At 34.3% G+C, this 72,089-nt stretch overlaps 2 protein-coding genes across 2 annotated transcripts; one reads left to right on the top strand and one right to left on the bottom strand.

Annotated features, from left to right (window-relative positions):
- Positions 1–15,395: 15,395 nt before the first annotated feature.
- On the bottom strand, positions 15,396–64,198 carry LOC123546089 (uncharacterized). The gene is made up of 8 exons (XM_053551156.1): positions 63,774–64,198; positions 63,118–63,157; positions 54,028–54,277; positions 24,583–24,683; positions 21,063–21,194; positions 20,246–20,411; positions 19,635–19,738; positions 15,396–18,256 (listed from the first exon to the last, which is right to left on the bottom strand). The coding sequence occupies exons 1-8, from the start codon at positions 63,789–63,791 to the stop codon at positions 18,123–18,125; spliced, it is 945 nt and encodes a 314-aa protein (XP_053407131.1). The 5' UTR covers positions 63,792–64,198; the 3' UTR covers positions 15,396–18,122.
- Positions 64,199–67,192: 2,994 nt separating this feature from the next.
- Positions 67,193–71,088, top strand: LOC123547862 (BTB/POZ domain-containing protein 6-B-like). The gene is made up of 3 exons (XM_045335107.2): positions 67,193–67,329; positions 68,003–68,319; positions 69,202–71,088. Exons 2-3 carry the CDS (start codon positions 68,033–68,035, stop codon positions 70,217–70,219), a joined length of 1,305 nt encoding a protein of 434 aa, XP_045191042.2. The 5' UTR covers positions 67,193–67,329; positions 68,003–68,032; the 3' UTR covers positions 70,220–71,088.
- Positions 71,089–72,089: the final 1,001 nt, after the last annotated feature.

The following is a 72,089-nucleotide window of genomic DNA, read 5'->3' as shown; positions in this document are numbered from 1 at the left end:
GATCATCAAAACTTACGTTTTTAGACTATAATGTACGAACTAGGAACACGTGGTATACCAGGAAGAAACGCAAAAGAAATAGAACAACTAATTTCAAATTTTCTTTGGGACAACAAAAAGCCCCTAGTTGCAAAAAATACACTTAAGCATGAAAAATGTTCCGGTGGTCTTAATCTTTTTAGTATATCAGACCTAAGCATGGTTCTAAATATTAAAATGCTATACAAGATTTTGCATGCAGATGTTCAAAATTGGAATGTAATAGGAAAGTCTGTGTTGTCTGCACGAGATAAAGAATATGATCAAAGATATTTTATATGTATATGCTCATTTTTTGATAAATCACTCCTGAAAACCCCGGTTCATGATTTTTATCTGCAAGCAATAAAAAACTGGCGTGATTTTCTCAAATGTTTTGAACCGTTAAATTCGGACGACCTCTTAAACTGTAAATTATTTGGAAATCATAAAATTTTATCACGCGGTAAGCCACTGTATTTTAAGTTCTTTTTTAAAAGTAATATTGTTACAATTCAAGATGTCTGGGATTATTTAACTGGAAATTTCATTTCAGAAAGAGAGCTTCTACGAAAATTAAATAATTCCACTAACTGGATTACAGAGTTGATGCAACTTAAATCCAGCATACCAAAAGAATTTACGGATATCTTAAAGTTCGGTTCTGAAATATAGGTTAATGATCAAAATAACCGAAATATCATTTTGTCACAAAGAAATTTAACTATCTGTACGCGAAATGGAAACGTAATTCAGCCTAATAAAGTGCAAACGCGCGACATTTTAAATATATTTGTACGACATAATCAACCAAACAAACTTCATGCAGAACAAAAATGGGAAGAAAAGTTTAAAACTACAAGCATTTTGATAAATTGGAATTGTACTTGGTCAAATTTGTACCGCTGTTATTCCACAAGAAAAGCTAAGCAGTTCCCATGGAAATTTTTACATAATTGTATTTTCACAGAAAACAAACTAAGTTTGATGCGTCTCTCAAACGGTATTTGAAACATGTGTAAATCTCACAGGGAAACATATGCCCGCCCGCTTAGCTCAGTAGGTAAGAGCATTGGTCTACTGATCGCGGGGTCGTGAGTTCGATCCTCGGGCGGGGCGTATGTTCTCCGTGACTATTTGATAAACGACATTGTGTCTCAAATCATTGGTCCTCCATCTCTGATTCATGTGGGGAAGTTGGCAGTTACTTGCGAACAGGTTTGTACTGGTACAGAATCCCAGAACACTGGATAGGTTAACTGCCCGCCGTTACATGACTGAAATACTGTTGAAAAAACGGCGTTAAACCCAAAACAAACAAACAAACACAGGGAAACATTAATACATTTATTCTTGGAGTACGAAAAAAGTAAAACCAGTCTGGAGATATATTCAAACAATATTAAATGAACCATTTCAAATACTGAATATTAACAATATTTTTTCATTTGAAGACATTGCTTTTGGACTTTCTCCAAATAATGCTAATTTAATCAACACGTTTATATACGAAACTAAATGGCACATTTGGAAATTTCGGAATTTACATAAATTCAGTGTTGAATTAGAAACCCCTTCACTTAAGAATTTAAAAATGTCAATAATCAACACCGTAAGACAACAAATACAGTATCAAAACACGACTAATGAAAATCAACAAGTGGTTTTTCATATAGAAAATACAAAATGTTCTGTTGAAAGTAGATATAAAATAATTAAATATATACAATAACAACAAAAAAAAGAAGCATTGCCTCCTATAGCTTGTTCATTTTCCAACATTTCGATTTCGAACAAGCTATCAAGCAAAGTGCAATTCAATATTTTCTCGTCGCTTGCCATCTTGCTTGTTGGTTTCGTTTTTTTTTCGGAGATAAGTAAGAAATTTGAAAAAAGCGACATTGATCTTAAACTTATACGTCAACAATGAATTTGTAATTCAATTCAGAAGAGAATGAAGTTAATTTACATTAATATATTGCACTAAAATATGTATTAGTTATCTGTAAAATTGTGCAAACACAGTAATCACTTTATTGAAAAATGTTTAATGTTATTTTTGAAATTGAAGCATACATTTGTAATTGTAGAAGGCAAGGGACGTAATTATGTAAGTTTCTCAACCTTGCTGTTCGTTAATTTTTAATGAATTGCTTGTGAATATGTGTACTATAGTTAAAGTTTGATTCTATTTATTTCATAATATTATTCAATTATTTTACAAACGTCGCAAGGCTGACAGGCTGATGCTCCCCTACCCCTATTATGCCAATGACGGGGTAAATAAATGGGGTTTCCCATATGGGGCCTGAACAAAAAGCAGACTCAGTGTGATTAAGCATCAGAAAATAATAAATGCACCTGTATTTTAATTGTAACCAGCTAATTGATAATATATGATAAAAAATTAGAAACCGAGTCTACTATTAATTTCCCTTTATTTCATTCTTTTTTTTTTCATCGGATCCATGTATAGATTTTGTTAATTGAGACTTTTCATGAGATGTGAAATACCCATCACGTATCATAGCACCAAAAAGCGGAACTGCAATGCGAAGTAACATTCATTAGACTCTATAACCCCATTGGACAAGAAATAATAACAATAGCAGTGCCCTTTTAGATAAAACACTGAAGGTTTGTTTCAGATAAAAATTATGCCTTATTTAAAACTTGTACATAGCTTGGCGTTCACATTTTGCTTAGTCTAATGTTGCAAAAATAGCTGTGCTTGAAAGACTATCTTGTGTAAGCACTGTAAGACCAATAGGAACATTTTCATACGAACGATAGACATATCATCTCTCTCTCTCTCTCTCTCTCTCTCTCTCTTTCACACACACACACACACACACACACACATACACACTCTCTCTCTCTCTCTCTCTCTCTCTCTCTCTCTCTCTTTCACACACACACACACACACACACACACACTCTCTCTCTCTCTCTCTCTCTCTCTCTCTCTCTCACACACACACACACACACACACACACACACACACTCTCTCTCTCTCTCTCTCTCTCTCTCTCTCTCTCTCACACACACACACACACACACACTCTCTCTCTCCCGTTCATATCATATCATCATTTCGTTTAATTACAACCAATCGTTTATCTATAGCCAATTATTTTTTTTTAAAAAATGGATAATAGAGCTTCAAAAAAGGCTTTAAATAAAACACTAGTGTAAATATTTAATCTTTTAAATAGAAAATAGTTACGAGAGAGGAACCAAATATAAACTGCATCGGAGTAGGAGCCAATATTTGTTTTTTACCAGACAGACATATACTTATATTTCCTTAGGTCGGAACAATTAACTGGAATTTAGATATTTTAAACAGAAACGCCTCTACTTTCGTCAGGTCGTGATGAAGCAGATCTGTATGATTTATCATAAAGAAAACCTAGGCAATGCCTAATCGACTGACATTTTTCAGAACTGAAAATTAAAGAGACGAAACAATCGTATTTACTTTTAACACTTCTTTCTTTTTATAGAGACTGTAGTTTTATGACAGTTTATCACTATTTGTACATTAGCCTAATATAGAAAATTTTAGAAAGTTTAAAGTAAAGTTTATCATAAAATCTATATTTTCGTTGGGTTTAACGTCGCACCGACACAATTATAGGTCATATGGCTAATTTCCAGCTTTAATGGTGGAGGAAGACCTATTTGCCCCTCCGTGCGTTATTTCATCACGAGCGGGCACCTAGGTAGAGCCAGCGACCTTCCGTAAGCCAGTTGGATGGCTTCCTCACATGAAGAATCCAATGCCCCGAGTGAGGCTCGAACACACATCGGTAAGGGGCAAGTGATTTGAGGTCAGTGACCTTAACCACTAGGCCACGGAGGCCCCTCTATATTTTGAAGACGATTATTATAGTCGTGACGTCGACGACAAAGTCATATTGAAAAGTCCACCAAACACGTTTATAGTAACTTTTACATTTTGCTCTGATAGAAATGGGTAAATAATGTATTATCGATAAAGTAAATAACTTTGAGACTGTATCAACTGAAATATTAAACTTTTATAGCAAATGGCTGTTTCCATGTCTTTGTTTTCTCAATTAGATAACTGCGGGAAATTAATAGATCTAATGATATATGAGCCGTGCCATGGGAAAACCAACATAGTGGCTTTGCGACCAGCATGGATCCAGACCAGCCTGCGCATCCGCGCAGTCTGGTCAGGATCCATGCTGTTCGCTAACAGTTTCTCCAATCCCAATAGGCTTTAAAAGCGAACAGCATGGATCCTGACCAGACTGCGCGGATGCGCAGGCTGGTCTGGATCCATGCTGGTCGCACACCCACTATGTTGGTTTTCTCATGGCACGGCTCATATATTCTCGCTAATGGAAGTATGCACTCTGCTTTCTTCTTGGTTCAAGCTGTGCCTGAAATTATCTCATAGTTTAGATTAATTACATTTGAATGTTAATGTTGACGAAGACGGCGGAAGTTGTAATAATTCATTGTGCCATTGTTATTTACAAAAAGATTGTTCAAATGCATGTACTCATAAAATTGACGTTGCGATTTAGCACTTGAAATTTAAGTGTCCGGAATAATGTTACATAAACTATAGGCCCTGTGACACATAATTTACTTTGCCATATACAATCTCTGTAGCTCACACTATTGTTGAATAAATGGAAAACGCAAATAAAATCATGAATGAAACAGAACTGCACAGCCTTAATCTGGTAAAATAAAATATTTCTGTTGTAGATAAAAGTAACTTCATGAATGTAGAGGTTTAAGCTAATGTGCCTTCATTAACGTCCGAGTTACAAATGGCAACGAAAATGACAGCAGTTAGATGTGTACCATTCTGTACATTTAATATTGCGGAAGTGTGTTTTTCAATCAAGCGTAGCTTTTTTGTTATACAAAATACAATGAATAGTATAATAAATACTACAGGTACTTCATTTTTAATAAAACGAAAGGAAGAATGTTTTGTTTCGGTTTTCACGATGATAAAAATATTTTTTCTTTCATGAAAAAGTCTTGAGGTGATCCTTAGTTCCAGTATGTTCCTAATATCAATCTTGTCTAAGTAAACTATATTTCATACCTGCAGCTAATTACTAAGATAACAGTTTTACCTTCTCATTAAAAACTGCATAAAAATAATAACAAAGTTCGTCTTTTGGAGTCAATGTCTTTTCATGCTGGTTATTTCTAACAAATGTGGCAGCGATGATTGTTATCACAAGGACAACTAGCTTAGGTTTCAAGTTTATTCAAATATAGGCCTATTCCATTGGGCTTTAAGTCCATGGTGGCAAATATTTACATAATATATGACGAACAGTGAAATATATATAACTGGAGAAGGTATGACATATTACATTTTTACATAATAATACTATTACAATTCATATTATATATCAATCATTACAAAGGATGTTTATCTAACTTGTTGGACAATATTTCACACTGCTGAGAATATGGCTAATTACTCTATACCGTTACAAAACGTACGGGTGAGCAAAATAACTGAAACATAACATTTATTTGCTAATATGCTATTGTAAAGAAACATAAAATTAGCTATGTGTCACATTTAATGAACTTCATTTATGTCAGTAGGTAGATGCCATGGTTTGTATAGACCCAAAACTCAAGACTCAAAACTGCCGCACTAACCTTACCGAAACGAAATTCAAGGTAGACGATCATTCTCACTCTCACATGAACTAAAACATGTGTCCTCTATTTGGACTTATTTGAATTTAACATAATGTCAATACATTGGCTGAGCTTTGATGGAATTTTGTCCTAAAGTATCAACGCTCGGATAGATATATAGACTTACTACACCGTAGTAGAAGTCTGAAACATCATATTCTGGGCAAATTTGTATCGTCTACATTTCGTCGCATGTATACAGTGATACAATTAAATAAATCACCATATTTTGTAACGCTGAAGCCAATTAAGAACAATAACTCCAAATTATTATACGTTTTACTAACAGGGCACAAGTAGATATAATACGTCGTGTAACCTTCAATGTTTCAGAGGCAGTGATTTTTTAAATCCCCCACACTACCTTATTACGATGCCACTATTTATTCAGCAAAAGAATTCACAGTGAGCAATTGTTGAACACATTCATTAAAAAATGTATCAATTGTAAAACACCCACTCTGTGTTTATTTATTGTCGGCTAATCTTAAAAAACAAATATTTGAATATCTAGAACAATCAGCAAACTGATAATGTACAAATACATACCTACAGCCTACCAATAATTTCTACCTTAATTGAAACAACTAATCTGTTATTGAAAAGTATAACTATATTACATGTAAAGATAAGAGCTTCAAATGAAAATTAAGAATGTATTAACAGAACAAGTATTGTTGTATGTTGTGGGAGGAAATAGTTAATCATTGCAATAGGAAATCGTTACACTATTTAGTGTGGGTGATGAAACAAATAACCTCACCGTTTAATGTTGAAATTATTACAGTCTAAAACCAAACGCCCACTACATTTTCTTATCATTCTAAAATCTTTTGAAATTCTTGCTTGTCTTGATGACAATTTCATCCAATGACAAGGAGACACGTTTATATTAATGTTTAGATTAATTTTATATCTTGCAATGATAAAAATACACTAACTATGCGTTAATGTAAATATGTTTGACACTGTATAAACTGAAATACTAAACTTTTATAGAAATTGGCTGTTTTCAATTTTATCTATCTGACGTTACTGTCACATCTTTCGTGTGTTATGGGCATTCTATATTCTCTGTTAGATTACAGCAAGAAATTAATTGATCTAATGCCATATAGCGGCGCGAGTGATAGATATTTCCATTTTCTTTTCCGGTACACGCCATTCCTGAAGTTACTTGTTCCTTTCAAATATGAATATGCATCAACACAGACAGTGCTAGGAACGATTTATCGCCCGTATTTTCATATGCACACGATATAGACAGTGCTAGGAACGATTTATCGCCCGTATCTTCACATGCACACGATATAGTCCAGAGCATTCATAAACATATTGCTAAGTCTAAACAAATCCTTACATAATGAAAGGTCTATTTCCTCACGATCTTCTACTGATACTATTCTATATTAACAAAGCATACTTGTTCAATCTTTTTAAGAAATTCTAAGACTACAACAGACGGTAGTACGGGTGACTATGTTGAATATAATGGAACTACGCTAAGATACAATTCCGAGAATTGAATAAAGTCAACTCTGTCAAAACAGAAAATCGCCAACCTTAAAATATACATAACATAATCAGAAAGGCATGGCGCACAAACTACTTGACACGTAAAACACTGAAGGCAATACTAACTACAAATACACGGAAACCAAACACATAAAAAAGCTCAAGGCATCAATCAATATTTCTTAAAACATATCAAATAATACAGTGTTTCTCTACAGATAGGCCTTTAACAAATTGCGTTTTATTGATAACAACACTGATCACTGCACCAACAATATGCTCGTACATATATTCAATTAAAACATTTTGTTATATTTTTATTATTATTATCATGATTGCAACTTTAATTCTCATAATGTGCATGAAAAGGTCGTTTTCAGATGACACTTGTTGAGCCCTGACATTTAAAGGGATATACAGATTGAATAGCAGAGGAAAAATTAAAATTCTTTGCCTATTGTAGCAACGTATTCTCGCATTTTATTGACAATCTTAGTTTAAATATAGATTATTTTTCACTTTGACGCCGTATGTGCGATAATTTCATGGTTTTGCTAACCTGACCTACGTATGGCAGGTCGGGATAACTTATGAAATTTGCTTTGAGATACTATATTCCACAATTTTATTTCAATAGCTTATTATCACAACGGACAATGAACGGTTATCGATGGTCAGATTCTTGACTGGACGAGTAACATGTTTTCGCGACCTTACATACCACCATAGAGTGACTATCGTAGCAACATGTAATTGAACTGACTGAGTGAAATAGTACGTATGAATAAATTTAGGACCTTTTTTCTGAAAAAAAAAGCTTAATGCCCTTTCACAAGTAACGTGTGGCTATTAAACAACATACAATGTACATCTAACACTAAATATCTATTACATGATACAAAACATATTCGATCGAACTGAGTCAGCTAATAGTAATACTATATTTGGGTGCATTATATGTTTCCCTAAATACTGGTTACCAAAGTGAAAATACTGACTGAGACTTAGCACCACAGGGAAATATAAACAAACTTATCATTTTAAATAAAATATATTTCTCTCGCAGACATTGACCTCATCAAAATGTCGCTTTACATTATTGATGATCTCATGTGCAGAAATACTTATTCAGTCTGTGGTCTTCAACAATACAAAAGATAATATTAGAACGTAAGACCATTAAACGGTAGTTCTTACCACAATTTAATCACGTTGGGTCAGAAACCTTATAATCATTTTTTAACTGAACATATCCCAGTCGACTGTTTTTCTGTAGGTTAAAGTGGTTAAAGGCTACATTTTTTAAGATAATATCTTCGACCTAAGTCAATGGCATTCCCTTAGCTGTGTTCTATGTTTCTTTTTGTTATATATTTTAATTTACAAAATTGAAATCATTACGCCTTTACATTTTAACTTACCATTTTAAATAAACTACATTTAGTCATTCAGATTTTGTAATTATAGTATTAACGGAGGTAAAAGTGGCATTCACTTGTTTCTCATTTTTTAAGATAAAAATTTAAATTTTCATTAACACTTGATATAAAGCCCTTTGATTCAAAAAGACAATTTCGACAAGAGAAACTATTACAACGAGAAAAAGAACTGCCTAAAAACAGGTTTTGCATTAACTGATTTTGACTGAAATGTATTTTATAAAAAAACATAAGACGACAATTATAGGAGTGGTGTGAACTTTTAAATGTCTAAATTTTCCTTTTAGATACTGTTTCAGAGGAGAGGAGATGTAACGGTTTTGAGCCTATGCAGATACACGTATAGACACGACCAGTTTCACCATCGAATAATGAAAACTGCAGGAAAACAATAGATGTACCAACAGATGTATTTCGAAAACTATCATCTGACAAGACTTAACTTCCTGTTTATAAAGACATTGTTTTTATTAATAACTGCAGGATAAAAGTTTTAAGTTTTCATCAGACTTTAAGTGATTTCCGGTAAAAAGAGGTCCATCATGCAAACAAATCGTGACCTGAGCATGCGCAGTCTTTGATTTCGCTGCCCACATGGATAGTATATAAAACACTAAATCAAATATTTTAAATGAAAATCAATGTTTACAGAGTAAATCATTCACAGCGCAGGGAATAGTGCGAATTCTCAAATATACCTGTATTTCTGGAAAAAAAAACTTATCACCCATCAAGTTTATGTAAAACAGTTGCTTATCTTTGAGCGATTTTTCTTTAGATCACGAACCACCACAGTTAGTCGAATCATGCTCTTTGAATACGTCAACATCAGATGATGCAGACAAAGTTTCTCTTGTCGCCTTTCAAGTCCTCTATAATTATCTATCATATCAATAGTTTCATATTAAATGCGGGTATTTTTCGGCGAACGCCGTCTAAGAACGAATTCGTGACTGGACTTACCCATGCTACGTGACTGAAGTTTGCAAATCAAACTACTTGATAACGCATTAAAGATAATTTATCAAATTGAAAGATTTATGCAACACTGCCTGACTGGACGTGGATGTCCTTTTCCCCACTCTGACAGACAAAGCGTCTGTCCTTAATGACGCTGTGTTTAGTTTTAAAGCTAAGTTTCGCTCAGTATTTTTAGAAGAATATTGATATATTTAAATATATGATAAGTATGTTTGATAAATATAATAAAAACCTGTTCAAATACAAACATATATCAATTTACAGAAAAAGCTGAATACGGTCTGCGTATCACATTAATAAGGGTGTGATTAGCCGATCGATTAAGGTCTTCTAGGTAGGGAAGTGTCGTCCAGACCACTGCTGTAATTATTCGTCGTAGGATAAACGAAACAAAATTGCAATACTTCGAAACCCTTGTGAAAATTAAAAGTGAACCATTTGAATTGTTAAAGTGTGGTGTTTAGTTTTGCTATTTGAAAAATGTTAGATAGATGATAGAATAACACAAATGATATGAAAACCTCATAAACTTGTCTTATTACAATTCGTTGACCATCATTTTTAAAGATATTTCTTGTTTATGATATCGTTGAATAGCCCATGGTAATGTATGGGCATTAAAGACGATATAACTTTTACACTCACGTAAACGTTCTTTCAGAATTAATGATTGCAAAATGGGCTAATTTAATAGATATTGGCTGCACGTGTTTGTGCAGATAGCAATATTTGAGTGATAACACTGCCGCTACCATTCAGTTATGTTCAATTATTTTTGCAAATATTTGTTTTATTTCAATTTTGACGTAAGCTTTACATGGAAGGACACTTTGCTAACACTATTAGAACTATAGACCAAACCCAGCTGCTATAGATTTGCAATTTATTAATGTGTTTAACACGAATAAGCGGCCATAAAATTCAGTTATTAAACTTAACAAACCTAAAACTATTTTTTCAGATATGGACACAGCCATCATATGATCGTATATCATAAATTGTGGATGAAACTGATCTAATCAGAAGTGAAATAACTGAGTCATTTAGCCTTAGAAGACTAGACAAATATATCACTTTGATTAACAGTTTACAATAAAATTTCTATCGCAGACGTTGACTTCTATAAAATGCTGCCATACATTATTGTTCATTCTACGTACAGCCATATTGTAAACATGCCAATATTTAGTGAAAAATTAAATTTCTATAATTTGCTTACCAAAATATTCAAGGTCTGCCTTCGAGTGGCAAGTCGCCTGATTTATCACGGTTCAGAGTTTAATGCGAAGAAATTGTACGCGAGGACGTTAGCCCGGGTGGCTGTCTGGCTCGGATAATTTCGGGACTGGTCATGGTTCTAGAATCTTATACTCTGTCTATGTGGTTATGTTAAACCAAACAAATTTCGACTTCCGGCCTTGTAGTTTAGAACAGATAGGGTTCGAATTCTGTTCTGCTAAGACTATTTAACACCAGTTAACCTACTAATTTTACCACGATATCACCTTAATTATACTTTACGCTAAGTAAAGTAAGTAAGAAAACTAAGATCTGTCGGTCACCCTAACCATGGTTTAGCGTCGACTTACCTCAACTTAAAAGGTCACTACGTAAAGCTGAACGAGTATGGAGAAGATACCGGCAACCGTACTAACTAGACACTGTAAAAAGACGACGTCTCAAGTATCATTATGAAATTCGCAAAGAAAAAAGATTAGTTCTAAGTGATAAAGTGGTTAGTTCAAAGGGCAATTTGCAGATTTACTTTTAAGCAAAACTGACAGGATCCGTGAATCACTTAGAAATTATGAAAGTTAAGTACCAGACAAAAGGGATGTTCCATGTTTTGATGATTTCAGAGATCTAAGTGAAGTGGAAGTGAAAGAAAAAGATAACTGAACTTCAAACCAAATCCTGTGAACTTGATTAACTACCTACAAAGATATTAAAGACGCATCATGAATTGGTCCCTTTAACAACTGGCTCGGTTAATTTGTCTTTACGTCAAGGGATCAATCAGGAGGTCAGTGCTCTAATTACAATGGATTTGAGTGCCGCCTTTGACACGGTTGACTACGGTATTTTAGTGCAAGTGTTACACTCTCAGTACGGACCATGTGGTACAGCTCTCAACTGGATTGACTCTTACCTTAGGCCACGTAGTTGTAGTGTTTGTTTGTTTGTTTGTTTGTTTTGGGTTTTAACGCCGTTTTTCAACAGTATTTCAGTCATGTAACGGCGGGCAGTTAACCTAACCAGTGTTCCTGGATTCTGTACCAGTACAAACCTGTTCTCCGCAAGTAACTGCCAACTTCCCCACATGAATCAGAGGTGGAGGACTAATGATTTCAGACACAATGTCGTTTATCAAATAGTCACGGAGAACATGCGCCCCGCCCGAGGATCGAACTCGCGACCCCGCGATCCGTAGACCAACGCTCTTACCTACTGAGCTAAGCGGGCGGGCTAGTTGTAGTGTAAGTGTAGAAACTGCTGTTTCAACTCCACGCCCATTACAGTGTAGTGGTCCCCATGGTAGCTGTTAAGGCCCCTGGCTCTATTTCACTTATGCAGGAACTCTGTTTAACGTCATTCCCCAATCAATATCAGTGTATGGTTTTGCTGATGACCATATTGATCATGTCAAGAGAAAATGTCAGACCGCAATAGTTAATTATCTTAGAATCAAAAATATCAGAATTGATACCTTACCAAAGAGGCTACTGAAATTCTTGTATTATCACTTGTCATTTCACATATAGATTATTGCAATGCAATATTGTATGGTATTCCTCAGGGTGAAGTTTAAAAAATGCAAATGATAAAAAATATGTGTGCCAAACTCGTTTGAAGACTCAGCAAGTACGACAGTTCAAAACAAGCTTTGTTCCGACTACATTAGCTTCCTATCCAAGCTAGAATTGGCTGTCATGTTTAATTGTTAAATCGGCCAAGCTCCATCTTACTTGACTGAATTATTATCTGAACAAGCGCCAAGACGTAGTTTAAGGTCTTCAGACTCTGTTACAGGTTGTTACGAGGTACCATTTTACAAACGTAAAACATTTGGTGATAGAAGTTTTCAAACTGTAGGGCCAAAACTATGGAACAAACTACTAGTAGATGTGAGAAATTCTGTTTCAGTAGACACTTTTAAGAAAAAGCTCAAAACTCTGTTTTAGAAGCTTTGAATCATGTTTTTGATTATTTCTCTGTTGATGGACTGAATATGGAAGAAACGCTGAGTATACTCTATTATGTAGTGTCATGGACGTATGTTTAATAGCAATGTTGTAATTTGCACTGTATAATAATTTTGTCAAATATGTCGTGCTTCTTTTGTTTGATACCATTATGTATATATTTTATCATAAAATGTTTGACTTAATGTACATCGCCAGTGAATATACTATGTGTAAAATCAGGCGTTTAATCAAATAAAGCAGATTCAGTTTCAGTTAACGCTGATACGGAATTCCAAAGATCAAATAAATTTAAAACTTTTAACAAATCGGGCCGCGCCATGAGAAAACCAACATAGTGGCTTTGCGACCAGCATGGATCTGGTCAGGATCCATGCTGTTCACTTTCAAACACTATTGCGGATGCATGGTCTGGATCCATGCTGGTCACATAGCCACTATGTTGGTTTTCTCATGGCGTGGCTCAATTTATTTAACCCTTAACAAAAATTAAGACAATGCATATAAAATTCTGCTTCTAAATAACAAATACTAAGAACGATTCAGCAAAACATCTTTAGTGAAAAGCATACAGTATCAAATTTTAAGACGCTTTAAGAGGAACAAATGTCTACCAATTAAACCTCAGTTTTGAATCTTAACAATCTTAATTTACTGTTTAAAGATATTTACTTAAGCTAAAATAATAAAGTCTTAAAACTCTTAAAAGTCAGAAATAGAATATTGGTAGTTACCAAAATAGGTTAAGCTCTTGACTTTCAAAGTCTGGAGTCCAATCAAGCTATAAGAAGCTTTTATACTGACCAACTGCACACCAAAATCATGTGTGCACACACCAACTGAGTGGGTGCACACGACCAAATTCTGAGTGGACTATGAAAAATGCACATATGCTAACATTAAAACAATGTGTACATGGAACAGCCAGAAGTATGGGTAAATCAAAAGAATCAGAGTTTAAACTACTAAAATAAATTAAAGTACATGAAAACTGGACATAAATCAAAAGTGTATTTCCTTAATAGAAGGACTATTACCTGAGAATCTCTAATCTATTGCCTATCTTAAAGACATTTAGCTTAGAATTATTTTGACAGTTGGAACAATTTCTGGAATTCAAATAGGTTGTCTAGGGTAACTTCCTAGAATGCAATAGGGCAAAATGGCTGCAGCCAGACACGGATGCTGCAATGTAATCACCTTAAAATGCAATATCTAATAAAATGCAGCAAATATGATAACAGTCTGACTTTAAAATGATGCAATAGTAAGTAAAGAAATGATTTACCTAATGAATAATTGATAACATCAGTAGTATTGGCAGACTGGCAGAAGTCTTAGAAAAAATATGCTGACACTGTGCTAAAAATTATACAAACTGGGGTGTATCAATATCTAACTTAAAGCATCTGAGATTTAACGAAGGCATAGATATTTGAATCATTTCCTAAAGGGCAACAATATTCCCTTACTTCTAATTGCATTACTCTTGCATTCACCAGAAATTACGACCACGCAATTAATCCAAATCCAATTTTAAAACACTTTTTTAAAACTTTTTCAATAGAAAAGGCAAACATGTATTAAGAAGAACAACGCCGTGTTTGAGAATAAGTAGTATCACGAAGATGTATACGACTTACCTCCTGCTACATTTCTGGGTAGTCAATTTACCTCAAGTGAAAACCGTATATTTTCCGTACATTTTACAAGACTTACTTCCTTTGTTAATTTCTACAGATTTTAAAAGACGATATTTAGGCACGGATTACACATGTAAGAACACTAGAAAAATATTTTTTAATCTTTATAATAGCTACGAATTTTCAATTTTTTTTTTTGTTTATACTGCCGGCATCAAAACTTAATTAAGTAGCCATAAAAAGGTTATTGCTGTTTTTGAATTTTACTGCTTTCTGACTCGGCCAAGGTACTTACTGAATAGGCTAAGATGCTAACTGACCCGGTTATGCTGCTACGATCAATTCTCGACTAAACCAGTCAAATCTTCTTAATATATTCATAATAAAATTGGAGAAAAATTAACAAAACAAGCTAAATTCACATTAAGGTAGTAAGTAAGATGAATTGGTTACACAGTGTGTAACAAATATTATCTCGCCTTCTCCAAGTTTCTTGTATTTCTATTAGTCAATAGACGTCAAGTGCTCTCGCCTGTGACAGCATAAACTGTGTAACTAATATCATCTGTATACAATTATTTTTTATCAATTTCACCAACAAATAGTTGGGCCCATTTGGATTTAGTATTACTGTAACGGTTGTACCTGTTTGCATAAAAAGAGTGCTAACAGATTTGCTTTCATTATGTTTTATATATATATATATATATATATATATATATATATATATATATATATATATATATATATATATATATATATATATATGTGTGTGTGTGTGTGTGTATTTAATTATAACATTTCGCTAAACTATAACTCCAAATAGATTTCTAGAAGGTATAACTGTTAGGAAATTTCAAAGTAAAAACGTACAACATTTTCGTCAGAGATATTTTATTCACACATGTTAAAACAAAATATAGTGTAATTTCGGCTATATCAAAGATTTATTAATATAGACATATAGATAGCCAGCGGATATAAAGGTATAGTAAACATAAAAATACCCTTGGAAAATATTGCCGGACCTCAATCAAATTTTGTAAATTCTCAATAATTCCATATAGAAAGTATGACAAGAATTATTGTCAATTAGTCCTTTATTCCAATTCATTTATTTGCGTACTTAAAACAAAGACAGGACAATGAGCACCAGTCTGTGGCTTTGCACAGTTAACAAACAACTGGTGCAGTAGAATTCACAATAATACTGAAAATTACGTAATAACGCCAGCAATGTAATTCTAAAAAAATCAACCGTTTTTGCGAACTTTTGTACAAATTGTATCCAAGGAAATGTGAAAAGAAAAACATTGCAAGACTGGTCGTGTAAAAGCCATTGGAACTATTGACAACATTTCTGTAGTTGTTTTTTTCTGTAAATATTATTCCGTTCAGAGAGCTTTTGCCTGTATTAATTCCGTTTTATATTTGTAATATTGACTAATATTCAAAAATGGCACACTATATAGATGATATTACATGACTGTCTTTTCATATTGAATTTATTAAACGAATTGAATAAAATAATAAAATACGAGGCTCTGCCGAACTTTTTTTTTTTCAATTTTGTTCAACGAGTTTAATATTAAATTCAATGTGAAGAGATCAATTTTATCACATGTTAGAATTTCCTGCTGAAACATAAAAATTTCTTATTTCTTTACCTGTTTTCGGCCAACGTCTCCTAGACTTAAAACGACGTCAACGTCAAAGCTATACTAGTGTAATACTAAAATTATATAGTGACTTTATTTCAATTCCGCAACACCAGATATGTGATAAAATGTCTTATTCATCTTCAAGTTATCTATACTCTAATTAGCCCTTAGCCTGCTGGCGGCAAGTGATTATGCCTTTGCGGCCAGTACATACCAAGAACAGCCTTCACATCCGTGTTCTTCAGTCAGCATATTTTTGGTAAGCACCCCTTTAAACAGTTAATCATACTGTCCAAATTGAAAGAAGGACAAGTTCATTCTAGAAATTTAGCAAGCAAGGGTTAAATAGGAAATAATAGTACACATACAGAAAACCACGTTTCAAGACAGCTGCTTCTATATCAGTTTATATATATAGACAGGAACATTACTGATATCTTAACAAAAGTACATGAACAACGTAACACAATAACTCGTCAAAGGCCAAAACAAATACAGTAGAAGTGTTAGACACCGCCTTGGAACGATCCATGACAAACATACCGTCGGTGAGTTAAAACTGGTTACTGGTACACAAAAAAATATCTCTATTTCCAGGTTCATCAAGTTCCAAAATTACAGGTCAGTGTACCTATATATATATTTCTGCTAGGTGACTCCACTATCATCGTAATGATAACAAAGGTGCGACAAGCTGACCTTAACTGAACATGTAAATATACAGCGGTCTTGTAACAAAAACCAAGAACTAACGCTTTGGAGAATATCTGATGGTTTAACGGCATTAAAAAATTGTAAGGAAAACTTAAGATCTTATTAATGAAACATTAATTTAATGAAATTTTTCCCATGAATATAATATCACAAATAAACAAATACATTAAATCTTAATTTATATGGTATATAAAATATGTACCTGTAAACTAAACTCCGATATAAAAATTAAACTCCAATATCAAAATGTCGTACTTCTCCTCTATTCAATGAGAAAATATTTGACAAAAGTTTTTTTTAATCTTGTAATCTAATGTAAAAAGTGGAACATTTTGTACCAAAATAAATATACTTAATTAACACAATACCTGTAACGTACCAATCCTTTTAAAAGATAAGACTGTTGAATAAAGTAGCTATATATTTTCATTCCTTACTGAAGAAGTATATCCTTCCAGCTAAAATATGTACTGTTCAATCGGTCTGTGGAAAAATACCTCTAATTTCATTGTAATGATATGTAAAATGAGAGAGAGAAATGACAAACAAAAACTATTGTTAGTGGAAAACCCGCTTCTCTCGCTTGGTCCGTGGACTTGATGATGTCATTATTGTTTGAGAAAAACAATTCATTCTGAACAGAAGTTAAAATGAATCATAAATGCTACTCATATGATCGAAAGGTAAATGGAATGGTACAAATGTGATAGATACGAAGAGCATTTAAAATCATGGTCAAATGAACTATTAAATGATGATTTATAAAAATATAGTCTTGAGTGACACTTGTACCAAATGGTAAAAACTTGAATCAGAACGAAATAATGATTGGCTGTGCCTAACTCCTAGATCTATATGATATACAATATTTAACACGCAGAAATCACTCAAACAATCCTGTATTCCATTTTTGGAGAAAGTGGATATTTTTCCAATCCTCACAACTCGTGCAAAACTCTATACTATTTTCCGATACATATTCTCCAAACTTCTCTGAGTTTTACACTTCCAAGCCAACATTTCATTTACTATAGCACAAAATTTAATAATATTCTTATCTTCCCCCTGTGATCTTCATTGCAGTCATCAAACTACGCTACTAATGATCAGTCATATGATGTCATGGAATAGTCATTGTATACAAAGAATAAGCTAAACAGCTGTTCTTGGTCAACCCGAATAATTATTCTGTATAATTATAACATTTTCATTAATATACTTGCACTCCATATATTTCAGTACAAGTATTGAGGTCTTGCTGGGCTGTCTAACCAGTCACAATGGTCATATAAACTGATAAGTTTTCCTGCGGGGAACAATTTGATCATCTCAACAAGGTGACCGCTGCCAGCAGAAGGCTGCTCTCCGCCTGAAAATAATGGAGTATTAGGTCATATTAGGTTTCCCCGAGTAAAAAAAACTGAATTGCACTGATGAAATACTACAATTATATTACTTTTTCACAAATATTCAACAAAACCTAAATGCTTATAAATTAGGTCCGTGTTTTATACATCGCTTACGTTATCTGACTGATTCTATTATTATTACTGTTTTGAACGACTTCTAGAAACTAGAGTTTATCATTGACCTAAAGTAAAATATATTATCCTAATTTCTCTGTATTTCTGATAGACTAAGAAACAACTTTAAAGAAGTTGTAATAGTCCAAAACAATAAAGAAATTTAAAAAAAAAATCATTTCCAACATAAAGGATGCTTATCGTCACTGTGAATATAAAAAGTTTGAGAATGTCAAATATATCATTTCCGGCTTAATAGTTGATTTTACAAAAAACATTTCGAAATAATAAACTGCTATCCAGCCGAGAACTTACAGCAGGTATTGTAGAGGTGGTTTACTGGAATAAATCTGCTTTTATGTTTTGCAATGAAAAAACAGTTGTTACTTTCTGAAGATCTTGAAAGCGCTTTTAAAAAATACATGGAAATAAAGTAATGCAGGAACACACGTTTCTGATATTAATGAGACCTAACAAATCTGTCAATAATAATTCTAACGAAAGGAAGACACAAATAACAAAACAAATGTAACAGAACCGATGTGCTTCTCCTTTCATTGAAACCATATAAAATCATTTTTCATTAGCTTCCTTCTGCGCATGACAATAAGCACCCCATATTTTAGAAAGAAAACAGTTTGAGCAGTAATAGATAAGTCAAGCATTGTTACTGTATTTCTCAATGTCAAGATGAAAAGTTAGACTGTTGGGTGATCGCGAACATTGTCGCAGTCTTTAAAACAGTTTGTTTATTTTTGTATTTGCTTGGTGTAACGTTGCACCAACGCAATTATAGGTCATATGGCGACTTTCCAGCATTGATGGAGGAGGAAGATCCCATGTGCCCCTCCGTGCATTATTGCATCACGGGCGGGCACCTGGGTAGAACCACTGACCTTCCGTAAACCAGCTGTATGGCTTCCTCACATAAAGAAATCAACGCCTCGAGTGGGACTCGAGTCCACATCGGTGAGGAGCAAGTGATTTGAAGTCAGCGACCTTAACCACTTGGCCACGGATAAAGCAGTTTGTATCTATTACAGAAACAAACAGATACGAACTAGAGGTTATTCAATATCAATCTTGATGCTTAACAGTTTCGTCGGAATAGTCTTGTGTATATCAATTTACTTGTTGAATAAGTACGCACTTTGTCATATAAATTACTGTTTAATCTTGACATTTCATATTGATATTGCGGGTCCACTTTGTCATTAAACTTACTGTTTAATCTTGACATTTCATACTGATAGTGCGGGTCTTCAATAAGTTTTGTGATGTTAAAACATACGATGCCGTCTGTGGAAGGTTCTTTGAATCCCGGAGATCTGTAATATGTTTTACAAAGTATAGTCATAAAATGTTGTTTTTTTAAAGAATACAAATATGCTACACTTAAATGTATTAAATACGTTCTTTTTTATGTTGCTTTATGTTATTTCCAAGTTTTAAAACATTTTATTATTATTCTCCGATACAAATGTCGTTCAAAAACAAATAAGACAAGAAAATAATCGTTTTCGTTTCATCATTAATGAATTGCAAGAGATGAAAGTGTTAGCTTAAAGCGAATTATCTTTCTATTTTCAAATTTTGCGATATTGAGCAATAGAGCAAAATTATGAGCAATACATCTGTCATACCCTTTAGGTGCAGCAAACTTATTGTGATGATGAACCTTTACATTTAACGTATTCATATGAATGTCATGTATTTGTCCTTCGAAATACCATGGCTTAAACTTTATCATTTACATGCCATTTATGAGTTATTTTGTATAACAAAGTCCTACAAAACGTGTCCATGCATAAAATGTTTAAAATAGTTTGCACTACCTGAGTACATATAAATCTCCATCGTTTATACTGCAATCAAACCTAGTCTTGTTTCCGTCCATTAATGTAATTGTAAATGTCTTTTTAGCAAAAGCAACATGTTTAGCACTTCTGTATGTGAAGTTCCAAGAACGTATTAATTCGTCTGGAAAAACGCATCTTCGCTCTGTAATAAATATTCAACAATTATATTTCAGTACTAAAGCTTTACGTTGACAGTACTACCCAACAATTTCTTCTGGTTTTGTAATATTTGTATGTAACACTGACAGCGTCCGAAAGAATGCACAATAGAATTTGAACATATCTAATTAAATAATCAGATATGTTCAATTTTTATTGTGCATTCCAATAACCTGAAATTTCACCGAAAACTACCTTACAACTTTCAAGTAGCATAAGATTGTAACCAAATTTCTTTGACACAATAAATATGGGTCTTTACATTACTAGTGTATTAGGCCAGGAACGTTATACTTCAAAATGAAATGACTCTCAATAGAATTCGGATGTTGCTCTAGAGTGAATTCATTGTCATGTACGATAGTACATGCATTTCTATGTTTAACATATTTGAAGTTGAAAGTTTGGCTAGGATACTAACCATGTTTTTTCTTAACTAAAATTGCACTGTATGTAAGTTAGGCCCTACAGCTTTATCGGAATAACTTATCAAGCCATTCCTCCATTTCAATTCTGTAGTGCGCTTCCAGTAACAATACGCTTACGGCGATTGGACAACTGAGGTCGCTTTGTGCCGCTTTATTAAGAAATTGTAACCTAATTATGACAAAAAGCACGAAACGAAAGTAACAACCTGTTCGTCTTATAAGTGCATAGTAATCCCTGTCGCCGCCGGTTAGAACACAAGTTTCATTGAGCGAAGGAAAGGTGTCCGTATATTTAGGCAGAATCTGGGGACTCAACAAGGTGCGCTCCAAGCCACGAGCTGCAAACAAATAAACATATGTACTAAGTAATCAGGAATGATGATAACAACCTATTTCATCGTTCAAGTGGCTATTTATGCTTTTTTACTCTGCTGCACTTAAGCTATATCTTTCTACTACTACCAACTCTTTTGAATGATATAACATAAATGTTATTATTTTATATCTACAGAGAAATGTTACGGAAAAGATTAAATAGTCACTCAGTTTCTGAAAACATTCGCTATGCCACATGAAAATAAGCCAACGCGTCATAAAACCGATAGCCCTATTTATTTCCTCCATCAATGTTTCTAAATAGAGACATGCAATAGGAGAATATTGAAAAAGCTAATAAAATATGCATTGTTTTCTTTATTCATATGTTTATCTTATAAACATTGTTCTTACAAAAACCCATTATTAAAAAGATAAATCTGTTCAATCAGTACAAAACAAAAACAAACGCATTTTCCAATGACTTGATTCATAATAACCGTTTCGTCATACGCCATGTATATTTTTATAATGTTGTTACGAAGATTTTACACATTACGCTTTATTTCTAAGATTATATCCTTGTTTTCAGTATCATATCAACTATACTTTTCAAAAGTTTCACTGCTTGGACAGGTAACAGTTTTGATAGAGAAACATTACTGACAATTCCTTTTAAAATCAGAGCAGAAGATTTATTTTTAGCAACGGTGGTTATGCTTGTTTGATTAGAAGAAATTATTTGTCCAATTTTGGTAGATGATCTTTGTTAAAATTCCTTAACTGGACCTTTGTTTTAGGAGAGAGTATATTTTAAAGATTTTTAGCTGTGATGGCCATGATCTTTAACGAATCGGAATTATTTGAACATTCTGGGTAATGGTCACCAATGAAATATTCGTGAGAAATTATTTTAAAATCGGGCTAGTAGGTCCTGAAAATGTGATTAGTGAGATTGTTTCTATATAATAATGTACATGTATGAAAAATCAACCATGCCTTTTGGTGGTCATTGTTCTTGACAAATAGAGTTAATTTGAACATTTCTGATAGACAGCATAAGTAGAATCATTAGACTTAGTGTGAAATTATTTTATTTTATTTTTAATTTTTTCCGACAAGAAAATATTTTAGAGTCTATATTATATGCATGCAGGATAAAGTAAATGTGCAAATTTATTAGAAGGGGTTACATAAGAATCTTTTGTGTAAAAGGGCTAGCGGTATAGGTAGTTCCTATTTGAAGATTTTCTATTTCAATCCCTGACTTTTGCAAATCGTACATTAAATTGTAACCAGTTATAATAATCTGAAACTTAATATCGATTCGGCTGTTTCTGACAAGATGGTAATTGAAATTTCCAATTTATACATATCTAGTTAGATACTTTGAACAATGTTAATAGTTGGAGTGGGGTCACTCAATTAACATTCAAGTGAAAATATATCAACACTGGACTTGTAGTCTCTCACAAGGGGATTTATTTATGTTCTACACTTTATACATATAGAGCAAAATCACCATCTTCCGTGACGACCGAGTTTTTGAGAAATTGTGATAAATGGAACGAAGTTAGGAGGGGGATACCCAAGAATAATTTCCATGAAATTATCTTGAACTCTGGTATACTTCTACGAACATAAATCAATGCAATGACACACGAGCATATGAAATAAGTCACACACAGTACATGGCATGTGGTGTAAACAAACAAAAAAAGGCAACAACAAAAAGTTACGAAAACGACTTGGCAAATATGAATTAACTTATTACAAAAATAATATGGTTTTCGTTTGGTTTTCCATGTCAGATCGAAAATCCTTTCAACAGGTAAACACCAGATGCAATATTTTCACTTTTTAATTCACCAGTAAAAATTCTAGTGAAAGACAATTTGAACTTAATAGTACAACAAACAGATACACATTTCCTATTTAAATCATTTTTTCAGTGGATAAACATTTTTATCCTACCCTCATATAAGATATAGCACAATTTCGGCCTGCCTAATAAACTTTGCTTTATCTAGTCAGTGTCAAGATATCACTTTTGCGGGAAATTTTGAAATCACTTATTTTATCAAAATTTTGCAATTAGATCATCACCATTGTATTGGAAATGTCTCAACTTAGAAAATGAATGGTCAAATCAAAGGTTTTTATCCTGAAACAAAAAAGTTATTGCTATTTTTCACTTTTACAGCACTTCAGTCGGAAATTTTGAAAACAATTTTTTTCCGAATTTTTCATTGAAGCTGTTATCATTGTATTGGAAATGTTTTAACTAAGAAAATAAGTGGTAAAATCAAAAGTTTTTATCCAGAAACAAAAAATGTTATTGCATTTTTTTCAATTTTCCACAAACTGAATTACACTAGCAAACGTCATATCATATGACGTCAAGTCTGCACGCTGTTGCTCTTTCCAACGACTTTTTTTCCAATTTTCTGAACAGGTAGGATAAATAGAATATTAGATTACTGTCTGAAATTGTTTTTAATTTATTAGGCACGTCTACGAAAAAATATAAGGCTCGGCACAGCCCCTCCTAATATATTTTCTTCAACTCGCCTAATAAATTTAAATTTATCAGACAGTAACCTAATATTCTCTATATATTAATGTTTCTGAACTTTATTAGGTGCTTTGCATACATGTAAGTAGGGGCACATATGTTCATGCTGTGAAAGTTATGTACTTCCTTCCCTCCAAAAATATTGTCAATGATACATTCTTAAGGTACTTCAGCAACAGAACATATACTAAAACAGCGACTTTGTGGAGCTAAACCATAGGAAACTAGATTAAATAGCTGAAGTCTTCGTCACAGGAAAATTTAACAGCTTGATAACGATGCTGTCGCATGTTACCTTATGCCAAAATATTAGAAATCAATGGCGAATATATGTATTGCATATCATAAAGGGGTTTCTGGTGTCTTCATCGGTGCTGGAAAGCGGAATACTCTGTCATTCACGCAGGATACCTCTAGTTATTTTACGAAACATACATAAAGTTACGATGCATGTGATGAAAAACAACGTAACGCAACGTTGATGTTTGTCTTCGAGGCATAATAACGTATTTCCTGTTTATGGATGTTGATGTCCAACATTTTATTTATTTTTGCTTTTATTTGTTGATGATGTTATGCACAAAATATTTTACTGCTGGTTGTAGTTGTGAATGGGAACATATGGCTCTAGTGTAACTGTTTTGGAGGCCTTGTTTACGCTTAATCAGTTACCCGAAAGCTGGATATTCCATCCAGATCTACAACAAGTGTAAAAAGACATTAAATTTTCAACTGAAACAAAAATCCGTTCGACAAAATATATTTCGTATAATAACTTGATTTTATACAGTTCCCGCGGCGTGCGAAAGAATGTGCAGAGAAAATATTTAACTTACCATTGAGACGCACGACGCTGTAGTCTGCAACATCGTTGTTGTTGATCTGAGCAAATCCAAGACACAGCACACCTTGTCTGTGGCCAAGATAGTCTGAGGTCCTGGAGTAAAAATATACAAATGTCATAAACTCCGACATAAAATACATTGCTTATGACCAATATGTTTAATAGCCGTGAACTTTACAAGCATTATAAAAGCCTGTCATAACACGACTTGTTTCTCGCCAAGATATTCTGACATCTTTAAATAAAACGTTTAAAATCTAGATATAAAACATTTGGTTTATGACCAAGAAACATGCTATAAGGTTAAGATTCTAAAGCTTTTTGCTTGCGACCTAGGTTCTTTGGACCTGAATTTACAAGCATTCTAAAGAAACATATAGCACAGTCTTTGAAGGAAATTTGTCTTGAGCCGACCTTATAATCAATAGCTAATTGACTTTTATTTGTACCCTTTTAATTCGACCAAGGAATCCTTTTAATGTATTGTTTTGAATACTACTTCTTTAACATCAAAATAAAGCTGATAACAGTTAATGTAAGAGTCTAGCCGTTCTCCCATAAATGGTTAAAATTTCACTTTCTGTTTTTCGAAAGTGAATTCTCCGTCTAAGTTGTTTACTCTTCTTGAGGAATAGTGAGTGAGAGTTATTCTGTTCTCTCGAGCGTCGGAGTCAGCATCGGCGTCGACTTTACACCTTGGTTAAATTTTTGCTTGCAAGGTCATATCTCACTATTCATTGGGTGTATTGGATTGAAACGTCAAACAATAATTCCAAGTCAATAAGCCTACTGACAGAATAGAGTTGGATCACTCTTGGTTGAACCCATAAAAAATATGACAATGAGGATCCTTTTAAAACTTATAAAAATCTGTTTAAGTTTTACAAGCATCTAACTATGAAGCTGTTACTCAGTGCTAACAAAATGTTTTGGATTAAAACTTTACACAACGCTTCCAAGTCACCAGACCTACTGACATAACCAAAACAGATATCTTTGGTTTTGTTTAGTGCAAAGTATAGGCCCTTTTCGACATAGAAAACTCTGTTAAAGTTTTGCGTGCAATTAACCATCAAGCTGTATCTCAGTTGTGATTGCAACTTCTCACAAAACATCTTTCTCATCAAATGTATTAGTATAGAAACTGCTGTTTGTAGTTGATTCAAATTATAGCACTTGTTTGACTTATAAACTTTGGTAGAAGTTTTGCATACAAGTTGTTATTATTGCCTTTGTAATGAATTGTAACACTTGAATCTGGCTAGTTATGGCCCTTGTTGATTTTACTAATTGTCGAACAGACCTGCGCGCTGTCTTACTGACAGCTTTTGTTTGATTGATATAATGTTGCTGCTACCTCTTTATAACTGCAAAATGTTAAATCAAGGTAGCAGGTCTATAATGAAGCTTGACAATTTCCACATTACTTCGGAACCCTTGGATCATTACGTGATACTGATTTATCAAAACAATCGAAAAATGCTGTAATCGCATATACAGAATACATAACCGCACGGAAAATGCCGATTTTCATTACCGGCCCATAACTTAATATAAATGTGTCTGGTTGGATCTTTCAAGATGATGCGAATGCGTTACTATAAAACTAGAGTTCCTGAAATGTCAAATCTTAAACATATTCATTTTATGAAAAAGAATGACGTAAAGAAAGCAGTTCGGTCGATGTCTGATCTTGAGATCTATACGAGATTACTGCGCAGTAATTTAGTATTGACAGAAGGAATTTATTCATCTAATGATTTCCAGTTGCGTTTGTGACACATATGTCCCTTTTTATTTCAGTGCACTAGAACGTAAATCATCGCATTGTTTCAACCAATTGTGTTTAAATAAACATAAACATAGACAGTGCCCGGGAATCGCTCGAAAGAAATTATGATTTACTGCGCATGTTTTATTTTGTAAACGGAACAGATTGAACATTTATTTATAGTTTTATCGTATTGATTTATACTTTAAAACCTAATCATAGAAACTCTTGTGGTATCATTTGTTATTCGAGAGGGGAACTACTTTCTACGGATCAAAATGAAATCTATGACCAATTTTCCATTGTTTTTATTTCTGTATGTTTTTCGCCACAGCCGTATTAAAACTTGTTTTCATGACCTATGCCATGCGACTAAGTTGGCAAATCAGATCGCTTAATAAATTATAAAAGTATATTTAGCTATACGAAGGCTTTACTCCACATTCTTACTAAATGAATGAAAGTGTTCAATTTTTTTCATTGTTTCCATATGCTATGCTGGTTGAAATGACAAACCTTTCATCCTGAATGACGCTATTTACAGTTTTAATGGTATGTGTCGGCAAGTATATTTAGCAATATTGGTATGTCTTAATAAATTTAATAAGTATGTCTAATAAATACAATGAAAATACCGTTTAAAAGTAATTTACAGAAAGAGCTATGTACTGTCGTATTACTTGTACATACTGCATTTTACATTAACAGGTGTGGCTTTCAGGTACAATTGATGTAATCAACCAGGGACCAAAGGGTTTCTAGTCACAGTTATTCCTCCTGTGTGTAATAAAATTCAGCCATTTAATTTTTTCGCTTTCGATGTAAAAAGGATCCACTTCAGACGACTTTAAACACAAATGCAGCATACTTGGTTTCAAAGTCAAGTGTTTCAACCAAGACATAATTTATTTTCCAACTACACTGTGCCGACAATACTTTGAAAATATTATTTCTGTTTGTTTTGTTGTGGGTTTTGTTTTCAGATGGGTTTTTTTTCTTCATTTTTTTCAGTTTTTTTTTTCTTTTTAATTCTTATATCCTTAAAAGTATGTCACTTGGAAATAACTGAAACTATTTTGTTTTTAAAACAACTTTTATATAAATCCATTTCAGCTTGGTAGTTTATGTTTGAATAATAGTTTATGTTTGAATAAAAATAAGGAAGACAATTTACATCAATCTGACTTTGAAATAAACATTCAGATAATGAAAAAAAAACACCCAGACAATGAAAGAATGGCTCTTAAGTTACACCCACTTTGTCCCGCTCGTCCTAAGCTTCAGATATAAATTCACATGTGTATTTTGAAGATGAAATCCTATTATGAAAATACTATTTGAATAGAGCACGAAATATACCAGTTAGGAGAATTTTTCAACAGTTCAAAACAAGCCGGAAATGATTGAATATAATGTAAACATTAAGAGGAAGACTGGCCATCACATGAACAGACACGTTTTTGACAAGATAAGACAGTTTTAGCAAGAGAAGTAAGGTTAATTACTAAAACACTGTCCATGAAATTATTCTAAAATCTGACCAATAGTTTATGAGATAGCGTTCAAGATTCTTTTTGAAGCAACAAAATGTTAAGAAGTTTTACAAGCAATTTACCACTGGACATTTCGGTCATATGATATCTAAATGTAGATTATGACTTTTCTAGTTCTTTATGCCATTACTCTTTATTAATCAGATTACAGTGAACACCACTGGTAAGGAGTCACCCGAGATAGATTTGTGTGAAATTATTTTCAAATCGGATAAACAGTTTCTGACGAGAAGACGATTGGCTAGTTGAAAATATGTACATATACATCTTGAAATGAATTGAACAATCTTGGTAGAGGATCACTTAAGAAACATGTCTTTGAAATTGTCATTAGTTTCTGAAAAGAAGGTATTTTCTAAAGATTTACTTTCCATTGTCACAAAAACCAGAATTCTGCATGAAATGGATTTCTTTACACAATTTTGGAAGAGGACAATAAAAGAAAATCCAGGTTTCATAACTTTGTCTGTATGGTTCAGATGAGATGTGTTTTGACGGGAGTATAAAAACACTGTAGACGTTGTTGCAACTACAATTTCCAACGACAAGCGAAACAGACTTTCACAACCTTAATTTGATAATTATTATAAACAGCATAATTGCCCACTTACGAGTTTATCTTGATATCAATTCTTATCATTGCTAATAACATTGACATCCAGTCTAAACGTTATCTAAGTAATAAGAAGAAGGTTCATGATCGCCTCAGATCGCTCTCAAAAATATGTTTCACTGGGGTAACTTTTTTTAACAGATGAACACGAACTATTTCAGAAGAGTCTTTCAAAAGGTGCGACTGACTGCATGTTATTTTGAAATGTTGAAACTATTTGAACAAACAAGGACGTTTCTGGCCAAGTTTGGTGAACATCCATCAAAAGGTTCATGAGAAGCATTCAACGGATTTTCTATTTCTAGCTCTTACGATGTCCATTAAGTGTGTAAGAAGTTCATACAAGAATGCTACAAACCAAGTGCAGATTTAACCAGTGGTTCATGAGAAGGTCGTTTAAAAGATTTTCCATGTTAAAGTTCTACGATCATTCAGTATAGACAATCGGGACCATTTGAATAAAGGATTTATCCAACTAGCTACATACCAAGCTTGGTAAAGATCCATCTAATGCTTAAGATCCATCCACTGGTTCATGCAAAGAGAAGTCGTTTATTTGATTTTCTATTTTTAGTTCTTGTAAATGCAGTCAAGTATAACCACTGAACAAATTGAAAACAGGTCTATGCCAGGATGTTACACTCTTTGATTTGGTGGAATCCTGATCAGCATTTTCAAAGGAGAAATTGTATAAGTATAAATGATGACGCCAACGGATGGATGGACGGACAGCAGATGACGACAGACACTGGACGATCAAAGATTCTCACCTAAGTACAGATCAATTGGATATATCTGCTCTGGTTTAGTTTGTACGATTTCTAATAATGTACTTGATTAGTTTTGGATTTTAACAGTTTAAACATAAAACATAGACTGTGAATATGTCAGTTTTCACGGGATAGTAACTTACCCAAAAGGGAATCTTTGCGCGATTGCTTCTAAGGCTGCTCTATTATTAATGTAAGATTATCTAGAATATGGATTTCTCTGATTTTGTTTAAGAAATAAGTTATCCAAACAGTTATCTTGTCATCTTATAAAATGGCTGTTTTGATTTCAGATGCGTAAAATTATACCAAGAAGATGCAGCCCAAGTGATATATTGGTACGCATTTGATTGACAAACAATGACTTCGTTGCTTGATAAAACTATTTTTCCCTAGAGCTACTGGATATATAATATTCATTCTAACACTACATTCTCCAAAATTTTGCCTGCTTATTGTCATAGTTTTATTTTCAGTGCGCCCCAGCGATCTTTAAATCTATGGCGTATTTTATCTACGACATTAAAAGAGTGATTCTGTCGCTTACTAACATTACACTTTCAATCTTCTTTGTTTAGTTGAAAATCAAATAGGGTCGTGTTGAAATGTTATACATAAATACTTATAAAAGTCATTTTGCTGTTGCTGCTTTTAATGTGTTTTACTTAATGCACTCCACAAATTAAAATACAACAACATCAAATTAATTAAATATCGATGTTTCCATTAGGCAAACTTGAAACATGTTTGGCTTCCACCATAAGCCATAAAATGAATCTGTTTCAAGAAATGTAACTACGCAATGAAAACACCATACTATAAGACTAGGAAACTGAGACATAAAAGTTATCGTACAAAATAAAAACAAATTTCTATTGCAGATGTTTACTTGATTCATAATGTCAGTTGTAATGAATTATAGATGGCTTCTTTTAGATCGTATGAAGTATAAAGTATCACGACAACAGCCTTTGGATGTCTTATAAAATGCCTCCTCTTCCTGCATTTTTTTTTTAAATATTTTTTGGTCATTTAGCGTTAATTAGGGAGTTTATCAAAGTGTCTATATGATAGAGTTCCGCTTAATTGATGCTGTTGGGCGTGAGGAATTGGGAGGAACAGACAAACTAAGTGTGATATTCTTTTGACTGGTTGTTTTGTTGCCTTGTGATCTTTTTATAGGCTTTATTATGTATACGAAGAGACATTTATGTACTTTGATATATAAACTGGCATGTGTTTCAAAAATAAAAAAAATGTTGGATGGTAAGCTTTCTGGTTCTATTTGTAAAGAAATATTTCTAACAGGCATTTTAAAATGAGTTTCCAAATAGATAACCTCCTACAATTGTACCCTCTCAAAGTTTGATCTCTAGAAGTATGATATCCTGTCGATACTACATAAAATAGTTTATTTTTAAATGATATAATACAATAAACAAAATTTACAATTTATTTTAAAATACTTTTACCTAGCTGAATAGAAGTGTAATACAATTTATATCATACATGTTCTTATAAATTTGGGCGGACATTTTATGATAAAAAAGATAGCAAAAACGTGAAAATGACACCACATTCAGCGCGGTCTGTATTCTCGTGACAGCAAGCTCATCGGCACCGATGTTTTCCACGTCTTTGTTTACACTTCATACATGACAAGCTCATTTCAAATGACACATTTTTGACAACAGAACCCATTAGCAAAGCAAAGAAAAATTAGATAAAAGCTGCCTTGCAAACGTTCTCATTTTCGTACAAAAATATGTTGACAAAACTTCTTTTCTTTTTGGCACATTAATGTCGTACAAGAAAACTTTTACATCGATGACTTCGAATCACATTCCTTTATATGCTGCAGGCTTCAAATCTAGTTTAGGATGTAGAATTACACTATGAGACTATGAGTCGTGAAATGACCTCAGTTTTGTTGTTGACTCTAAATTCCAAATATCACTCATCAGGTCCCATCATTGCAGTCAAATTTCCAGTCTCTCGAACAGAGTTGTCATTCTTCCACTTCCCCTTCAGAATGACGAAAGAGAGCATTCTGAGTAGAGATTGTTAAAGTTCATGGAAATTATAAGTATTACTCAAATTGCAGAAAATGGCTGAGGACCTCTCAATCTATCGCATAGAACGTGTTGTTTTTTCATGAACAGACAGAACACATACTTTTCAGAGTACATCGTCAAGTCATGTTAATGTCCTTATTTTATTTTTCAACAGCAGTACCACATGAAACATAACGCTGTAGACATGAACGATTACAAATGTCAGAGGAAATAATAACAACGATAGCAAGCGATGACAATGGCTATGAGGCGTAAACGATAAAACAATCCAATTAAAGTATATTCTATGCTTCATTCCAAAACAAGTTAAAATGGAGTTCAGAATATCAATCATTTGACTTCGCAATTTTTTTCACTTTTTCTATGCTGATGCAATATAGAAAATATTAGGAGTAACTATATTGTTTTATGATTTTTATCAGTTTTACAGAAAAGAAGTTCCGGAAAAAAAGGCTCGACATAACCAATTTACCCGGTCAAAAATAATAGGAAGAAATGCTAATAAACACTCATCCTATGTGGACGATGATTAAACAAATGTTTGTTGAAATATTCTTTGCAAAATCAACAGACAATAATTCATCTCAAGAGGCCTGTTACATTTTCCTGCATTCAGTCTATTAGTGGAGCAGGATATCGCATAAATACTTCAGTTGATGATACAAGCATCAAATTTACAGGGCAGTAACTTCATGGCATACGCTTTAACATAAGATCAGGGGCCACTTGAAATAATGTCGTTTTCAAGATGGCCGCCGCGAAAACAAAACGGCCGCCATTTTGTATTTACTTTTCAGTACTTTATTTGAGGCAAGCATGTAATACATTAAAACGATAGCATTTTTATGCCCCCAGCATCTACAGATGCCGGAGACATATAGTGATTGTCATGTCCGTCCGTCCGTCCGTCCGTCCGTTAGTACGTCCGTCCGTTCGTCCACATGAGGTTAACCAAATGGGACCGTTTCGTCTTGCATCAATACCCTTACTAGAATGATTTGATACTAATACAGATGTAACCTGTGAGCATTCTTCATCTTCAAACATTACCTGACCTCCGTTTGACCTTGACCTTGACCTCAGTTTGGACTTAGTTTGCTTTATATGGGTCATCTCTTGGATAACCAAATGGGACCGTTTCGTCTAGCATCAATACCCCTTACAAGAATGAATTGATACAAATACAGATGTAAACTGTGACCATTCCTCATCTTCAAACATCACCTGACCTCAGTTTGACCTTGACCTCGTTTTGGACTTAGGTGCAAAATCTACCGATAAGGATGCCACTGGGGGTATCAAGCGTTTATTGAACGTAGCTCCTTGGTTTTATTTATACACTTTCGTTTCAGTTTAGAACAGAATATCAATCTGTAGTATTCATATTCTTTTAATTTGTAATCAATTTTGTATGGCTTGGAATCTCAATACTTAAGTTTTTATAACTTGCAGTTTTGTTTTTTAACAATGGTAAAATCTGGAGTACACCAACCAATATAAGTTTTATATACATTACACTCAGATTACATTCATTGCAATAAATTAACATCGTTAGAAAATGCGTCTTATAAACCACGAGGGGATAAAGCAATAGGACAGCGTGAGCACTCGCACAGTCAATAGCAACATTTTCTTATAAGTCAAACCTTAAGAAACTATTTCTATTGATTTACTATACCCATGAAATTATACACATCGGAAATCGTGTTCTAGCCGAAACAAAAAAAAATATGCATATACTGCATTTAGTCATTTTCTTAACAGTTGCAACATCAAATTGCTGTGCATAACAGACCTAAGTGGTGGCACTTGCAATTTCCAGCACAGGAAGTCCTTTTGCAGTCACACCTTTGAAGGATCTGGAAGCATTCAGATTTAACCGACAATTCCATCCGATAAGGGATCCACACATTGCTCTGCTTCAGCCATTCCCAGTTTGACGGAGGCGGCAGTTGCTGCATGGTAACAGCTGTTTTACCTCAGACATGGCCTGCCTGAAAAATTGCTCGCTTGATGAATTGTTTCAGAGCACCTTTTGTTGGTGGAATCGCATTATACGCTCTTTGTTTCCGGGCAAACAAATCAAGTCGAGCTGCATCCATCTTGCATGTCTTGCCTGATCGAGCATACAGTATAACTAATTTTTTTTCTAATGTACTAGTATCCACTTCCTACTCAGTTATTATGTATTTGGCAACACTGAGACTAAATACTTTGAACTATAGCTTCCATTACTGCCATGCAGATTTCTTGCCCTGGTCGACAAATGCAAAAACAGTTTCGCAACGGGTAAAAGCAAGAAACAATGGCAATGCCTCTGAGTGAGGACCAAGTAAGCAAGCCACAAAACATCAATACACTGCCAGAGCAAGAAATAACTAATAATTGTAATTGTTCGGTTTCCTGTCAATGAGGCATGCTTTGCATTTACAAATATACGATTATCAGCTTCTTCGTGATTACATGGAGCAAGCGCATTTCTGTATATATAAAAATTGCAAACAATATCGGCAGCTTTTGTTGCTATGAGCATTTTATTGGTTTGCACAGTTATCATTACACCCCGAGATATCTAGGGGCTATTCTGGATTCCAATCCGTCCGTCTGTATACGGAATTTGTCTGCGCTATTTCTCAGCAATTATTTGCCAGTTTTCAATCAAACCTTGTAATTATTATCAGAACAAAGCCAAGTTGCGCATGTTTTTTTCACTTAGTTATGGCCCTTTATTTTTCTTTCTTTATATGCACATGGAAAACTTTTGTCCGCGCTATTTCTCGGTCATCATATGCGAGACTTTTATCAAACCTTGTAATAATTATTCGTACCAAGTCAAGTTGTACATGTGCAAAGCATGTTCCATTTGAAATATTTTTCACATAATTATAGCCCTTTATTATTATTTTCTATATATGATATATGGAAAAACGTTCCACCGTTTACTTATCAGGGCAATTGTATGCACAGTCTTTGAGTTCACACCCTTTGTTTAATTACATATTTACATACTTTATTTGTTAAGTATAACTAGTTGATGACCCTTGGTGATCTAATAAAATAAAAAAGTGGAAACCCACAGGTCTCCAAACACGACATAAACGAAAATGTTGTAGGTTTGATTTGATTTGTGGTTATGGAGCCTTCATATCACAGAAAATGCCAAAAGACAAGATTAAAAAGGCAGATTACATGGTCCTTTGTCCATGACCTTGACCTACTGACTTGATTTCTTCTTTTTTTTTAAGATATTGCCATAAAATTCGAACCACTTGTACAGTTTTGAACAAATATTTCAAAACTGATTTTCAGTGACCTTGATCTTGACCTACTTTCTTCTTTTTAAGGTACAACAGTGAAGTATGGAGATCTTATACAGTTTTGCCCACCATTTTTGTGCGTCTTTGTACACTTTCTCCCTGAACAATATACAAAGTAATGTATCATATTTTCAATAACCCTGTTACTCTGACAATAAGGTGATATCTGGGGGTATTCATCACCATTAGTGATACGTCTTGTTTTATCCTCACGAAAACTCAGTAGTTTAGTTTTATTTTCAACGCATCTAAGAAAGCTATTCCATAGTTTAGGAGGTCTTCTATTAAACTCTTTTCAACATTATCAAGAGTTTGAAATAGAACATAAACAAAAGCACAGACACTTAAACACTTAAACTTACAATGATATATTCAAATTTGGTCTCTGTTAATACAAAGTATGTACCATTTTAACTTGAAGGCCAAGGAACTATCCTTTTTCCGCTTTCAATATATATTTTAATATTTTGCTGTATGGGATACGACTTGTTTTTTTTTTTTTGTTACATATACGTATTGAAGTTGTCAATGGACCCCATGCTGAGTAACATGACATTATGAACTATATCAGTGTGCCCTTGTAGTGCTTGTAGTTCATTGTAGAGAATCATTACACATATCATTTAATTAAAGATTTTGTTTCAGCTGATTAGCAATGGTTCAGTATTGTCATGATTTTGATACTGTTTCTCAGTGAAACAAAGCAAGAAATGAAGGGTAGAACAGAGAACAGATTGAAAAGAAGTGACGTCCATATAAACCATATTAGCTTATTTCAGGCCAGTATCATAATAATATGCTTTCAGGTTTATCTGGGACCAGGATCTAATCAATAGTCGATGGTTATAGCACTGAAAGTAGGAGACTCATACTTGGCCGTGATAAGAACGTTATCTAAAAGTCTGGCGGCCATTTTAAAGATGGCAGCCTTCTTAAATGGGTCGAAATTTGGAAAAGGCAACATTAAAAATAAAGGTATCTGCTTATGGGAACAAATTGATAGGAAAAAACATGTTACAGCCATACAAATATAATATTTTAGAAACTTACAGATCCTGATTATATGAAAAATGCCTCAATTCTGTCAGCCATTTTGAAATTTGGAAGCCATCTTGAAAATGGATGATTTTTAAATGGCCCTCGATCATTTTTGAATCTGGGTCATATGATGAACATTTAGTGTAAATTTCATACAAGTATCATCAAGTGAAGTATTTCCTTAGATTTTCACACTAAGCTGCTCCACTATACTATGTCACGCATAAGATATAAAAATCGCTGTACAATTGGAAATAACCAATATAATTACGAGAGAAACAGACTTTCACAAGATAAGTAATTTGTTATTTTTTTTTCGGTGAGATATCGCAATAAGTTATAATTTTACAAGCAAAATTGTAGAGATTTATGTTTATATTTATTATCTATTTTCTATGCAATTAACGAAGGTTTTTAACGCAATAACGTAAACAATTATTATTTATAGTAACGTCGTATGGCAACTTTACAATAAGAACATCAGCTGAAAGAAAAGAAGCGTTTGATGTTGTGATAACATGTAACATATAAAACGGTAACTTGTCAAAATATTGGAGTTTTAATCCGCGACCAATGATTCTTATAGGTACACTAGAAATTAAACAACTATTTTATGAAACTGATTTGGGGACATGTAACATATGTAAATGTAATTTAGTTATTTTTATTAAATAACGGAAATGCATTACATTTCATGAGAAAATTATTTGGAAGCGTTAAATGCAACAAAGTGCAATGATATGTCTGTTCATGAGAGGTAACAAAATATGCAACAACTTTCACGCCCCCTAGCACCGCTTAAGCAGATCTCTTGACTCTATATTCCCAAGGACCCGAAAATATAACAACACTGAGTTAAGGTACGGGGAGACATTTTTCGGCCACCACACGGCACTTGAATACTGATAATATGACAGTTAATAAAACCTATACGAATTTGCTGTGCAGTGTTCAGTTTCACTCGATACAAATCAACTCAAATGAAAAAAAAGAAAAACTTGCAGAAATTTTGTATGACTTACAGTGTACTTTTGTAATAGATCTAATGATATCAAAGCTATAAAAACAATACATATTTTGCTTTAACACGTGGTAATTTATAACTAGCCTTACTATTTGTAAAAAATTAAACTTTTACACCAAGCACTTTTCTATTTCGTAGACTGATAATGAAAACACCGACATAGGACCAGCAGACAATTGTTACCCTTGAAAATGAAGTTAACAACGGTAAAATGTATAAAATATTCAACATTACTGGCTGTAAGACATGAACCCGCAGATGTTTACAGCACTGATAATGCCGCCAATCTAAATTATAAAAATATTTGTGCATTCTCAGAATGAACTGGTCTGTATTTAAAGAAAAAACAATAGAGAGTTTTGTTATTGAACATTTTGTTGTGTTTGCTGGGGTTGGAAATGCTCTTAACGGATGAAGTATTTTTCTAAGTTCTGCGTGTTAAAGCGTTTGTAATAAGCATATAATTGTTTGGCTCACTTTTAGACAATTAGCCATTTACCAGCTAACCCTATAAACGCTTGAAACAACCGAATATGCCATGGGAAACAGATTATCACATAAGAAATCACATTAAAATCAAGAAACCATAGAGACGTTTAAACAACCTTTTTTATCAATATGGTATTATACACATTTCCGCCTTCCTAAAGCCTGAATCGATTGAACTTTAATCTCTGCCGTCATAAATAGCATATGACGATGCAAATCACATGGCTGTTGCAACATATTTGACACTATATGCCTTGTGGAATCATAGATTTCTGGTAAAACCTTTTATCTTGTGTCACTAAAATGCATAGAAATCATTAAACAAAGGAATAGTACTGTTCACAATTCTTAAAGCTAGAAACGAAACAGACCAAATAAAATAAAGATAAAAATTCAATCGCAGATGTTTTCTAAAATTTGTACAACGATAATATTAGGTAGAAAAATTATATAGTATGTGCTATTTATTTCATTAAAAAAATTTAGGTAATTCTTTTTATTTTTTTTTGCTGGTAAGTTAACCAATATTTTGCTTCCAATTGACAGTCATTTACCATTACAGATGATGCAAAATACGGGTTTTCACTACATGCTGACGTAAACTGAGTCAAAAAGGGTGCAAACTAACCTCGTTTCAGTGAAATTTTGAGACACAGCAACAAAGGTCAATCAGTTTACTTTTCTTGTTCATATTGGGATATTTTGTTTTTAATTTTGAACTACAATTCGCTGGAAATATCCAAGAAAATATGACATCAGATGCCATTTGTCGCTGGAAATGGTTATAAAGGCAGCTGGATGACGGGAATCGCCGTTAGGTATTGCCGACATGATGACACTGATGACACTGGCCGTCAGACGTTTACGGTATTGCAATCCAATTACAGTTATTGCCTCTCTCAAATTATGTTTTCCTACACAAAAAAAAAGTTGATTTAGCTCTGATCGAGAAATCAGCAGTGTTTCTAAAATCTGAGATACATTCTTTGTTTTTCTGAATAAAGAAAGAGCTACTATTTGTTTCAGTAGATTATTACATTTGAGCCGCGCCATGAGAAAACCAACATAGTGGCTTTGCCAGCATGGATCCAGACCAGCCTGCGCATCCGCGCAGTCTTGTCAGGATCCATGCTGTTCGCTAACGGTTTCTCTAGTAGCAATAGGCTTTGAAAGCGAACAGCATTGAGCCTGACCAGACTGCGCGGATGCAGTGTTTGTATCAGAGCAGTGTTTGTATCAGGGCAGTGTTTGTATCAGAGAAGGGTTTGTAGCAGGACAGTGTTTGTATCAGAGCAGTGTTTGTATCAGGGCAGTGTTTGTATCAGAGCAGTGTTTGTATCAGGACAGTGTTTGTATCGGAGCAGTGTTTGTATCAGGACAGTGTTTGTAGCAGAGCAGTGTTTGTATCAGGACAGTGTTTGTATCAGAGCAGTGTTTGTATCAGGGCAGTGTTTGCATCAGAGCAGTGTTTGTAGCAGGACAGAGTTTGCATCAGAGCAGTGTTTGTATCAGGACTGTGTTTGTATCAGATCAGTGTTTGTAGCAGGACAATGTTTGTATCAGAGCAGTGTTTGTATCAGGACAGTGTTTGTATCAGAGCAGTGTTTGTATCAGGGCAGTGTTTGTATCAGAGCAGTGTTTGTATCAGGGCAGTGTTTGTATCAGGACAGTGTTTGTATCAGAGCAGTGTTTGTATCAGAGCAGTGTTTGTATCAGGACAGTTCGTATCCGGGCAATGTTTGTATTAGGGCAGTGTTCGTATCAGGGCAGTGTTTGTATCAGGACAGTGTTTGTATCCGGGCAGTGTTTGTATCAGGGCAGTGTTTGTGTCAATAAAGGCGAATCATGAAAGCTGGGATTTTTTAATCATATGGAGTCTCAAACAGACAATAAATACTTTGTGATAGGTAATATATTTTCTTGTCAGACATTCTATAATGTCACTCATACGATCTAGAAATCGCTGTATGTACTAATGGAAATAACCGATAAAGCAGAGAGTGAAAATGATTATCACGGCATTTATTTGATGAAATAAGTCATAAATATTTTGTCGGTGAGAGAGCACAGTAAATCATAATTAAACACAGACGTTTGTGTACATCAAAAGTCTGTTGTCCGAACACACGACTTTGAAATACAATAAGATCTTAAGAAGACAATTACGAGATCCAATTCGACTGTGTGGAAGATACGTGAATAAGAGTTTTAGTTTCCAAAATAAAATATTTTAAAACCAAGACTTGAGATTTCAAAAGGGATAGTATTAAATATCCGTATTTTCCTTCTTCTTTCAATATGAAATACCTTTGGAGGGTCAGATGTTTCAAACCTGGATAAATGAGCCGTGCCATGGGAAAACCAACATAGTGGGTTTGCGACCAGCATGGATCCAGACCAGCCTGCGCATCCGCGCAGTCTGGTCAGGCTCCATGCTGTTCGCTTTTAAAGCCTATTGGAACTGGAGAAACTGTTAGCGAACAGCATGGGTCCTGACCAGACTGCGCGGATCCATGCTGGTCGCACACCCACTATGTTGGTTTTCCCATGGCACGGCTCAAATATTGTACCTGAATGGGCAAAGATAAATTTGAGATTGTAGCAGCTTAAATATTAAAGTACACGGAATACAAGAAATTGCACCAGTTCAATTTATTTGAATCTACCCTGGAGACAAGGTACATGTGTATACTACCCCCTTAAAGTCGTTCTGTACGTTTGAAGGCGTAACGTCATATATCCGGATAGCGTAGAATAAAGCATGACCTAGAAACGTTTTATGAATAATGGCAACCCGTTAGTAAATTTATGAAAACGGTAATGTTACAGATAAAATATTATATTAATTACATAATTCTAAATAATGTCATAAAATAAGCGTGTTATGTGCGGATCTTTTTAAACATGGGCACATACCTCAAGAACAAGCATATCTATGGACCAATACAATATGTTTCACCACATCATGAATAGACCACTTATTTATTTACGACTGTTTCGTTAAACTCTACACTACAGAAAAAAAAAATTATTTGCGAAAATGTTTATTTTCTTAGTACGTATATTCTGAAGTTTTGAGAAATCAAGGTTTATATTTCGATCTCTTCAGATCGTTCAGCCCGGCATTTATTTTGTGTTAGTGTACTGTTTAATTTTTCAACTTGAACATTTCGGCTTGAGTGGTTCCAATACACCCGCTTTAATAGCTTTGGGATTTGTTTAATAACCCCTTGGATGTGGTACCTGCTTTTTAATTTTGTCTTTTAGCAGTTTCTGTGATATGCAGGATCTCCTATCTAAATTCCAGTTTGTTTAGTTCTGCCCATTGTTTCCTTGTTTAGGGCAAACCCATTATTTACACCGCTTTTCATGGAATTGCACCCTGTGTGTTATCAAGGTTCTGTGTACCGCCGTATGAATACATCTGCGGGTGTCTCTAAACTATGTTTAGTACTTGTAACATGACATTGTGTTGATGTTAAGTTCTGATCAACACGGGGCTAAAGGGCGTGGACGGTAGCTGGTATTTCCATTACCGTCCATGAACAGGCTCAATCAAACCGAGCCTGCAACACTTTCATTTATGTCGTGTTGGACGACCTGCTGTTTTCCAGATTAACTTTATTTTTTCTATTTTAATAAAATTTTACATTGTGGAAAAAAATTGATCCGAACGTTCAGAACTACCTTAAGTCTATTTATGTTTTACCGCTTTGCATACATAAAGATTATCAACACTTCCATAAATCTTATAGCGAAAAAAGTAAATATACTTGAATGGTGGGGAAACAGAAACCATTATAGACCCCGCGCACTCATACATTCCGTGTACCTATATTGGACATCTGACAAGTAAAGAAGTAGCTCCTAACCTTAGTACCCTAATCAATGTCGTTTCAGAATCCGTAACATATAGAGAATATATTGTCTTGCTTTTCCAGTTAATGTCTTTGTATATTTGTTTTAGTTTTGCAACAACAATGTCACACGAAATAGCTTGGTTAGAAAACATGACAACTGTCACAGGTGAAGGCAGCTAGACGATGACAATGGCCACCAAGCGTTAACGATATGTCAATCCAATAAGAAATGTTGTACCTCTCGTATGACTTGATCCGAAACATTGTATAATGTGGTTTGATTTTGTTCCCATCGATATCAGGAGGCATTTGAAACTCTGCGGAAATTTCAGTTTAGGAATGTATGTATAATATTTATATCAGAAGATACTCTGTCTATATTTCAAAGAAGCAACCAATAAGCCATCCATCGGTAGAATTATAAAAAGAGTATTAAGACAGAGATAACTTTTAGTTAACTAGGACTAACAATGCAGACACCATCCTCTCTTTTAAAGATGTACATCTCGCAAATAAGTACGGACATATATGACGAGGGAAACGACTTTAATTGGATAATTTCAGTTTCCCTCACCTTGATTGAGATTTACAACGTGTACGCATCTTATGGGGTTTAAATTTCACAGTCTATTAGAGTTGCTAGAGTATGCAGTCATGTTTTGCAATATTACAATTACCATAAAGCTTCTTCAACAGGGCTACCGTTATCACAGACGTCGCAAAGCTTTTGTTAATTGTTTTTCACTGCAATTCGGAATTAGTTATCAAATTTAAAAATAATCTAAAGACCTTTCTGAGATGCGGTATATCACAACCGGATTTTTATGGAAATACATTTCACAAACACTGTACGAATACCCGACAGAACCATTTTCGAGTGTTGTTTGTTAAATTCATCAGACGTTTTAGTGCTAGAGACAACGACAGTATTGTTCTGAGATACACAGCATGTTTAGTGTTCAGCATTTAATAGTTAGTTACTATGCTTTCCTCTAATTGCGCGGTGACTTCATGACAATCAGCGCATAAATTCTTCTCAAGAGACGGACTGGCTTTGTCTTAATTTTAATAATATGTTTTTCTTGCTGCTCCGGCTTCTGCAGAATCGTTGAGTACATACGGTTGCGGTTCCATGGAGTTTATTTTGATGCATGATATTTACATGAGGATGTTTCGTGTTTTCTCTGTTACTTTGGCTACTGTCACTTACAAAAAGAGTTAACCAGGATTTAATTAGTGTTGTAATATTGGAATATGGTGGTGTTAAAACGGGAGATTTGGCGCCAATAAACTAGTTTAAACTCTGTAGTAGTGTTTTTGCTACTGGCCGTTCGTAGGCGGTGTTTTATCTATCTTCCTTTACTGTCTAACCCTTTACAGGGACGTAGAAACTTACTTTGCTTTGGTCCTTCATCATGTTTAGTTCTGTTGCTTCTATGCGTTTTATTATTGCATTGTGACCTTACTTATTCGAAATGTTGTATGGGCGGCTACGTGCTTAGAAAGTGGATGTTCCTTTTCAAACTATTGTCCTGGTTTTAGTATCTACAGTTCTGCTGTGCATGTTTTCTTATTTTCACAATTTTCTCTTTCACTTGCAATTAAGATGTTTTCATCTTGTGAGAAATAGTATAGAATGTCTACATTTCTGCCGATTATCTTTGATTTTGTTTTCGAAGATACAAGTATTTCTGTTTTTGTTTTGTTTTTGTATTTGTTTTATAATAGTTGAAATATAGTTAAAGAAAGAAGAGCAAACACAGGCTGCTGATAACTGCAACAATAATTTAATATATATTAGCAACTATAGGAGCATTATACAGATTCATCGCCCAGATAGCGGAAAGTGTCGTTAAATGCAGCTGACTGTATTATCAGCGATAAGCTTAACAAAAACTCTCATTCAAAACTATATGAAAACAAGACTGCAACATATGCCACACAATGAGAAACTATAGGAATACAAATAACAAATAAAATCGTTCTAGTAATAGCCATTAACCAAGCTTTTAAAAACAATGAGATTTCACTTAATATGATGTACAGTAAATATTTACTGTAGACTAATTTGTAATCTTAGAAGTCGTATTTAGTCAAATTTGCCCTGAAAGCAGTAGGGTTTGAAATAAAAATGTTTTTCTGTTATTACTGTATGAAAAAGATAAACGGATACTTTCAAATTCAAAAAATAGTCTATTATTGATAAGATATAATGCTGAGGTTTAATTTATCCAGGACTTTTGGTTATCCTGCAATAGTTCACCTCTTTGATGTTATCAATCTGGCCTCGTCAACAAAGCAAGATTTCTGTGTCATTTAATATAATACATCACAAAATTATCGACACTATCCAAAGGACAGAGGGCCAACAGTTTTGGCCCACAATGAGTGTTTAATTACACCAAAGATAAATTTCGAAGCGTTTTTTTTTTTTTGGGGGGGGGGGGGGGGGGGGGGGTGTTGTCTCAAATTTTGAGTTTAGCCAGCAAACCTATGCCGAACAAACAATGGACCGTCACTTTGAATAAAGAGTTATGTAATAATTAACACAAAGAGAATCCAAATATTACTCATAGTTTCTTTATCAGGATATTGCACTGGGGTCGATTCGGATCTATATACTGAAACATTTCCAATAAATAATTTCTATTTGCTTAGGTAAATAGTTTGTCTGTATTTCATGGTAATCACAAAAAGCAATCAATAAAATTATAAAATGTGCTGGGTAGAGAGGCAGAACGTAATTAAATTTTGTTTCTGTTGTTAGAATTCTGCGTTGTCTCGTCGCACTAATAAAATATCTGTTTACAGAATGACAGTCAAACGATGTAAACTCTGAAACCCAAAAAGCGTGGATGAAGACAAAACTATAAAAGCTGCATTTGGTTTTAGTCTTTGCATTGTCATACAGAGAAACAACGTGACATCCGATACCTTTTCCCATCAACATTCTATAATGTCACTCATTGGCTATAGAAGATACTCTACAAATGGAAATTACCGATAAAGCTGCGAGCGAAACAGATTTTCACAACATTGGTTTGATAAAATATGTCATAAAAAATTCTCCGTGAGAGATTAGTAAATCATAATTATACACATCGGGATTGTAGGGGTGTTTGTCTAAAATAAATATCCAGAGAGATTAACCGACCAAGTTTTAAAATGCACAAAAATATAGTCGCCACGCCTTTATATGGAAGAATAGTTGTTATTCTTAACAGTCTAACAGTTTCCACTTCGCAATGAAAGCAGCAAAGTTTGGAAGAAAAGTAAACTTTCTTTTATCTAGACTTTCAAGTTTTATACGCATACAGCCAACCAAAGAAGTATAAAATATCTTTAAGCCAACATTGGGAACAACACGTTTAATGTTAGACGAGTTACCTAATATTTCTTGACACTTACGGACAAAAGAAACTGTGAAAGAAGAGATTTAACTGAGACAAATACTGTGCTGTTTTGATTAAACTCATTTTGATGCACTACGTAGCCTTAATGTCACATGAAAAGAAGATTATGTACATTTGTTATAACTGTTACCTTGTTGTAATTTTGCTCTAGGAAGAATATTTTGTTCAGATAAGACTCGCGGAAGGATATTCAGTACGAAAACTCTCGTTGAAAAATATTTGGTACGAATAAGACTTATGTATTGTCTAACAGGCATGAAAACACACTAAATAGCTGGTATTCTTTATTCTATATTGAATTGACAAATTTCTAAAGGCTGCAGCACACATCAGGACCCATTTTAAATGTCTGTAACTTACATTTTAAAAACTTGAAGAATATTGTCAGCGCTGAATAAAAATCAAGGAAAATAGGGGGTCATGTTTGATGCAAGAAAGATATTTTCAGTCAAACACACAAACTGCAAAATCAGCTAAAATAAGCACACAAATTGTAGTAGTGGTGTATGATTTAAGTTTCCATGACACATTCTGCCATCCTGTTATTTTCATAACGTAAATGCTACCTAACTGTCAAACATAGATCTGTCACGTGATTTCAGCAAATCATTGCAGAGAGCATAAGGAAAATAGTTCTAAAGAGCAAAAAACCTAGGATTACCATTTTTCCCTCCATGTTCCTATACCTAATAAGTCTCGTGGAAAATTACTTTTTATGAGTTATTCAGTCTAGTGCATTCAAGAATGTCTTATAGAAATGTATCTTTGTGTATACATCATTGTGCTTTTGCAACACGCTTCTGGTTTTACATCAACATAGAGTAACATCAGTTTTACGTAGAATGAAACATAGTCTAGAAAATAACTGGACAAAACATATATATTAAAATTTACACATACCCATTTCCATACTAGTATATGGAGTGTTGTATTTGCCACTATGTTCGTTGAATATGGCATGTTTAATTGGATTTATATACCTGTTTTATGTATACGTTTTGGAAATCTGGTATAGCTTGCATACCAATTTTAAACTGATATAAGCAACTACTTGTATTTTGTTTTGTTGGATTTAACGTCACACTGAAACAGATACAGGTCATATGGTGACTTTCCAGCTTTGATGGTGGAGGAAGACCCCTAGTGCCTTTCTGTGTATAAATTCATCACGGGCGGGAACCTGGACAGAACCACCGACCTTCCGTAAACCAGCTAGATGGCTTCCACACATAAAGAATTCAACGCCCCGAGTAAGGCTCGACCCCACATCGGTAAGGGGCAAGGAGACCCCTAATTTAATTTACAACCCATTAATAGATTCAGTTATTTTATTGGATATGTATTCCTTACTCTCTGCATGTACTGATGTAGCCGGAGTTATGCGTCATCGTAACATATTTTGCTTTTGTTTGTTATTGTCTTTCAGTTTTGCTTTCTGTTTTGATAATAATTACAACAATAGCCTAGAAAATCTGAAACCTAATGACAACTATCACTGGAAATGTCACAGGAAATAATTGTAAAAAGCAGCTGAATGATGACAATGGCCGTCAGGCGTTAACGATATGACAGTCTAATTACAAATGTTGTCACTTTATGGCATTTACTTCTTCCAAGACATTGACCAGAGTCAGACGTGGCTCGTAAGGTTTTTCTCTTTATTTATTTGACATCAGCATTTTTGTTGTTTATATAGTTTTACCAGATCGTGCTTTTTAGTACCATTATGTCATGACTTACCCTCTCCTCACCCCGGGATGATCCTGCTGGTCGGGATAACTTAATAAAATTCACTGTCATGTAGCCTTGGACATTTTCAGGATTAAAAGTGAAGGTATTTGCAAAATTGACAGGTTTAAACTCTACAGCGGTTCTTTTTTGCTTACTCTATTTCTTTACGTGCCAAACGGTTTGTTTTGTTTTTGTTTGTCCAATGTTGTTCATGACGGAATATAGATGCTCTGCTTTAGGGGTTCGCTTTAATTCATTTAATTAATTATTTAATTCATTTCTGTTTGTATTGTCCTTCCTATGTTTAAGCTCATGCGATTCGTGCCAAATGTTTTATAGTACGGTCATTTTCTGTTATACAGAGGCTATTACATGGGCGACTTTTCATACTGAATTTATTAAACGAGTTGAATAAAATGATAAAATGTTATCAGTTTTTTTCAACGAGTTTAACAAATTCAATGCGGAAAGACACAAATGTAATATTCTTTTTTATCACATGTAAGCTTTTCCTGCTGAAACATATAAAAAATCTTCTTTCTTTACCTATTAGAGATACAGGTGAATTGGACTAACGTCTCCTATACTTAAGGAGGTAGGATACCTCGTTACAAGGGTGAATTCAAATTAGTTGAACCGCATGTTTTTGTATTTCGTGTAATATGAAGTTTTAACTGCTACAATCTCAATTTCGTTCGTCTCTGTCCCTTCAAGTTCAATTTTTATCCAGGTTTGAAGAACATGACCCTCCAAAGGTATTTCATATTGAAAGAAGAAGGAAAATACGGATATTTAACACTTTTCAGTGTATTTTAGTTTCATTGATATCCGTAGAAGTCTGCATAATTGATAATTTTACTGGTATGCACGTTATCTTTCTAATATAAGCTTAAAATGTATATGTCGCGGGGCTCGTGTTTCCATGGTAACGCATTTTCTCTCATTTTTAAACAACTATGTATAAAAATTGGGGTTTTCGACGGCTTCAGTGCCATTCTGTTAATGACCAGCATGAAATATTTGGGTAATATTATTAGCAAATACCAAGCACTTTACATGGTACCCTATTTTTCTTAAATTTTAAAGTAACCATGGCAACAGAGATGTTTAAAATAGCTTATATCTTGCTGTTTGTCGTAATTTCTTTAAAAAAATATTAAATAAGATTATCTTTCTAGTTGATGTAGCTTTAAAACATATTATTTCTAACGTAGGTTACATTTGCGTGTTATTTGCATTTATTCAAACAAATTTCACAGCTTAGAATACGTACAGCAGTACCCCTCGTCTGCCATTTTTCATGGAAAAATCGTTCAGCGTGCTGCTATTATTCTCATGGATATTTTTGAAATGAAAATAAAAAGCCGAAGCTGTGTTTCTTAAATAGACCAGTGTCAACGCTTTTGAATTTTTCATTTAGATACATAGGTCACGGGCTTCGTTTCCATGGTAACATCAATTCAATTCAAGAAACCACAATTTTCTACTGAAATTTGAACAATTTTAGATCTTAGTTTTAGTATGTAAGTAACAAATTATCAATGGAACCTGAAAAACAGGTATTACAAATCAAACTGCTAGACTTTTTATTTGAAAATGGCCGTAACAAGTAACCTTTCACCCAACTATATTCCAAATAACATTGGTTGCCATCATCCATTTTCTTACATTCCGCATAACATTTCAATATAACTACATAAAAGAAGCAAAATATTGATTATTATTCAGAGCAAAAGACCCATAAAAAATATTTCAGCAAATAATGGTTATTTGAAAATAGTTAAAATAAAGAAAATGTACAGAATTACGTACTTTCAAGATAAAAGCTATTTATTTTGCGCGGTAACTGACACGTAACGTCATGACGTCAATGACGTCATTTTAAGGCAACATTGTTTTGAAGCGTTTCTGCGGCAATTTATTCATTATTTCTGCATTATTAAACCATAAAGCATCAGATCGAAGACAAGTTCATGATTTGTTTTCAGAAGAATGAATATACAAACACATTTAGTTTGTCGTAAACGTCGTCGTAAATCGTCACGTTAGCTTCCGGTTGGACATGCGCACATACAAATATGAAGGTAACCTACCTCCTTAAAACGATGTCAACGTCAAATGTATGTGATGGCTTTATTTCACTCCTACGACGTCAAACATGTGATAAAAACAAAATATGATCAGGTTTGCTAAATTTTTAAGAATTGTGAACTAAAGAGCGTAATTGTTTAATAATACAATCGCTCTGAATTTCACAGTTTCCATTTACAAGTATACTTGTAAAGGGGCATTGGAGTAGAGAGAAAGAAAGGGTGTTACTCTCTACAGGTAACCACACCCTGCGTTTGCTTCTGGTATTTTTGGATCATTAAGCCAACGTAATATTTATGGTAACAATTTTCCGCTAGTGCTGTTGCTAGTAGATATGTTGCAATACCTCCTACGAACATACTCAATTAAACCGATTGTTCTATTATTTTGCATTATGTCTAAGTGATTTTGTTACTTATTTTATTATTAATACGATCATAAATCAGGTATTGCCTAAAGAATTTGGACAATGAATGAGGCCGTTCACTATCAAACTGAGACAGTAGCAAATATTGGTAGTGTCTAAAAATAAAAAAGGCTGTTTTTAAGAGTTATTGCAACAACAAACAGCTAATAATTTCTTGTGACGCCGGATACATTTCCTGCAGACACTACATAATGTCAGCCGTAGGACACAGACATCGCTGTACAAATGGAAATAACAGATAAAATTGCAAATGAGACAGAATTTTTATAACCATAATTTGATAAAATATGTCATAAACAGTGTGTTGGTGAGAGATCATAGTATTTCATAATTATACTCATCACGATCGCTGTTGCCTTATACTTCAATTTTCTCTGGGCCGAGCCATTAACCAGTTTTGAAATGCAATACCATAACAATTACCATACACAACGTAAGATTGTGTGGAGGAATTTGATTTAATCACAAATCGCTGAAGTCTAAGTCAGTCCATTTCGCAGTGAAAGGGCAACGTTTGAAGTAAACGAGCATATGTATTCCTTTCATAAGATTTTATCAAGTTAGTCTCTGGTATTATTCAAGACAATGAAAGCTACACTTGAAAGTTATTAGACGTGTGAAATGTGCTGGGTAGAGAGGCAGAACGTAATTAAATTTTGTTTCTGTTGTTAGAATTCTGCGTTGTCTCGTCGCACTAATAAAATATCTGTTTACAGAATGACAGTCAAACGATGTAAACTCTGAAACCCAAAAAGCGTGGATGAAGACAAAACTATAAAAGCTGCATTTGGTTTTAGTCTTTGCATTGTCATACAGAGAAACAACGTGACATCCGATACCTTTTCCCATCAACATTCTATAATGTCACTCATTGGCTATAGAAGATACTCTACAAATGGAAATTACCGATAAAGCTGCGAGCGAAACAGATTTTCACAACATTGGTTTGATAAAATATGTCATAAAAAATTCTCCGTGAGAGATTAGTAAATCATAATTATACACATCGGGATTGTAGGGGTGTTTGTCTAAAATAAATATCCAGAGAGATTAACCGACCAAGTTTTAAAATGCACAAAAATATAGTCGCCACGCCTTTATATGGAAGAATAGTTGTTATTCTTAACAGTCTAACAGTCCAGAATTTGGACAATGAATGAGGCCGTTCACTATCAAACTGAGACAGTAGCAAATATTGGTAGTGTCTAAAAATAAAAAAGGCTGTTTTTAAGAGTTATTGCAACAACAAACAGCTAATAATTTCTTGTGACGCCGGATACATTTCCTGCAGACACTACATAATGTCAGCCGTAGGACACAGACATCGCTGTACAAATGGAAATAACAGATAAAATTGCAAATGAGACAGAATTTTTATAACCATAATTTGATAAAATATGTCATAAACAGTGTGTTGGTGAGAGATCATAGTATTTCATAATTATACTCATCACGATCGCTGTTGCCTTATACTTCAATTTTCTCTGGGCCGAGCCATTAACCAGTTTTGAAATGCAATACCATAACAATTACCATACACAACGTAAGATTGTGTGGAGGAATTTGATTTAATCACAAATCGCTGAAGTCTAAGTCAGTCCATTTCGCAGTGAAAGGGCAACGTTTGAAGTAAACGAGCATATGTATTCCTTTCATAAGATTTTATCAAGTTAGTCTCTGGTATTATTCAAGACAATGAAAGCTACACTTGAAAGTTATTAGACGTGTGAAATAAAGACAGGATTTCTATCGCAGATCATTACCTATAATGCCAACATGCATAATTGATGATCTTGATACAGAAACATTGATTTAAAAAAAAATCTTGGATTTATCATTAATCAAAAATGAGAACTCCGTGTTATGCGCTTGAATACTTTCTCTAGTAACTATCAGGAAGCAATACTAGTAAGCAGAAATTAAAAGATATATATATATATATATATATATATATATATATATATATATATATTGAAAACTGCCATCATTCTGTGTTTTTTACTCGTTTACAGACTCAATCAAACCAAGTCTATTATTGTTTTGCTCGGTTACGTTGTATGCTTTACAATGCTTTTCTAATACACTGAATTTGCTTAACACAACAACAGTTTTAAAAGCGCCATGTGGAGACTGTTAAAAGTCATCCTTTACTCAGGTCAAGTGTTTTTATTATTGCTGGTCCTTTTGGATCAAGGTGTGCATTCAATGCTCATGAATATGTTCCTCTTAAGGCGGTGCTAGAGGGCATGAGTGGAGCTGCACTTTTCATTACCTCTTATGAACATTATTATAACTGTTTTACTATATTGCTTTCTATTTACGAGTACCTAGTATCGAGCCTCACTCGGGGCGTTGAATTCTTCATGTGAGGAAGCCATCCAGCTGGCTTACGGAAGGTCGGTGGTTCTACCCAGGTGCCCGCTCATGATGAAATAATGCACGGAGGGGCTCCTGGGGTCTTCCTCCATCTTCAAAACTGGAAAGTCGTCATATGACCTATCATATGTTGGTGCGACGTTAAACCCAACAAAAAGAGAAGACGATAAATAAAAAAGCTGTATATGAAATTAGTTTTCAATTTATCAAAAAGACAATAAATTTATCGTGACACTGAACACGATTTTCTAAAGAAAAATCACAATATGTTCACTTTTTAAATGTAGAAAGCGCGGAACAAATGGAAATATCAGACACACTTGTTTACGAGTACAACCTTTATGGGATAAAATAGGTTATAAATAATTTTTCAGTGGGAGATCATAGGAAATTGTAACTACACACAGCAGAATCGTTGACATATTTGTTTATGTAAAAAAAATCTTTTGTCAGAATATTATCAAGTTTTAAAACCCAGTAAAAAAGATAATTACAAGATACAATAAAATTACGTGGAAGAATGCGTTAGTCAAGTGGTATGCCAAGTGCATGAAAAGATCATATGCGCTCTTTTCCAAATTGAAGATCTTACACGAGTGTCTTTTAATATTGAATTTATTAATTCAAACGAGTTGAATGAAATGATAAAATACGAGGATATGTCGAGCAATTAATCATTGTCATTCAATGAGGTTAACAAATTTCGATGCGGGAAAACACACATGTGAGATTCTTTTTATCACATGTTATCTTTTTCTGCTGAAATATCAAGGATTCTTTTTTTTTTTTACCTATTGCTCACAAAGTTTATTCGGCCAACATCTTCTACCAGTATGGTTGAAACAACGTCAACGTCAAACGTTATTATACTATTTGTAATACCATCATCATCCCATGACGTCAAGCATGAAACAAATTTATTTTTACATATTTTTGGTATTACACTAGTGTAATACAGCTTCGACATTGACATCGTTTTAAGTATAAGAGATATACGTTAGCCGAATTCTTGGTCTATAATAGGTAAAGAAGGAATAAAGTCTGATGTTTCAACAGGAAAAGCTAACATGTAAAAAGAATATTAGATTCGTGTCTTTCCACATTGCATTTATTAAACTCGTTGAATAAAATTGATAAAATGCTCGGCAGAGCCTCACAAGTTTTATTACTTTATTCAGCTTGTTGAATAAATTAAATATGAAGAAAAAAGACTCATGTAATATCCTTCATATCTGAGATAGATTTATCGTTTGCTGGTTCTTTTTAAAAATCTGGTGTGAAAAATATAATATTGTACTTCTTAAAATGAACATGTATGTGATTTTTCATAACATACGTAGCTACTGTAATTAAAGGCTCCTAATGCCTTTGTATAAAATGTGGCTGCCACATTTTCCGTTATGAACATGAAATACATCAATTTCTTGTTAAATCCAATTTCCGATAAATGCTTTCTTTAAAATTTGTCAAAGGCTTGAATATTGCTGAGTATACTAGAATGTTTTATTGATTCCATTGTTTATTTTTACCTCCCTTTAGCTCTAACTATAACAGTTCATATTGTCAGAGACCAACAATTCAAAAAAGTACAGGGAACTTACTGGGAATGAGGTAAGTGTATACCTGGGAATAAGGTAATGTTTGTCCGTTCTGATTGGTCAGTCATGTAAACAAACCCAAGAAGTGATTTTTTTTTTTCAAAATGGAATATTTTTACTGCATTTACAGTATTTCATTATACATTTTGACAAAATTTGCTACATTTTATGTGTATTGAAAAAAAGTTTTATCAAATGAATTTCTCCCGCCATGCCAACATTGAAAACGGGGGGTCATCTCATTCGCACGAACATGACTTAAATAAACTATCATTATTCCGATATTTCGTCCGATATTTTGGTGGAACTAAGATAGTTCTTGAGAAAAATGTGATTGGATAAACATGTTTCGATTTATGAATAATGTTAATAAGTCTATGGGAAAACAATTGGCGTTCTCTAACCATATGCAATTTTAGAAGTAGTGTAATTAGCATAGCATCTATTTGGAAAGTTGTTTAATCTAATTTTAAGATAAAAAATAAAGCATTATGGACCTTTAAATGCTCCTAGTATTCCATTTATTTAATATGACAATGCTTTCACAAACAACTTTAACTTATCACTGAACTTATCAAATGTGCCTGTAGCCGATACCAAGATCACTACGAAGGAATACGAAAAATAGTTCCAGAAAACAAGTGTAAGGAATAAAAAGTATGTTTCACATTAGTAAGAAATGTATTTATCATTTGCTAACTCTTACTCTTGATACAATACGCGTTGATTGAAAATGACACACTGACAGGAATGCTATTAGCGAAGGGAACAGAAATGAGATAAAAGCCGTATGACAGTCGTTCCTTTTCTCAAATTAAATGATTTTTATTCTATTTGTTCTATAGCAAATTCAGCATCTTAAATGATGACGACAGCAAACATGAAAAAGACTTTGATTTGATGTGCACTGTCAGTGTTATTTTGTCATGTGTTAGGCTGAGGAAGAATATATCGCATGAAAATTGCAATGGGAGTAATAAAAGGTTTACGCACATCAGATCACTTTCAATTTGTTAACTCTCAGTTTTCATTGTCTCAAATTGTAATAGAACTGTAGATCAATTTCTTTAAAAAACATATCCGAATATCTAAATTCGAACTCAGTTTTATGGGGAAAAGTTAGTAGCAAATGCGCCTTGAGTGCATTACTTTTTCGCTAATATAGATTTTGTAGTTCCAGAGGCACTAATGTTGATCGGCGTATTTATGTTTTCACAGACATAAGATTTTGTTTTTGCAAGATGAAATAAGTATTAAGCAAAAAAGAGAGTAAAAGTAACTGTTTATTTACCCTAAAAGGAATGTATGCCCTTTGCTTTCCAAACACTTGTACTTTAGTCTTGTGTTGCCATATTTCACAACCATAACGTTCCCTCTGATCCTCATCCTTTCCCGTGGTCTGTCAACCAGTATCCATCGATCTTTCATAAGACCTGGTATCTCGCACGGGCCGGACGGCAATTCTTCAGTCTTCAGGTCTATAGCCCGTTCCATCACTCGACGTGACTCTACCACATAAGTGCACGTCAGAACGGTACTCACTGTAAAATATGTCAAGAAAACAATAGACAATAATGTGGATTAGTCTGGATACGTAAATTCGGCTGTAATCTGCAAACAATTTGAGCCGTGCCATGAGAAAACCAACATAGTGGGTTGGCGACCAGCATGGATCCAGACCAGCCTGCGCATCCGCGCAGTCTGGTCAGGATCCATGCTGTTTGCTAACAGTTTTTCTAATTGCTATAGGCTGTGAAAGCGAACAGCATGGATCCTGACCAGACTGCGCGGATGCGCAGGCTGGTCTGGATCAATGTTGGTCGCATACCCACTATGTTGGTTTTCTCATGGAACGGCTCATTTAGATTTTATTAAAACACTGAAAAAGAATCATTGTTACAAAACAAAAAGGCCTTAACTCTAAATGTTCTTTCTTTTACGTTATGTTTAAACTGTTTCATAAACGTACGGTTGAAGACTGCTCTTAGACTCGTTTATTTCAAATTTGATTTATCTTAATTAACACATGATATTCATAGATGCATTTTATTTAGAAGGATAAACTTTTTGATTCAGTCCCAAACAGAGTTATAATGACAGAAGCTCGATCTGGGATGTCGTTTTTCAACAAAATATATGATATTCCCAGGTGGGCACGGCTCGTTTTATCATGCTGGACACGACTGATTCTGCCTCTGCGACCAGTGTACTGTTCACCATTCAGTCGGTATCTTTCTGGTAAGCACCCCTTTTAACAGTCAATGGTACTGTCCAAATTAAAGCACTGTTCGCCATTCAGTCAGTATCTTTTTGGTAAGCACCCCTTTTAACAGTCAATGGTACTGTTCAAATTAAAAGATGGACAAGTTCATTATAGAAATTTAGCAAGGTAAGGGTTAAAATCCAGAAGAGCTGTCAATCTAGTGTTCTCAAACCTTTTATACGACACACCTCCTGTTCTTAAAAAGACAAATAACAGAGTATGTCCTTTTGTTCCTGTTGAGATTTTTTGATCGCAAAAAGTTTAGTTTAGCGTTTCAGCGAAATACTGAAATACACCAGCGACATAAAACTGATACTTAGTCTAGTAGTGAAAATATGTTTAGGTGTTTCAATGGTACAGAATTACACTTGAATAGTAAAGATCGGAAATTCTGTCAAAAATGTATCCAGTTAGATATAGAGGTATATAAATACATACATGAACATAAAGACATATACTCCACCGTATTAAAATGTAAAAGAAGTCTATAAAAACCTCATAGAACTATTTAACATCGTGAAAAACTCGTGAAAATGTTCACTCGGTCCAAGACGTTTCGATGTTACACTAAAACAAACCAGTATCCACTTTATCCTTTACCCTGGTATATTTCTAAAATGGACTGGTCCATCATTTAATTTGAGCAGCTCCACTTATTATTCAAAGGGGTTCTCACTGAAAAATTACTGACTGAATAGCGAACAGTGCAGACAATGATCAGCATGAACGGACATGTGCAGGCTGATCTTGGTCTGCACTGGTCGCAAAGGCAAAAATATCTTGCCACCAGCAGACTAAATATTCATGTGTTTGTCTTATGACACTTTTTATTACACCTTCATGCCCATTAAGGGTGTACTCTGAGTTTTAGATGTTTCATTTAAGTATTTTAGTCTTTCGTGAAGCTTTTCTAATCTTTAGTATACATAATAAAATTAAGCGGCTTCCTTTATTACAGAAACACGAATGTTAATTCAGTTATACTGAACAGTTTTCTGTAAAATTGTATGTCAAAAGATGCATTTTGCAATAACAAATAGGCTATGAACTATCAAAAAAAAATAAACTCCCCCAGACGAAACACAACCAGGAAGATTGAAAATGTGCAAATTATTGAATGTTTCGCTCTTTACAGAAAAGTCAAGTTATTCTAGTTCTGGCAGAGTCTATTTTAGAACAATTTCTGATGATTCGGAGGTGAAAATCTTGTCAACATAGGCTCGCTCTGGTATCTAACTCGAGACCTGTTAATTAATGTAGTGTACCCGTAACGGCAGTTTCCGTGTGATTCCGTATTCTCGTTAGAAACTTCGGCATTCCTCGGACGTAAATATAGCTCAATGCACACGCGCCTTTCCGTAAAAAATCGGAGAATGCCGAAACTGCTCACGGAGAATACTTAATTGCCAAATTTCGTGCTGTGTTTCCATGTTATTTTGTTTGTTTGTTTGTCTCTCTAAAGTCAGTTAAGAAATCGAAAGTATTGGAAGCTATCGTTCTGTATTCCATCACAATATCATTAATCTACAGGAGCTATTCCAACCTTGGAATTATGTTTTACTGTGAAATTTTGGCCGCATAAAACAAATCTCTTCGAGCAAGGGTTATAACTAAAATGCCATGTTGCGGCATGGTATGATTATAAACGATAATGTTTTGACAATAAATTCAGATTGTATATTGGCAGCCTTTACTTCTGGGCGTATTTATGCTATAAATTCGAAAACAGAACTCATTATTTCCTGTAATTACGTAATAAAAGATATGAAAAATCGCATATGGACAGTCAGGTTTTAATTTTGGCGCTCAAACCTGATCAGTTTGTAGAGGGTAAAGAGCTATATCACGATAATATACCGGAAATATTGTTTACATGTAACTCCCCATTCTCTTATCAAAAACGTTTGTAAACAGCACAAGTAGACAAAAATAATAACTGAATATCCTCAGAACATACCTCTCTCCATGAAAATATCGCCTTCGTTAAAGGCCATTTTATACTGATTTCATGACGAAATCTAAGTACGGGGAAATGCAATGTTGTTCTTATGTTCATAACATCCGCTCAAAAATATCACAGACAACTGACAATCTTAAATTGCTAATTTCAGTGCTGACACCTGGGTCATGTAACGTAGAATAAACCATTGTCTTATACCACAGGTGGCCCGGTGGTCTAGTGGTAACACGCCTGTCTGTCAGTCCAGAGGTCCGGGGTTCGAATCTCGGGACTGGAAATTTCTGAGATGCTCTTGAGTGTCTCCCACCTAACTAAGAGGCTAGTACTAGTTCTTCCCAGGAAAAGACGGTTTCGCGTGTATCGGTGCTATACACCTGTCAGACTGTCTATTCGCAAGAGTTAGCTTAGTTAGCCGGACAGGCCTGTTTCTAAAAGGATTTCTCTCTGTGTGTTCTGGGGGCTTCGTCTCACTCTGTCCATCTGGTCAGATTGCTCTGTGTAGATGATGAATTTTGCGCTTTGCGCTATGTAAAGCGCCCTTGTGGACGTGTTTATCATAACAAGGGCGCTATAAATTTTTATTATAAGGGGACATATTGTATAGGCAGATAATTTTGTTAACTAAATCTATCTATTTTTTCACAAGAGGTTGCAGTTTCTTTTTGCGTCAGTATATATCTAATATCATTTTGTATATCTGTGTTGTCTGCAAACATTTTTACATATAATGTGTATTTAGTAAGGGTCATTGTGCACACTTTTGTGTTTTATTCGGTACATAGATATATATATTTATTTACCTTTCAATATTGTAGATATTCAACCTTTTTTACAGAATTATCTCAATATGACGTCACTTTCCACTTATTACGATCATCTGCTTACAATGGCACTTACTTTGCGCTTCTCATTTTGACGGCTATGACACGCAAATTGTCCAGTAATTACGTGAACCCAGGTTCACAGTCGAAAACTTAAGATTAACGACCGATAAACCAGGTTTTTCGAACTTAAAACCAGCTTTTTCGAATACTAATCTATATCTTCGAGCGAAAACATAGGATAACGCCGTAAACCATATAGTTCACGCTCATAAACGTAGGTTCATGCTTGTAAACCCAAGTTCACGGTCGTAAACATAGGTTAAGGTTCGTAAACTATGGTTTACGAGTGTGAACCGGGCTTTCACGAGCGTAAACATAGGATAACGACCGTAAACATAGGATAATAACCGAAATTCGCAGTTCAATAGAGAAACCTAGTTTATCAAACGTAAACCATTGTTTACGGTCGATATATTAGGATTATAAAAACAACTATGAATTTCGGGCGTGAACATGGGTTTACGACCGTGAGCCTAGGTTTATGACCGTGAACCATAGTTTACGCAAGTGACATGTATGGCAATTGTCCAATAATTACGCCATCCCAGGTTCACGGTCGAAAAATTAGGATCAACGATAGATAAGCTATGTTTTTCAAACGTAAAAGCATGTTAACATATTTTTTCGAGCGAAAACATAGGATAACGTCGTAAACCATAGTTCTCGCTCGTAAACGTTGGTTCACGTTCGTAAATTTAGGATAACCAACACAATTTATAGTTCCATCGAGAAACCTAGTTTATCGAACGTAAACATGGGTTCGAGAGCGTAAACTATGGTTTACACCCGTTATCCTATTTTTTCGCTCGAAAATGTAGGTTAGTATTCGATAATCCTAGTTATTCGGCCAAGAACGTAAATATTGGATAATCGGCTTGCCGTGAACCATTGTTTACGGACGTGAACCTATGTTTACGTGCGTGATCCTATGTTTACAGTCGTGAACTTGGGTTTACGAGCGTGAACCAAAGTTTACGAACGTGAACTTAGGTTTACGTTCGCTAAACTAGGTTTCTCGAACAAAACTATGATTTTCGGTCGCTATCCTATGTTCACGAGCGTGAAACTATGTTTACGGTCGTAAACCCAAATTTACGGTCGTTAACATAGGTTCACGCTCGTGAACTTAGGATAACGACCGAAATTCATAGTTCAATCGAGAAACCTAGTTTATCGGACGTAAACCTGGGTTCACGAGCGTTAACTATGGTTTACGCCCGTTATGTTTTCCCTCGTATATATAGGTTAGTATTTGAAAAACCTGGTTTTACGTTCGAAAAAAACCTAGTTTATCGATCAATAATCCAAGTTTTTCGACCGTGAACCTGGGTTCACATAATTATTGGACAATTGGCATGCCATAGACGGTTTCCGTCCAAAACCTTAACTGCAGTGTGGTTCTAATAAACCGTATCAGCAAAATTTTCCCTCATTGTCTTAGCAGTCTGTCGCGTTATTTCAGTGCAGTCGTGTCAAATCGGAATAAACGCATATAGTTTTTGTTCTCGCTTATGGGACTTTTCACTCTTACAAAACCGTGCACGTGGCGTTCGCAGTTACGGATTTCGAGCACTTTGAAAAGCCGCCGTGATGTAGTCAGCCAAGACGTTTAATCATATCAAATACCATTTAAAAACAATTGAACAGGATCAGCAATTTTTCAGGACATAAGAAGATTTACATATGATTAATTTATCTCTGACGTCATGTAAAAACTCTTATTGAATGACTTGCCGGTCAGTAAGTGTATACAATAAGCTACATAGATTTACACAAATTTTTCTTCACATTTGCCTGGCGATTAAAATGTTGCTCTTTGCAGTAAGGCATCTCACTTAGATCTTTAACGTCATGATATCATGTCGATAAAAAGATGCTAGTTTAAATGTCTGAAGACGCCGTTTGACGACATCCTGTCCCTAACAGAACTGTCATGCTATCCCGCTATTTATCTCTTCATATAATGTCCAATTGCTTATGAGAACACAGAAGTTGGGCGCGTTAAGTTCACCTTAAAGTACTAATTTAAAAAAGAAACCAGACAATTAACTAGGAATTGAAAGGAAAAAAATACCTAGTTGGAGAAAAACAAACTTTATTTGGCTGAATTAAATTGCTTTCGGGATTATGGGTAAGTATATATGAGCTCGGAGATTTTTCGCAAAGTTATAAGTTCTGGAAATTGTTTGTTTCACGGTGACAATAATTTGTAAAGAGTTTTGTAACATACACACATCTTTATCAATGTGAACTTTTCCAACTCTTAGATATTGTTGAAGTAAATATCGGCATATTTGAAACAGACAAGTAAATGTTCCTTTCCACAAAGCCGCTTTTTGTAACTCAGATGTTTACCCTGCTCAATTTCTATAATGAACTTGTTGATCTTTCAATTTGGACAGTACCATTAACTGTAAAAAGAGGTGCTTACCAAAAAGATACTGACTGGCTGGCGAACAGTGCAGATCTTGTTCAGACTGCATGAATCTGCAAGCTGATCATGATCTACACTATTCGCAAAGACAGAATCAGTCATGTCCAGCATGATAAGGGTTAAAAGAAGATGCAGTATAATATCTTTAAAATTCACCTTGATATATCATCCAAAAAAAGAAATGTTGTGACAGAATTTGCTAAGTTGGTCAAACCAATATAAAATTATAAAAAATAAATTTAAAACATGAGAAGGTATTTTGTTTCAATGGCAAAGTAAAACAAAAAGAGATGTATTCATCGTTTTTGTATATACATACAATGATAAAACAACTTCAGCTGTAGGGTACGGAACTTTCTTGATAGACGGTGTAAGCAATATAACTTATGGTAACGATGTCATCAACTTCAACAAACTGCTGCCATTTTCTGACATTATAAACTATCGTAACTTTTTTTTAATAATGATCCAATCAAACAAAAATGTTCCAGTGTAGTATAAGAAATCTGCCCCTTAAGATTTAGTCTGTCGACATGTTTGGAAAGAACCTGTTATAATTATCAAACAAAAACCCTTTCACCTACAAAGTTAATAACTTTCTTCCAAAGTTACATAAATCTTTAAATCTGAAAATGAAATAACTCTCTTACAAAGATACATAAGCGTGGGATGTCGTTTTAATGACCTTGCATCAAAACAATTTTCCTGTTTTGAATTAATTTATTTAAGACATTATTTTCTTACAACGCCGAAAGAACTTTGACATTAGCATGCGTCGAACTGCAAAACACTTTGAAATGTGTTCAATTAATACATAAACAAAGCTACATCAGTATTTAATGTGCTGACATAAAAACATAAAACCGAGTTTCTTCTTTTAAAACATAATAAGAATTTCGCCTGAAAACAAGAACATTTTTGCATTGGTACAATTCGCGTTTCCATTTTAAAGACTTTGAAATACTGTGTCACGGCAATACGATGCGATAGCAACGGCAATACGATGCGATAGCACAACACATGGCGCGAAAGTACGATGGCCGTACCGGAACACCGAATTGAACATTGTATCAAACTGTTGTAACCAGCTGGCGTGAAGCTGATCTTGGTCTGTACTTTTCGCTATTCAGCCAGTAATTTTTCAGTGAACACCCCTTCAAATAATAAATGGTACTGCCCAAATTGAATGATAGACCAGTTCATTTTAAAAGAATTAGCAGTGTGATGGTTAAAGGAAGTGGATCCATAATCATATTGTATAGTTTCTGTTCGATTACGATTTCTCCGTATGCGTTTTCGGTGCTCAGCGAATGTTACGTAGAGACCGTACCATAGCTCTTCGCATTCTTTGATTTTTCACAAAAAAAAGTGGTTTTTACAAGAGCACCGGTTACGATTAGAAATGTAAACAACGGACTCTGTCTATAAATTATTTGAATGAATAAATGATCATCGATCTTAGTCATAATACTGATTGACAGTGAATGCTAATGACCCCATGTGTTGCAGAAAGGTATTTAGTTTGTAACTGTAATTTCCTGTTACATATTCCTATTCCTATTGATATACACTCAGTTCCAAACGAAAGTGTGCACTTAGTTTTCTGTTATTTTTTCTCGGTTATTTTCATGAAAACTTATAATGTTTGGTACCAAAATGTAGATCAGTTCGTAAACAAATTGGTGTGCATTTTAGACTTTGCGTTATACCTGAGAGTTAGTGTATGAAAAAAATGAAACAAAAATGTCGGGGAATTTTTTGAAATATTTAAACTTAAAAAGTGCACACTTTCTTTTGGAACTGAGTATACATGTACTGTCGAAACTGGTAAAGTAATTGCTTATATTTGGACAAAGCCCACTGTCTTTGCCATTTGCCAGCTGCTAAAAAGGCAAATATATAAGATTCAGTGTAAGTTATATTTCACTGGTACTATCAGTTAGTAAGTTGATACTCTAAAAAACACGTCAGAGAGATTTGGGCAGTTTTTGCCGATTAAAACGTTTGCAGCATTTATTATATTTTTCTTTACACGAAAATTGCCGTAAGGTAACAAAGCGAATACGCCGATAATCCGGAGTACGCCGATCAAGTTACGTGTTATTGTCACAAAACTGTTCCAGTTCACGTCGGTGCACTTAAACTGCCTAGCTATAGCTACTGCTGTTATAGGGAAGTGGTAGAGTGTCTGCTTACATGTGAGAGGTCCTGGGTTCGAGTCTCAGTTAGAGCCTAACAATTTTCATTCTGCTACAGCATCTTTTTTGCTATTAAAGGACTGTTCCAGTTGTTTTATATTTTTAGCACACAATATCATGGATCATTTTTTTAGAAATCCAGATCACAGTTGAATGTTAAATCAAATGCACTCAAGTAGAAAATATTCGCTATATTATGTCCCTTTGATGTTACTGCTCTCCAGGTCCAAGAAGAGATACATTTCCTTGATCACAAAATTTTCTTTTACATGAAAATATTAAATGCTCATAACTCTACGCTTCTGGTTAAAATATTGTTAATATATCTATTTTTGAGAAATACATGTACATTTGTCTTCATTTCAAAGCTTTTTAACTTCATACCTATGATTGGAAAAACTTAGGTTCTATCTCTATATTACGGAAAGCATTTCTCAAAAGAATTTCTCTTACGGGCGAATAATGTCGAAATACCAGACGAGAATATGAACTCTTACGGAAATTGCCGATTGTTGTAACGGGTTCACTACCTTAAAATAAACGGCAGGTTCAGCTAGGAAGGAAACAAGGAAACAACTGACAATGCTTTGCAGAAATTGCGCTTTTAACACATGTTAATTAAAATACTCGAAGATTACTCACTTAATTCGTAAATCACAACCGCAAGAAAAGCTTCTTTGATCTGAAAGAGAAAGATAATTAAAAGAGTTAATGGGGAAAATAAAATACCTACACGATTAAAAGAGCGCGCCCAAATTTATAGTTCAATTTTAACACAACTTTCAGGGCAATATTTGTTTATAATTTACTCTTGTATGGAGTCTGAAAAATATGCAGAATAAAAAGATATAGTCATTTAAACATTTCAAAGTAACAAAGAAATTGAATGTTTAAAAAAGTGCTAAGACCCAAATTTGCTTTATAATACAAAAAAAAAATGACACGTTCAATCAGAACTTTACGTATCAAAAGCATACAAAATAAATTAGTAGGCTGAATGTAGTGGGAAAACTTTTCCCGTTGAGACAGAATTTACTACAGACCAACAGTTTGTTTTTCAAAACTCTTGCCTTTAATTAATAAAACAATGAGAGCTTCCCTAAGAGCAAATATCTGGTATACGCAGTTAATAAGTTATACATTTATAATTATGCATTTTCTATTATTCTCGAAATGTGTCTTCGGCTTAAAAGTCTAATGGAATTTAATAAAATAAAATAAAATAGTAAAAGGATTATTAATGTTCTAACAGTAAATTCTGTGAAAGTGATTAAGTTTAAGAAAATGTTACGACTCACCATCGTTTCCTGCCACATTTCGTTATGAAAATTATATGTCAGCGTATCACATATTCATAATTATCCAAAACTAAACGAAATTTGAGTGCACTGTCTCTTCAACCCATGACGTACAACTTTCGAAACATAAAAACCACTAAGGATTAGAAGCAAACATATTAAAAGTCTCTCGCTATAGAAATATCCGGTAAAAAACACTAAAGAGAAAATTCCAGTAAATTTTACGTGTTACTCATCTAGTAATGAAATATGTACTTCAAAAGGAATTTGTTTGATTTGACATCGACAATTTAGTCAATAATTGCGATCAAATTATACAACATTATTTTTTTTTCAATACCGCTTTACATCCCCGCCTCTTCGACAGCAATTTTGTGAATGCTGCTTTTCAGAAAAGATTGGAAATTAAGCGTCCCAGTACACCGTGAGCGGAGTAGACGGAAATTAAAGATAGGTCGAAAACCGTTCAATATCAATAACGTGTTAATTGTTTAAGTGTTTTGATTTACAATCAATACGCTATTAAGTTGATATGAATGTTCCAACCGCGGTATACAAATAATTATTTGTCGCCGTTATTGTTTATACACCGTTATTACCAGCTTGAAAGCTTTATTCAGATGGTTTACATTGATTTCTGACTTCCTTTCTGTTACTGCTGCAAATGGCTCTAACATGCGCAATAGATGGAACCTGTTTGAAAGCATGTTTTTCACGTGTAAATTAAAACAAAAATGCGAAGGAAACAAGCAGGATTTATTGGGATGGTCGGGTAGAGTTTTACAAAACCAACCTTTGAAAAGTTAACTTAATGTACACCAGATGTGTGTCTTAAACGTTTTATATCTACATTAAAAGAAATATCGTGCAACAGAAAAGTCTTGTTTACTCAAAGAACATTTATGAAAATAATCTCCAAACATTTTAGGCAAGTGTGATATCGGACTCTCATTCGGTTCATTAAAAGGGTTTTAATGCTTGCGTCCTAGATGCCGGGCGGCATTTATTACAAGCGTTAAAGTTCAAACTTTAGTTAAGTACGAGCGAATTCTGTCGCATACTTCTTTAAAACTCGGTTCTTTTACATAAAAACAGCAATATTCTTTAAGAACATGTAAGAATTGAGTCCTGCCTCAAACTTGTTAAAGTCGGTCGCGGTATTAGGTCTATATATAGCACCCAATAGTGCGGGTCAAGTAGCGTATCTTGTATTTCAACATGATGGGTCAATACAGGACCCCTAAGTTCGTGTCAGGTGGTGGGACTATCAGCACGATAGGGCCAATCCAGGATCCCGTAGTTCGTGGCAAGTGACGGGACTAGTATTAAGGAAATGTATTTTAACACTGCACCTTTTTCACAATAGTTAACATCGTTTTGATTTTTATAAATTATTATGCACAATATTTTACCATACATCGAAACGGCTTGTTTGTTCGTAATGAAATTTTACCGATTGAACCCGTTCTGCGAAATCCGGTTAAATGGACCGCGGCATGTGTATAAAGAATGCTTATTCCGGCAATCGATGCCGAGTTGAACCATGAACATGGTTTAATCGTCAGTTCCATTATAAATGTGAACGGAAAGCAATTATTTATGTAAATTTTATTAAAATATACATTCCTGGCTGCCAGCAGTAGCAGAAATATTAGATTAGAGCAAGAAAGTCTGTATAACGCCTAGTCTTGTCAAACAAAATCATTTAGATTTATTCTGATGAAACAAATGGTCAATTAAGTCGGCTGTTAAGACAACAAGTGCTAGCCATTTTGATTCCAAACTGCTATAGTTTCCAACATGGGTAACAAGTACAACACAGTGGGATAGGACTTTTTTCATTTCAATAATGTGGTGACAGCAGTAAACTTTTATTTTATTATGTATTACGCGTGCGATCGAGCGAACTTATTTATAGCCGCCACTGATAACCCATATGGGCGACTCCCGCTTACCATCGATTTTATAGTGACAACAAGGGGCAAGTTTATGGTCCAGTGGGAAGACGCAAAACTACGATATCAGGAGTTGCAGGTTTGAGTTACGTCCCCCATACCATCCTAAAAACCTAGCACGTATAGAAACTCTGAAGATTTCTATCTTCTGTAGAGACTGTCATCTAAAGCAAAAAGTGACTAACACTCTCTAATTGGAGAGTCGCCAATAATTAGTGGCGGTTTTATAAACCAGGGAAACGTCTGGAATCAGAGCATCTCCTGTATCGACAAAAAATTAATGACCCTTTCACGAAGACATCGCCTCCACATCATGATTTATATATACATATAAAACATTTTTTGTACACAATTACAAATGGAGGAAGTGAGTGCAATTTTCCATAGAAAAAAAATGTAAGAAGCCTCATATTGAATATAATTGACATGGCTGCACTACTGGTTTATACAATATGTATATGATAAGCTCTGTGGGCTTCATCGAGTTCTACAATCAATGAAAAATGCTTGATTAACATTTAGCATGAAAGTCTTTTCCCCTGTCACAGTCACTCGCACAATAAATTTCTTTATTTTTTTATAAATCAACGCTAAGTATTACTGACTTCAAACGAATTCAAATTATAGACAGCAGAAGTACCAAATTTCCTTACAAAACAGAAACTTCCATTCAACTTACCATTGACTAACATCAATTCAACGCTGTAAAATTTATACAAAAAAAAGCTAGAAACTTGTCTAGAGTTTCTGGAAGCATTTCAATAAAACACTCTCCTCTGAAAGGAGCATTTGGTCATTTCTTCTTGGCATGCGAATTAACCCGCACGACATCTTTATTGAATACCAAATTATCTCGAGCTTATTTTCCTTCGTTAGGACGTTATTTAGAAAGACTGACATATTATTTCGGCAACGGCAACAGCATATGTTTAATTAAAGAAAATTCGCAGACATGACAAATTAAACACGGTATGCACATCCGCAGTCCAAGAATAACGTTAAAAGAGAGAAAATTACGCGCTTTCTTTGTGACAGAAAGAGATGTTAGATAAGAAATAGTGTTTGTGATGAGTGTTAGGGGACAATTTTGCGACGAGGGCCCGTTCAGACATTTGTCGTTAAAAAATCCAAGTCATCAAAAGAACTGCTCACACTAAATGGAATTCTTAGTCCCAAAATTTGTATGCGCTCGTGAATACAGTAGATCCGTAAATATTCTCGGTTTTGAACGGCAAAGATATGTCTTTGAAATATTTATGTCTAATTTAGTTTCGAATTTTGACATCATATGACTACGATAAAAAAAAATCTTAACGTACGTATATCCAATGATATCGCACAAATACGGAAATTGCCGCACTCTCTGATTTAAATCGCTGAACCGCATTAGCGCTCATTTTTGTTGAGTATCGATTTTCACAAATGGGTGTCGAAAGACAATAGTTTCGATCGGCTTAATGATCTTGTAAAAACAAAGTGTTAATAAAGTAAATGAAATATATTTAGGTAGTATAATACATGAAAGTGATATTTAAGGTATTTAAATTATTGATAAAATGTGCGAAATGGAATCTGTAATTAAAAGACCATAGTTTACATTTGTAAGTGCATTTTTGATCAATTTAAAATCCTAGTATTCTTTAAAATATTGTATTTTGTTAAACAGTTAATTTTCTGAAAGCACTTAAATCCAAGTAAGATACATTCTGTAATTCGTAAAATTTGTTTATGATCAGAAAATAAGAGACATCGCTCATTCTTTGAATAATTAGAAAATAGATAAGAATAAATGTATTTCAAATATTACGAAGACAGTGTCTCAAGAAATGGTGAAGTTTGAGAACTCAATACCATTGACTAATGTTGAAACATTGTTAAAGTTTCAAAGTTTTATAGAAATGCTTTGCCAATATAACGTTGTTTAAGGCAAATTGATTAAAAGAACTGTTATTTCAAGTCGCAAAGAACAACTTGTATATAAAGTACATGTTGCTATTTAAAAGTGAGTGCATACACTTGCTATTAATTCTTTTAAAAGTATACTTTTAATTCAACGGAATGACCATTCTTATCCCTTGTCAAACCGATGCACCACATCAGAATAAAACACATGTCGAAACCTCCATTAAAAGTAAATTCAGCGGACGGTCTTCACGTTTCTGGTCGTAATATTCAATTATCAATCAGTCATTTTTGCATGTCTCTCTCAGAATAAACATTGTATACCATTACGTAGAAATACATTCATGTATTAATGTGTTATTTCCATTTCAGTCGAGATAGTGTGACTTCCATTTCTGAAATATGACGACGCGTGGATATGACATCTCCACAAGTCTAACAAATTGGCGGCAGGCAAATACAGCGTCTGGACTCCTGGAGCAACTCTGTATGAGCGGGACGCTTGCAGATGTCTATTTCGTATTTCCGAGTCGCGAGGGACAGCAGGATTCACTTCCTGCACACAAATTTGTGCTTGCCATGCGAAGTCCTGTGTTCGAAAACAAGTTTTTCGGACCGGATTCGGAAAAGCAAGAATCTGAAATCATCATAAGAGATGTACGGGCAACGACTTTTAGAATATTACTAAGGTATGGCATTGATTTCTTTCTGAAATCTAAATAAAAAAAACCATGGACTTAGCTCTAGTGGAAGAGTAAATGACCTCAAATGCAGGAGTCGATTTTTTTACGATCCTCAAATGTATTTCATTTATGGCTTCCATAACATGACTAAATACGGTACGTCTGCTGATACACGTGGCGAAGCTGAGAACAAGTTGGATAATTGTTCAATGTAGCCAAATTAGGATAAAAAGAAAAACATGAACACTCTGTAGCTTAAAAACTATCATTATCATGTGACTTCTTGTCGATAGTTTTGCTAAATGACCGATCTATTTTCGACAGTCATGTTTACTCGGCTAGTTAGTCAAAAGTTTAAAAGTAACACCGTTTCAACAAATTTCTGATGTCCTGTATCTTAACACATTGAATTGCCTGCTAGTCAATAGTCAAAACTATTTTCCGAGGTTCAAAGGACCGAACAACCTCGAAAAGTAGTTTTGACTATTGACCTGAAAGCCATTCGGACCTAGGAGAATGCTTTTTTACTATTGATCGTCAAGCCATTTGATACAATTACAATGTCAAATCTAAAAAACACCGATAAAACAAGTTATGTTTAAATACAGACACTGTCCAAAGGGCACCTAAATTAGTTATGTAGCAAGGAAAAATGATAAGCAGAAAAATAGGAAAATCGCGATACCACTTCTTACTTGTTAAGTATGTGGGCTAAAATCATTAAAAACCATTAAGTTATCAACGCACTTAAAAATCAAATTATTAGAATCGTGTAATTTGATTTTAGTCTAAATAAAATCGAGAAAAAGTTTGCCATTTAGGAAACAATTAATGAATTATTCAACAATTGCTTGGTGTTGTTTTCAATGATTATCAATTTCATTTAAGGTACATTTACACCGATTGTATCGAATTCGACGGCAATACGGTTCTGCACGTGCTTTACGCAGCGAAAAAATACGATTTGGAGAATTTAGTCCTGGAATGTGAGCACTTTTTACAATCTGCTGTGGATGTGAACAATGCTTGTTCAATGTATAACCAGGCTACATTTTACGAAATGGATATCTTACAGGCTAAGGCTCTTGAGTTTATTTGTATGAATGCAAATGATGTTTTCGATACAGATGACTTTTTAAAGCTCACACCCCTGTCTTTACTTGCGATACTGAAAGCAGGCAATCTTGGTGTTGAAGAGGAACTGGATGTCTTTAAAGCGGCTGTGAGATGGGCCTCCCATCACTGTGAGAAAAAGGGGTTCGACCCTAACCCAAAGAACCAGAGAGCGTGGCTTGGTGAGGCATTATACAAAATCCGCATGCCTATAATTCCGGTTCAGGATTTCACGACGAATGTTGTTCCATCCGGGCTACTATCGCAAGAAGAAAAAGTAGAATTATATATGCACATGACGTCACATCGGAACTCGGACGCAGACGAAGATACTGTAGAGCATGTCGGGAAATTTGACGCTCAACATCGTCCTGGAAGTGTGTTTGAACTAAAATTGCCTGTATCTGGCACAGACAATATCAAAAAATGTTTGACGGCTGCGTGTCAGATTCTTTTAGTCGCAGACAAACCGCTACGGCTTAGAAAAGTAAGTTTATTTTATAGCGCACAACAATATGAACAAAATATTGTAGTAACTGTAACAAATATGAAAGACAAATCGTTTGTGAGACCAAGACTGGAGCCTGTGCCGCCAAAAGGGCCAATATCATTTGCAGAAGGTGTATACCTCGCAGCCAATACCCAGTACAACATTGCCGTGGCGTGTATGATATACAGAGGTGATGTGAAGGCACTGGAGTTCACGGACACACAACGCGGTGTTCTTTTAAACATCAGTAGTGTTTTCAACTCTATTTCCTCCATTCATTTGTCACGAGTTCACTCTTCCTAAAATGCCTTTTTCCAAAGCAGCCATTGTGAAGAAAGTCAGTTTGGAGACCAATTATTATATATTATTAAGTCACATATACTAACTCTACAACTCTAGGGAAACGAATGCTTTTGGGAGGCAAGGGTAGTGTATAGAATTCAGTTTTGTAACATAAATTCTTGGGAATTATTGTTAAAATTATATTTAGAATCTATTGTCATTTTTATTGGTCTTAAGTTCTTAACACAGTCACATGACAGTGAATTACATAGTCACTTACAAAACTCCGTTAGGTTAGAATGAAACCTGAAACGTCAATATTTTTCCTTTGACGTTCAATTTCATATCGGTTGTATGATATCATTGTGACGTCATTTCATGCGTGTCGTCGCGTTTAAAATTCACTGCTGATGACTTTCTCGTCAGGCTTATCCTTTATGTGTCTTTTGGGATTAAAAGTAGCAATATTTGATCAAGTCTGCCCACCAAGCGCACGAGTTGTTATAGGGACATACAAAATGAATACATGTCATTGTGACGTCATTTCATGCGTGTCGTCGCGTTTAAAATTTCTTTAATTAACGAGGACACTTTTAATTTTACCAAGGTTAAAGAACAAATTTAAATAATTAACATAATATTGTAGTAGTATATGCATATAAAAAGATTATGACATTTGCATCAAGAAATATGCACTCGTTCTTTCGCGGAATAATATTGCGCTTCTTAAGTCGCGTATTTATAAATTTTTTGCAGAACTTTCCACAGGTAACCGGCGACTTGTTGGATTTAATTGTAAAACAACTGTTGCCTGTAATTTTGATTAATATGGGGATCTCGGGCTACTCCCTCGGTCATATCACTTTTCCTAAGTCGATGTTACATCTAGTAAAAGAAATTAAAATTGATACATATTACTGTATATTTATACTTAAAATGATAGGTAGCGGTAATGTATGGATGCTGGATTAAGAATAAGATATAATATGAAGAAACTGAACCGACAGTATAACAAGAGCTGTCGGAGGACAGCAACGCTCGACTATTCAACGGCCTTGTCAATTGAATGAAAACAACAGTCGAAAAAGGGGCATAATTTTGTAAAAATGCAAAACAGGGTTATAGAACCTACACAGTGCTAATCAGCTCATGACAGTGGACAAGTCTGTGAAGTTTCAATCCATTCCAATTAGTGGGTTCTAAGTTAAAAAGGGGCATAACTCTGTCAAAATTCAATCAGAGTTATGGGGACTGTTTCTCCTGCTGTAGACTTGATTGTAAATAACTATTTTAAGTTTTAAGTCAAAAGCTTTGATAGTAACAGAGATATTCAACTTTATCAAAAACTTTAACCAACGGCGACGCCGACGCCGATGCCGGGGCGAGTGCAATAGCTCTACTTTTTCTTAGAAAAGTCGAGCTAAAATTGCATTGTAAGTAAGAACAGCTTTGACTGCAAAACGAAAATGCCAGTGTGGAGAAAAAGGCAATTAATCTCATCAGTTCCGCGGCTGTTTTCCGAGCTTAATTGTGTAATTATGGGACACATTTCAAGTTAAAATGCTCACTTGCAAAATTAACGAAACATCGAGAGTTTTTAAGGTACCAGACAAAAAAAAGAATTCTCAAAGACTTTTTCTAACAGCTCAGTAATTTGACCATTCCAGCTGTCACAGTATGAACATAGCTGCACGTGATAATAAATCTGACTTTGCTCAAGTAACGGATGTGTAACTTTCACATCTGATAATTAACTCTTTAACTGTTAGGCCTATTACATGTTTGCGGAATATCCTTTCGACTACCGCTATCGTACACCGACGCACTACCTGAGACGCCAAATGCAGACTATCTTTTTGGGGTTCTCCATTACCCCTACTGTTTTGCAGGC

This window comes from Mercenaria mercenaria, chromosome 9, assembly GCF_021730395.1.
Source record: "Mercenaria mercenaria strain notata chromosome 9, MADL_Memer_1, whole genome shotgun sequence".
Taxonomy (NCBI): Eukaryota; Metazoa; Mollusca; class Bivalvia; order Venerida; family Veneridae; genus Mercenaria; species Mercenaria mercenaria.
Note: the sequence above shows the minus strand (reverse complement) of the source record. Positions and strands in the feature narration are given on the sequence as shown.

Coding starts and splice junctions, on each gene's coding strand:
- LOC123546089 (XM_053551156.1), bottom strand. Junction 24,684..54,027: donor GGGCATACATTCCTTTTAGG/GTAAATAAACAG, acceptor TTTTTACTCCAG/GACCTCAGACTATCTTGGCC. Junction 19,739..20,245: donor GGAGATTTATATGTACTCAG/GTAGTGCAAACT, acceptor AACATATTACAG/ATCTCCGGGATTCAAAGAAC.
- LOC123547862 (XM_045335107.2), top strand. CDS start 68,033: ATGACGACGCGTGGATATGACATCTCCACAAGTCTAACAAATTGGCGG. Junction 68,320..69,201: donor ACTTTTAGAATATTACTAAG/GTATGGCATTGA, acceptor ATTTCATTTAAG/GTACATTTACACCGATTGTA.